Source organism: Prionailurus viverrinus, chromosome A1, assembly GCF_022837055.1.
Source record: "Prionailurus viverrinus isolate Anna chromosome A1, UM_Priviv_1.0, whole genome shotgun sequence".
Classification (NCBI taxonomy): Eukaryota; Metazoa; Chordata; class Mammalia; order Carnivora; family Felidae; genus Prionailurus; species Prionailurus viverrinus.
In genome coordinates this window covers 236,329,006-236,401,094 of record NC_062561.1, presented here as the reverse complement: position 1 = coordinate 236,401,094, position 72,089 = coordinate 236,329,006, and the positions used below count along the sequence as shown (strand labels likewise).

At 48.1% G+C, this 72,089-nt stretch overlaps 1 long non-coding RNA gene across 1 annotated transcript; it reads right to left on the bottom strand.

Moving 5' to 3' along the window:
• Positions 1-39,430: 39,430 nt before the first annotated feature.
• Positions 39,431-54,839, bottom strand: LOC125167562 (uncharacterized). Its single transcript, XR_007152832.1, has 3 exons — positions 54,703-54,839; positions 53,825-53,827; positions 39,431-39,440 (listed from the first exon to the last, which is right to left on the bottom strand). It is a non-coding gene; the product is annotated as an uncharacterized LOC125167562 (long non-coding RNA).
• Between the last annotated feature and the right edge of the window lie 17,250 nt (positions 54,840-72,089).

The window sequence follows — 72,089 nt, the reverse complement described above, 5'->3', positions numbered from 1 at the left end:
TAAGAATGCTTAGCCGATGCAATGTGTTAAATATTTGGAGTAAAAACTAAAATCCTCATTCTGTGGCAAAAAGGGTAGAAATTCCCAGTTGTTGGACAGCGATGATTCCACCCGTTATAAGTCACATGGGTCCTGACAGCCACCTGAAACCCAAAATACCGTCCCAAGTTTATTCTATTCTCCCTATCACTCGACAAGAGGCATTTCACGGCCTTCTTCTCCTTTTCTTTGCCACTGTTCCTTTTTCTCTAACTGCCACCTGTCCCCAAGACGCTCCCAACATTTTGAAGTATTTAAAGGAAAAATATAGTTCTTTCTGTGGATCTGCTGAGCCAAAATTCCTTCCCTCTGTGCATAGATGCCCCTCCCCACACCCCAAGCACAGCTCAGGCAGCTCGGAGCGCTAAGGCTCCTTCCCCGCGCTCCTGGAGGCCCTGGCGGGTGCAGATGCACAGCTGGTGTGCACAAGGAAGAGGTAAGGTCCCATTAGCACGGGAGCCCCAAGTGCAGTGGGACCTTTCCTCTCCCCCAGAGCATCCACTCAGGGCCCCAGCTCAGCCCCGCTGCCACCCCGTGTAGCCTGGAAGCCGGCGGCTGTCGCCTCACTGAATACCATGAGCCGCAACTGAACACAAAGAAATGCACCCGTTTCTTCCAAACGCACCTCTGCACTAACACGACACCAGCGGGCCCGCGCCCCTGCTGGCTGCGAGAAGCCGTCGCTAGGTCCTGGGGATGGGAGTTCTGACTGATGCTCTCTGGGCTCCACACCAACTCTCAAGATTCAGCAAAATCCCTTTTTTCATTTGCTGACCGGAACAACCTCGTCCTTGTCGCTCTTTGATGCAAAACCCCGAACTGGCTTTTCACAGGTGCCGACTGCCGAGAGCGGTCCCTTCACCACGGGCGTCCTCGGCCATCGTAAGAAAGGGGAATCGTCCGCTGCGCCAAGGACGCGGCATATATTCCACACCGAACAGAGTCATGACTACGCTGTCCAGTCCCAGACATTTGAGAAGAATAACAGATCTGGGCTTCGCGTGGCCTTGCCCCCAGCGCAGACACACCGCTCGGGAGGGAGGCCAGGCTTGCCCTATCGTAGAACCAAGAGGAGAAAAACCATCATCTCCCTTTGGGCCTCTCAAAATAACAGCACCCAGCCTTTGCCCCGAGGGAGATTTCCCTGTTTAGAAAGCGCCTCCAGGAGGCCTCTCTGATCTAATCCCACGACCGCAGCTCTGGGGACAGCTGTGTGTCTGTGGGGCAGCCCGACGGACTCCTCTTGCCGAGGATGGGACCTCCTCTCGGCTCAGCTCGGCCCCCACGGCGGAGCCTCCCCTGGGCTCCTCGGAGGGAAGACGTCCCTCACCCATGCCCCCAAAGCCTCCTCCAGGCAGCCCTCCTGTGTCTGCCCCCACCTGGGGAGGGGGAGGAGCTGGAGCACCCTCACTGGTGGGAGTCCGGCTCGTGGAAGTCACTGTGACGTAAGGGGCAGAGCCACAGGCAGGAGAGCCAAAGAAAGAGAAGACTCAACCCTAAAGAGAGGGGCTGGGGTCACGCGAGGCCTCAGGCAGGCATTCGGTTTCTCCTGAGCCTTTTTCCAGTGTGATCTCCCAGCCACTGGGGCCACACTGGAGGGCTGGCAGGGGCTGAAGGCCAGCAGGGGACTATTGGGGAACAACCCCAGGGGGCCTACAGCCCACGGGAACCAGTCCTTCATCGTATCCCATGACGCGGGCATGGTGTCTCTTCAATGGGAAAGCATTTGCAACGAGTGAGTGAGCGAATGAATGAATGCGTAGGACAGGTTTGCATGGATCCCCTGACAGCCTCCCGAGATCATTTATTTCCTCGCTGAGGCTTCGCGAGGTCCTCACCGTCTGGTTTCCATACTGCAGAAACCATCTGCACAGGTGGCCGGCTCCCAGCTCCCAGCTCCCAGCTCACTCCAGCTTGCGCTCTCTGCTCTGCTCCGTCCTGCTTGGGTCAACCCGTGGGACCTCCCAGAAGGAGCACCCCCTCCCTCCGCGGCTGGCAGAGAGCCTCCGCGACCGTCCCAGCTCCGAGACAGGAGGCGCCGTTCACAAAGAAGCCAACAGAGTCCCACTGGCGATAATTTGCCAGCCCTTCAATGTATCCATTTGGGGAAAAGCAGACAAACCCAGCTGAAATAGTCTGCGAGCAGTAGAGAGGGCGCTTCGTGGTGTGACCCAGAACTTAGCTTGTCTAACCTTTCCTCCGCAGCGGTTTATAAACGATTGCAGGGAGAGCTGGTGATAGAGGGAGAGAGAGAAAGGGATGGAGGGAGATTACTACAGATAGGGAGGCACGTTCCTGGGGGTGTTTCTCCTCTTTTCGTATTTCTTACCGCTGAGCTGGTGCAGGCCCTCAGCCTGCCAGTCTGATGGCAGAAAGACAGAGGGGTTGCAGGACTGAAACCCTGCCGTCTATGAAAATAGATGGGCGGTGGTTCCCAAACCCCACCAGCTCTGTAGCTAGAGAGACGGACGGGAACGGGCCAAATGCCACCTGTGCGATGGCAGAAAGGTCCTGCCCTCGAGGCGGGAATCCGTTTGCCCTGAGCTCACCCCGCTCCTTCTCAGCCACCCACAACCTACAAGATAAAAAGCATGGGCGCAGAGCGTGGCTCCTGCCGTGGCCCGTCACTGTGGACGATTTCTGACAAAGGCAGCTTGTCTGGCTCTCGCTTCTCACTCCTCCCTGGAGGCTGCGAGGCTGGACTTTTGTGCAGCACAGGACGGGCCACCCGAGCACAGCCCGAGAGAGAGCTTACCTTCTCATTCGGTTTCGGCCGGGGCCTAATTAGGAGCCAGGCCCAGCGTGCAAACGACAGACAGAGATGACTGTCTCTGCGGGAGCAGCGAGGGTGTGCGGGCATCTCGTGGGCCCGACAGGTGCAGGCTCACAAATACCCCGAGTCAGGCCTTCAGGCCCCAGAAGGCAGCCTGCGTGCTTAATGAGGCGCGCACCCCTCCCCAGGAGCTTTGCATCCCCATTTGGTGCCCCTCCTTGGGTCTGTTCTGGGGTCACCATCAGCACACCGTGGGGGCTGCCGGGGTCGCCGGAACAATGGAGGGAAGCAAACAGGACCCGGTCCTGGGAAGGGGCGAGCTCCTGGGCGGCTGCTGGGTGGGGGCCGGGCATTTGTTGGGCACTGCATCGAGGGGTGTCCTTTGGAAACCGAGAAGCAGGCTCCCCTCACCTCCTTTCTTAAAAAGTAAAGAAAACAAGATTCTTACTCCACATCTCATCAAAATTTCTACTGCCGGAGTCTTACGTTTTGAAAGATGAGATTTATTGGCGTGCCCGGATGGCTCAGTTGGTTAAACATCTGACTTCGGCTCGGGTCAGGTATCTCAACAGTTGGTGAGTTCAAGCCCCGAGTCAGGCTCAGTGCTGACAGCCTGGAGCCTGCTTCGGATTCTGTGTCTCCTTCTCTCTCTGCCCCTCCCCCACTCTCCCTCTGCTTCTCTCTCTCTCAAAAATAAATAAACATTAAAAAAAAATTAAAAAAGAGAAGATGAGATGTATGCAGCAGGACCAGATGTCTTCATTCCCAAGGGGCAGTTCTCACTGTGGCCTTCGGGGCTCCAGTGGACTCCAAAAGGGGGCCAGGTATCAGGGCCTCTGAGACTCGGTCACTAGCTGCCTCTCATCCACTCTTCCTCAGCCCTCCGGCCCAGGTGGCCTCATCACAGGGGGCTGGGACGTACTTTGACCTTGGACAGCAGACCACCACGGCCACCGGCAGAGTTACTGTATGACGATTCTGGGATCTGACTGGTCCATCTGTGAAAAGCAGATAACGAAGCCTCCCGCCTCTGTGCTCACAGGTACGGCCAGAAGGTTAACGAGCTCCTCGTTCAAGGCAGAGTCAGAGAAGCACCAGGCAACATGCGGCCCCCAGGCTCTGGGAGAAAAGGCTTTCCTGTGTTAGAGCAAGCTGCTGAGGCCTCCATGGAGCGGATAAAGTGCCATTCAACTCGAGTTTTCTGGTCTTTTAAAAAATCGCAGGTTTGGGGCGCCTGGGTGGCGCAGTCGGTTAGGCGTCCGACTTCAGCCAGGTCACGATCTCGCGGTCCGTGAGTTCGAGCCCCACGTCGGGCTCTGGGCTGATGGCTCAGAGCCTGGAGCCTGTTTCCGATTCTGTGACTCCCTCTCTCTCTGCCCCTCCCCCGTTCATGCTCTGTCTCTCTCTGTCCCAAAAATAAATAAACGTTGAAAAAAAAAATTAAAAAAAAAAAAAAAAAAAAAAAAAAAATCGCAGGTTTAAGGAAGTATCTCCATACTCTTTCTGGTTTTAAAGATTATTATTAATCCATTGCAATTTTGTGACAAAGGTTAGGAAGACATTTCCTATTAATTATTAGGTTTTTTTTTAATGTGCATTTATTTTTGAGAGAGAGAGGGAGACAGAGCATGAGCGGGGGAGGGGCAGAGAGGGAGACACAGAATCCGAAGCAGGCTCCAGACTCTGAGCTGTCAGCACAGAGCCCAATGCAGGGCTCGAACCCATGAGCTGTGAGATCATGACCTGAGCTGAAGTTAGTTGGACGCTTAACCAGCGGAGCCACCCAGGGGCCCCTATTAATTATTAGTTTTGCACAAACAAATCTCTCTGATTATATTCAATAGTCGCCCACCAGGTGTGCAGATTTGCTTCTATCAAGAGCCACTCATCACGGTAGCATTTTCTTAGGAAAAAGCAGAGTTTGCCTCAGTATTGATATAGATAGGGAAAGCTTTGCTCCTTTTATCTTATCTTTTTTGCATCATAAGACCTTATACAAATGTATAGCTCAGCTGTAAGCAAGTGGGTTATACCAACTTAAGTTCTACAGCCCAGATCTGGGCTTCCCTAAATAGAGGGTCTTCTCAGATCCCGCCAATGACTTGCAGAATTATAACTCTGGAGCAAGAAGTTAGGTTCTGCTCTTCCCAGGATTCCAGGAAGCTGGGACACAAAATCATGGACTGATGAGAGTGTCCCCCAAAACATTCTGCAGGTGGTTTGTTCTGTGCCAAAGGAGGCGTCCAAGGTCTATTGGCTCATGGGCTGGCTCAGATCAAATGCCTCTAAGACTAGTGATCCCTCACAGCTGGTCTACAGGCGACCCCTGGGAGAGGTCAGGAATGATCACGGAATAAACAGAGTCTCCAAGGAGATCCCGAGTCCTCACAACTCGAGGGAGAAGCTAAGCCCACACTGGGGTTGTATCAGAACAAATATGGGCCGTTTAGGTCAACTCTAGGCCATATTGAACTCCAAGCCGATTGAGAGAGGTAAGGAGCATCTGGTATCAAATGATTCCAAACTGGCAGAACAAGCAAAAAAAATGTGAACTCTGGTAAAGCCTGATTATACTTCCCCTGAACCTCAGAAAACATCCACAAAGTTTCACCAAAAATTCCTCTCCCACTGTGTGTGACGGGCTACCAAGAAGCCATTGCTGGGAACAGATACAAGAACAAAACCTTTGACAAGGGAGCTCTCCTAAGATCTTAACCCTGGAAGTATGTAGTCGATGTTCTGTTAGACTATATCCAGAGCCACTGATTCATGAAGCATGGCCAAGTTTGACTGTTTTTCCCTCCCAAGTCTAAGTGGTGACCTGAATTTTTGTTTTGGTTTGGTTTTCAGCTTGGCTTACTTGGTTTTACCTTTTGCAGTAAGTTGTTTGTAAAAATAGTGGCTGTTTCTTCCTTGCCTGTATCTCTGCCCTTTGCAATATGATTTTTCAACTTTTTTCATCATTAAGTGCAATTTATTTCCCTACTCTTGGATCTGAACTACCCTTGTGATATTCTTGGGCAACAAAATGTAGCAGCCCCAAGCCTAGTGCCCAGCGCCTTGTGTCCTTGTACAAACACTCAGTGGGCAAGCCCACGCTCGTTTGGCAAGGACAAGAGACCATGTGGATGGAAGTCAGCTGTGTCAGGAGAGGCCTTCATGCACTGGTGAGTCTTTGGCCTGTGCACACAGGGTGGCCCAGCCAAGATCAGCCAAGCCTGGCCCAAGCTGGAAAAATAGCCCAGACAAACAAAATGATTTGACTGAAGCCACCTGCTAGTAGGTGAGACTGCCAGACATTGGAGCTCAAATTACTTTGATTCCATGATAAAAGAGTTCTACGCCCAGTTCCAAATGGGGGGGGGGGGGGGGTTCCCATACCAACAAGCAATTCTCAGACACTAGCTAGGTGTCCTACAATTCAGTTCAATTCTGAATTGGCATTTGTAACTCGGAGAGAGCATCAGATTCCACAGGTTGAAAGCTCAGTCTTATGAGATGCCCCCACTTACACATTTCAGATGCCATTCACAAGCCCAGGCCACCTGTGCTTCTGACTGATCTGCTACAGACTGGAGGCTCCCATGACCCTCTCCTTAAATTTGGTTAATTTGCTAAAGCCACGCACAGAACTTAGAGAAACATTTTACTTACTAGAGCACCAGCTTATCATAAAAGTAGGTAACTCAGGAACAGCCAAATGGAAGGGACACATAGGGTAAGGCATGGGCAAATGGCACAGAGCTGCCATGCCCTCTCTGAACGTGCCACTGTCCCCAAATCTCCATGGGTTCACCAACCATGAAACTCTCCCAACTCTGTCCTTTTGGGATCTTACAGAGGCCTCATTACATAGGCATGTTTGATTGAATCACTGGCCATTGGTGATAGATTCAACCTCCAGCCCTTCTCCCTCTCTGGAGGATAGGGGTGGGTGGGACTGAAAGTTCCAACAACCAGCCCCAACCTTAGGTGGGGTGCAAAGGCCGCCTCATTAACATAACAAAAGACACCTTTACCACTTCAATCACTTAGGAAATCCCAAGGGTTTTAAGAGCTCTGTGCCAGAACTGGGACAGAGACCAAATATATATTTATTATAAACCACAACATCATGTATGGTTATATTCTTTGCAGTTGCTGTGAGTCAGACATCTGGACCTCAATTCTACCAGCTAGTCTGGGATCTAGAGCTTATATTGGGTTACTAGATTCCAAAGACAGTTATTTTAGTGAACCATCTTTCTTTCTAGAAATTGAAATGAAGACATGTCTTAGGGAACACTTATTTCTGAATATTTCTCTTCGGATAAACCTCCTCCCCCTCACCTATAGATTATATTTTTGGTCTGTGGATTACTTCAGTCCTAGTGAGATCATGTCCTTCAAACCCTCCCTCACCCACCAAAGTACTTTCCTGAATTTACCATATGGAAACAATGGTAGCATCTGATGGGATGCCAAAGTGGTGAACTCTTGTTTTCCTGAAAACAGAGTTTAGTTACTATTTCAACAAAAGCAAAAGCCTTGGCCTTAGCAATAGCAAAACTAGAAGGAATCAGTGGACTTCTCAGTGGAGTGGGTACTTTGAGAACCAGCAGCACCTAAGAGCTTTCATTCCAAGAGCTCGGCAGTGTGCCTAGAGGGTGGGCCCCCTCTCCAGGTCTCCGGGGCCCACTGCTGTCCTAAGAGGCAAGACCCTGATGGAGCTACTATCCCAGAGGTCTCCAGAGCAGGACATCCCTGCCCACACCAGTGCATCCTTAGGAACTGTGACCAGCGTGGGTCTCTTCTCAGCTGGAACCATTGACATGACTCCAGCTCATGCTGATGGGAGACTTGTTATAACATAAAGATGGAGCCCCAAGAAGCAGCAAGTGGTTTGGAGATGAAATCCTGACACAGGGGCACAGTCGAGCTCTGACTGACAAGGTAAAACCTCACACTGTCAAATTCTGAAGAGTTCATGAAAGACCTTCTCAAAAATGTTCTCTTGGGTGTGCCTGGGTGGCTCAGTTGGTTAAATGTCCAACTTTAATTTCTGATGATTTGTGAGATGAAATCAAGCCCTGCATCGGGCTCTGGGCTGACAGCATGGAACCTGCTTGGGATTCTCTCTCCTTCTTTCTCTGCCCCTCCCTCACTCTCTCTCTCTCTCAAAAAAATAAGCAAACTTAAAAAAAATGTTCTCTTGGTGGATCCTGCAACAACCCTGAATGTAAGTGTGGTGATAATCCCTCTCGCCTGACATAGAAGAAAGTGAATCTCAGTGAGGTCACTCAGCATTGTCCCAGCAAGAAAAGAGACAGACCTGGGACCACACAAACTGACTGCAGATTTAGTAATCTCTCTCATAACATCACTATGAAAGCAGGGGAAAGGTGTGACCTCGTCCAGTTTCAAAGAGATATGTTTGATTCGGCAAAGTCCCTTGGCATGACGAGGCAGCTCCCATTTGTAAATCCAACCACACAAATCCGAGTCACCACGGGCCCCATGGTGAGCTGCCTGGTACTAACAGCATCTGGCATCCACCTGCCATCATGAGTTTTTAAAGCATTAGCTCTCTCCACTATGTTCTTTGGTGTTCAAGAAAATACCTCTTCCTAAGATATTTCTTACAATCTTCCAGCTCAAAGTCACAGAACAATTGAAGGCAATAATTCTTTCATCCACATGAATCAGTCTGGTGAAGGCTGAACATCTTCTGTAATTGCCTCACCAACAAGTTGACCAACAGCTGGCAGTTGGAGAAGGGTGCAGCCATGTTGCTCTACAACCATGGTTACTCCTTTTCCTGAATGCCCCAGGCTGTCCCAATGCCCCCTGTGCCAAAACTGAGAAAATTGCACTCATGCTGCCATGAAAGGGATCGAGATCCCTAGCATCTTCATATCTACCATTTACGTTGATCCAAAGGGAGCAGAGACCAGGAGTCGTGTCCCCTCCTTCCCCATGAGCGGGTTCCCCTGAGTCACAAAGCTCATCGGCCCTTCCAAACCACACTGCATCTAGAAAGGGAACTCTATATACCTGTTCGCACCTGGATTTTTGACTCTTTCTCTGTCCAAGAAATGAAGTCTCCCAAGGACGGCCTTGGTTACCTGGCACGGCTATTCTATTCATGCATCCATGAGTCCTGCACCGGATGAGTTTCTGTAAGCCTCACATCACTTCCCCTAAAATACAACCAGAGTCCTTTCCTTCCACTTGTCTCAAGTGTGTTCTTCTTTGGATGTCGATGCTCTAAGCCCTCACACTGCTCCCGAAGGGATAGCTCGTCGAGTGTTTAGGTTCCTGTTAGTGGCTGATGCAGACCCACTAACATGGCTAGAGCCGGCACAGGCTCGCCTCCACTCCATCCCATCTCTTATTCATGCTTCCTTTCTCCCACGGGCCCTGCATGCTTTATGAGACCTATGTTGCCTTCAGAGCATGGCAATGGTGCTTGTCAGCTTTCAAGCCAGGCTTGTGCAGCATCCCAGGGTGGGACAGTATGGGGTCATGTTCACCCACTCCCTGGCCACATGGGGATGTACAGCATCCTGGCCTTGGGCTCTGAGCCCCGGGAGAGCAAGGGTGAGCTTCCTCATCCTACAGCCTCACCTTGTCCTGCGCGTAGCTCAGAGAACTTTTTCGGAAAACATTGTTTGAATTGTCCCTGAATCAACCACCCCACCAGGAATAGGTTTGAAGATCCAAAGGGCTATGGAGGCCTCCCTGGGGACCCGCGAGGTCATCATGCAGAGGACCTCAAAGAGAGCATAGGGAGGACAGAGATACCATGCCACTCCAGCACTAGAAGCCTTGTTCCTGCTGTGGCCTCCCGGCAACCCGTGGCCCCACTGCCCCGGGAGAGGTGACAGGAGCAAGCCACTCTGCATCTTCACTCTTGTTGGATTCACCAAGATTTCCATGACAGTTCATGCCATCTGTATCTCACAGCCACCAGATGCCTTTGGGGACTAAGCCATTACAAGTATACGTCAGAGGCATGATTGGAGACGCAAGAGTGGTTTGATGGGTAAAGACAGGGAAAGCTCGGCTGTGGAGAGAACTGGTGGCAGCTGGACGCCTTTACATGTTTTGTCTTTGACCTGTGATTACAATCTCACATCAAATCTTAAGAAGAGGGGCGCCTCAGTGGCTCAGTCGGTTGAGAGGCCAACTTTGGCTCAGGTCATGATCTTGAGGTTCATGGGATCGAGCCCCACATCGGGCTCTACACTGACAGCACAGAACCTGCTTGGGATTCTCTCTCACTCTCTCTCTCCCCCCATCCCGGCTCACACCCTTTCTCTCAAAAATAAATAAACATTAAAAAACATGTTTTAAAGAAACATTGGTTTCCTTCCATTTCACATTTTCACTCCTGAGATAACTCCATCGGTCACTGAAAATAAAAATGGTGGAAAAGAAACAATACCGGAGGTTAGTCCTACCGACTGTCCTCCCAGGCTGTCACCCCACATACAAGCCAGGACACCCCACAAGCCAGGCACCTGGCTGGCGGCAAGTTCCTTCTCCATCCACAGGGCTCCTGGCCGCTGATCTCCCCGCAGCTCTTTCACGAGGATCGGATGGCACACAGGCACACAGCGCTCCCATGACAGCAAGGAGCCAAAACGTGATTGCGTTACCAGCAGGGGCCATTCCTCCCACACAGCCAAGCTCGTACCGACAGGTACACATTTGGAGGTGGTGGTAGATCCTCTTGAAGCTGCCACATGCAGGGGTAGGACAGCAGACCTGGTGACAACAGTGACCCCTTCCGGGTACCAGACTAGATGCAGGGGTCACCCTGCCCCAGACTCATTGAGATTTTAATCAGTGAGCCATCAGGAAGCCGACACAATCCCTGCGTATTCTGCCAAGTCTAGTGCCGAGTATAACTGCACTTGTATTCATTCCCTTGCAAGGGGGTTAGAGTCTGGAGCTGTACGTCAGGGCCCAGGCTCTGCTCAGGGCGGAAACACTCTTTTGCAAAGTCACAACCACGACAGGAATCACTGCAGGAATCGACGTGCAGGAACCGAGCTGCTCTCACAGACCAGCCCCAGGGCCGGGTGCGCAGTGCCACACGGAGACTTTTGCTGCGCAAGAGATGCGCTGATGTTGGTGGTGAGCATGTGACTTTTTAGGCAGCAACAGTCACAGCAGATGTCGGTCACTGCCTCCGTTTTTCTTGTTAAAATGTACAGAAGCACCTGTTAATATCCTCTCAGTAAATTGTATTAATATTCGAACTACGTGCATAAATTCACATTGAGGGGGGGAAACTGTACACGGACCATGTTTCCTGCTCTCGTCCCAGAAAAGAGCGTCCAGGGGAAAGTTGTGAAGCCCCCACTCACCTCCACTAGCTCATCCTTCGCGTGTGGGCACCGTATGCTTCCACGCTGGTCCTGAACCTCAAACTCCCCTCTTAGGACGCAGCCATGCTCAGGTCCCGTCTTGCCACCTGAAGCCAAACTACCTCTCCTAAGCCCTCTGTTCTGGTCACACCGTCATAGCTTTGCAATCTTCCAATGGTGCTCAGAGGCCACATCAGCTGCCGGTGACACTCCTCCAGCAACATCCATAATTTATTATAGCCTTCTGGGCTTAGGGCTCCCCACAAACTCATTTCTTTGACTCGGACGTCTGCTAAGTCAGCAGAACGTTCTGAGAGAACAAACTCCGGCCAGGTGGGAGACATCAGATCACTGGCAAGGAAGCGTCGGTGATTTGCGGAGCGTTGAGACCTGCCCATGTCCCTCAGGAAAGCGGCCCGGCCTCCCCGGGTGTGCAGCACAGAAGTTGTGGGATAGGAGTGGTGGCGAGGCGGAATGAAGAGGGAGCTCTGCCTTGGCGAAGTTCACCGGTGGAGCCACAACACGCCGGGGGGCATGATGGGACACGCAGCACTGGCCGTGGGGACTGGCTTTTCCCATGTGCTGCTGGGTGACCGCGTGTGAAAATCCCTCCAGTAAGTGCAGACCCCACTCCACTCCCCGGCCCCCACGATGGTCTGTGCAAACAGACAGAAAGGGGAGAACTTGCCCCAGATCCCCAGTGGGCGGCAGGCCAGGACTTGAACCCGTGCCTTTTAGCTCTTCATCTGGTGTTCTCGGCCCTTCACTGGATTATGACTTATTACTACATTGGCTTGGGTGACATTTCCCAGCAGGGGCTGTGCCTTCATCGTCTCCCAATGTTCCCGTTAACAAGGTCCTAGAATAGCTTGGTATTAAGTGGGATGCCTCAGAAAATTTTACACGACAACAATTTGCAGATAGCCTGAGAACAGCCATCAGAGAGGTTTTATCGAAGTAAAAAATCCATTTTTAAGGTAAAAGTCATTTTTTCAAGATCAGGTAAAAAATCATTCTCTCGTGTGTTTGAGAAAACTATAAAATAAATGGCTTGGAATTTTATAAGATGTGAAGGACCAAAAATTATTCTAAAAAGTCCAAATGGCGGCAGGAGACAAGAAAAATTCAGGAATCCAAATAAATCTGGAACTGACTGAATTAATGCACAGTTTTATGGTATCTATTCTGGACCACAAGATAAATGTCAATAATATAGATGTATCGCCAGACACAGTTTATTTAATTTGACAAAGCTCCCAGCTTCCAGCCACATAATGAGAATGGGTGATGGGCGTTGAGGAGGCACTTGTTGGGATGAGCACTGGGTGTTGTACGTAAGCCAATTTGACAATAAATTATATCATAGAAAAATTAAAAACAAAAAAATCTTTAAAAACCCTGAATGTAGACTAGTTGGGAATTTTGTAAGCTTTCAGCAAAGGTAAAAAGGGGGATATTTTGATGTCCTCCTTGGGACCAGTACACCCCGTGGCCCAGCTGCTGGGAATGCCACCTCCCAAAGAGTCACAGCTGTGACCTTCCTCAGTGCTCGGGGTTGAAGTGTGTCTTCTGTTAAACTCACATGTTGAGGTACCAACCCCTCAGCACCTCAGAATATGACTTTACGTGGAAATAGGGTTATTGCAGACATAATGAGGTAATTCAAAGTAGGGTCATGAGAATGGGCCCCACAATTCTGATTTCCACTGCAACTTTGGTCTTTATCCCCACACATCCAAGCTATTCTGGAACACAGGCTGGGTGTTGTAAGATTCAGCTCAATTCTGACACTATCTACCAGGAACGATCATCAGATCCCACAGGACTGCTCCTTCCCCACCCACAGCAGACCCCAACGCAGGTCCTGGCTGTCACCTGTGCCTCTGACTGACCAGCTAGAGACTGGATATTCCTACGACCCCGTCCTTGGGCTTGAGAATTTGCAAGAGTGGCTCACAGAACTCGGGAAGCCAGTCACTTACGAGATTACCGGTGTGTTATGAAGGCTGTAACTCTGGAACAGCCAGACGGAAGGGGTGCACAGGGCAAGAGTCACGAGCGCACTATGAAGGCACACACACAAGTGGGGTCCCTCCACAACGTGAGCTTTATTCAGTTCTGCTCGGAGACCAGCTGGGCCTTGGTGAAGTGTCAGACATAGAGGGGACATGTCTGAGGAGTCCGACAGTTTGCTGCAAAAACCCTGCCTCTTTAAAATATTTAATCAGTCTTGGACCCCTGCAGAGGGCTCCTCTGCTTCTAATTTATTATCAGTTCTGGGGTATCATTAGCCGGTGCTGGTCTGGGCGAAATCCGATAGCTACAATGATGTTACCACTTACGTCATTGCTAAACACAGGCCCCTGCTTGACATGAGTGACTCCATCTTGCTCTCTGCAGCCAGGGATGGGAAAGAGAGCGGAGCTTCCGTGACCCCCTGGGCCATCACTCCCCCACGCGCTCATCAACCCAGAAGTTCTCTGAACCCCACCCTTCTGGGTTTTTATGGAGGTTTCATTACACAGACACGACTGATTAAATCATTGGCCACTGGTGATTGACTCAACCTCCAGCCCTTCTCCTCTCCCCCAGGGGTCAGGGCGTAGTAGGACCGACAGTTTCAACCCTTTAAGCATCTGGTCGGTTCTCCTGCAATAAAGACACCTTTATTGCTCTCAGCACTTAGGAAATTCCAAGGGTTTTAGGAGCTCTGTGCCAGAACCAGAGACAAAGAGCAAATAAATATTTATTATAAATCACACAATCATAGCCCTAATCCAATATGGCTGTGTCCTTATGGAAAGGAAAAATTGGGGGTTGGAGACAGACACGCAGGGAGGAAAGATGTGAGGAGACACAGGATGTCTACAAGCCAAGGAGAAACCTGGAACAGACTCTCCCTCCCAGTCACAGAAGGAACCAGCCCAGCTGATGCTTTGACCTTGGACTTTCAGCCTCCACACTCTGCGAAGCAATAAATGTCTATTGTTTAAGCCCCTAGTCAGCTGGCAATTTAACACACTGGGTGTTGCCCTTTGCTGCAGAGAACAGCCGCTCTGCTCAGGGCTAGCGTCCCTGACCCCAGGAGTGGCCAGCGGTGACATCAGGTGGCTGCAAGGTTATAGAGGTACATGCACTCGCCTCCCACTGTGACAACTCAGGGGGACCACACCAGGCACTGGGGGACCCACCCTGTGAGTCAGCACCTGCCCCCTCCCCCAGCCGGTCCCATGTCCTCGCTTCCTGAGAGCATCACTCCTGGGGGCCAAAAGCTCTGCAGACAGCTCTTCCCCAGAGTCTGTCTCCCATGGCAGCAGTAACATCGCACTTGATCGTTACAGATATTGGTCTCTATTGGGAGCTGATTTTATTAGATTTACAGAGACACCACTGCCCTGAAGCAAAACTACACTGTGATGGGTCTGAACCTAGGGAAGATGAGTCCCAAGGCTGCCTGGACACCCCTCCCCCCATGTCTGAACCCTGGAGGACTTGGCCATGACTGGCAACCTGAGGACAACCATGCATCAGCAGCTCAAGGAGCTGGAACATGAAGACTAATATTTCTGGCGGCTAATAGGGGGGAGGTGCCTCTGCCGGCGGGGCCAAGACAGATGGCTTCCCATTAGCAAAGGTTTTGTTGAAGAAGGATGCTCACTCTCCCTTTGACCTGACAGAGGACACAGGTAGCACGGAACTCACCAACATGGCTGCCTGGGGAGCATCGGGCAAGGCGGTGGGGGGTGGGTGGCCCTTGGGGCCCCCAGGGGGAGCTGCTCCTATTCTGGGGCTTTGCCAGCTGGACACTCACAGGAGCCTCTCAAGCCATTTGCTTGCCTGTACCCAGCTCAGCGCCCACCCTCGTGAAGGGACACCAGGTCCTTGTTCTGTGTGTTCACATGCTGAGGAGTCAGGCGGGGTCTCAGGGAAAGGGGGTGGGGGGCCAGAGGGATGCAGGAAGGACCGACGGGGGGTGGTTGACCTGACCAAGGACCAGCCCGCTCACACCCTTCTTTCCATACTGGGCCCCTGGAACCAGGCTGTCTGGTTCTCCAGCTCTAAGGCCAATGCAGAAATGCCCACAGCCGACAGATGTGCAAGAACAGTCACCTTTGTGACAGTCACGGTCTTCTCGGGGTGGTAATGATTCCACCTGTGTCAGCAACGTCTAAGAAGACAAGTGCTGCCTGTCTTTCGAAACAAGCGGGAAGCAATGATATTCTCCAGAATGGCAAAAGAAAGCCATTTTTATCATGGGGGAGAAGAAAGCGTTTAGGGGGCTCCGAGCCTACCTGCTGGTGTCTACACAAGGGCATTAGTCAGATACTCACACCCTACTCAGGTCTGTGGGCTTTGTCCCCAAGGCCTGCCCCACACTCGCAGGGGCAGGGCAGGATTCACGGCCAGAGGGGGCCGGGAGGAGGGCACTGATCAGATGCTTTAGGGGAGCAGGCACCGCAGAAAGCTTTTCCGAGCAAGGGGAGTCTTGGGTGCCAGGTGGGAACCAGAGCGCCACATGCTCTCTGTGATTGGAAAGCCGGTGCCCCGGGCCACCAGCCAGGCCACCAGCACTGGGCACTGCACGGCACACCTATGGGGCCTTGTCAAGGAGGAGGCGTCTACTGGCTCCACCTCCTGGTGAGCATGCCCCTCGACGTCGACATCTGCCCGCTGCCCCTAGACATCGGAGTCACCGAGGAAAACACACAGCCGAGCTCTGGGTGTAGCAACACTGTGCCCATGTGGAGACGGGCCAGCGAGATCCAGCTTCAGCGCTGGCCACCGGTCACCAGAGCCCATAGGTCCCTCCTGTGGCCGACGCAGGACATCTGGCAGAAGGAGGACCCTGTTCCCACCCCACGGGGGACAGACGGGGCAGTGAGGTGGACCAGGTACCGCGAGGCCCACACGTATGTGCAGAGCAAAGGAGCCCACGCAGATTCTGAAGCAGGGGACACTCCTTCCGAACACGGTGACCACGGTGACGGTGAGCGCTCTATCTCTGGACGACAAGTGCTCCAGGCCCAGGGCTCATTCTTAGGTGGCTGAAGAGAGGGTCACGAGGCTGAGCGCAAGAGACCGTCTCTCCCAACGGGGCTGTTATTCTCATTGTCTCCGTGCAGCCTGCCCCGACCCAGGAGGGTGCAAATGCTCTCTCTCTCTCTCTCTCACATCAGTCTGGTCCCCGGGGATAGGGGTCTGGGGGTGCCGAGGTGCTGGTAGGCCGGGGTACAGGTTCAGGTCCCCCACGGTGCTTGGCACAGTGCCTGCCGAGAGCCGTGATCAGCGGCTGGGGGAGGGGAGCACAGTCACGCCCAGGCCCGCAGGCCGGAAGGAGAGGACCACCAGCTGGGATGGCCGGGCCACCCAGAAAGGGGCCATTCACTCAAAGGGCCCCAGACGTCTAACGGTGACGAAGACTGGCTCGTGGCTGGGAGGGGACGGCATGAGAGTGGCTCCTGAGAGGCACAGACACAAAGACCCTCGCCCAGGCCCCGGGGCTCTGCCCAGCTCCTGACACACCTGTCCGCCTGCATCTCCCAGCCACCAGGGGCTGGGTGCCTCTGAACACGTCTGCCAACAGAGAGGCTGTGCCACCAGCCCAAAGGCTTCCTCGAAGCTCCCTGCCTGCCCGTAGCCCCCCAGCCCCGGCCCGGACGCCTGGCTTTGCAGCCATAGGTGATACCAAGCCCTGCCTCTTCTGGCCCCCTGGGGCCAACCTCCACCGGAGCCCCGATGTGCTGCCCGTCACCACGGGGCGTGTCTCCCCGTTTCGCTTCCAGTAAGTGCCAGCAGGACCCCAGTTTTCTCAAGCCTCAGCCAGGCTGGGTGGATGGGAAAAAAGAGGACACCGGAAAACCTGCAAAGCAAGCTCTCCGCGCTCACATTCGCTACTGCTGAGAACCAGGAGGGCGTCTCTGAGGCCCCGGGAGCCCGGCTTGCGGGCCACGCGCCGGGCAGCCAGCAGGCCTCGTCCACGTGTCTCATCGTCAACCGTGGTTGAGCACGGCCCAGCCGTCCGCTGCCGTAAGCCGTCCCCGGTAGCACAGAGGGAAATAACACTGAGGCAAAGGTCAGGTTTGGCACGGAGGGGAGACAGATGATAAATCGAAGTGGTGAGCCTCTGGTGCCAGCGCTAAATCAAGCAGGAGGGATCATTTATCACCTTCCCAGCAGGGCCCGACAGGGGAAGATCTTGGAGGTTCTCCGTTGGTTGGTAGGGAAATTGAAACCTTGACCGAGGGTTTACGTAAAAGTCCAGTGCGAAGTGTTAATTTAGTAACCCATGCTTAAGGAGTGATTGAGCTGATCTGTTGCATCCAAGTGGTATTCCTTTACATTTGTGGAGCCACAGAAACTAGTTATCACGTTCCGGAACGTGCTGACGTGTCATTGAGCACAGCACAACCCGGCCTCCTCACACGGGGGGTTCGCTGTAAGCTACAAAGCGACGCGGGCCCCCACACTGTTTCTAGGTCCCCTGCAGCTTGAACACACGGCCCCGGGAACTGAGATTTCCCCGTTTCTCAAGTGTGGTGCCGGGTGACGCGTGCACCCCTGCTGGGTTCCTGCCCTGTCTCCCCCGCGCCCGTGGGCAGGCTCTAGCGACCGTGCACCTGGGATTCAGGCCTTCCGTGGTTGGGGGAGGGGGGGGTCAGCTGGGACGCTGGCACCCAGTTCTGCCCAGCCGTCCCCACCACCGCCTGCCCTGGCCGGACACAGCAGCCACTGTGCCTGCCGTGCCTGGCTGTCACCCTGGTGGGTCAGGATTCCGTCTTTCTGTCACATTTAACTACCATCTGAGGACACAAAGATGCGTCCCTCGGTAGCATCTAGACCCGGTCTCGAGGAGGAGCAAGCCCATCCTAAAACTGAGAGGTGTTACCCGGCAAGTGGCCGTGTGGTGTAGTTGAGTCAACAGTGCCAGTGAGGCCACGTGACGGTTTCAGAGTTTCTAGAAGCTCATGGAAGCTCACATCTCTGAATTTGGTCCACGTCCCTGGTCCCCATTCCTAAAAGCCTCAAGACCTCAGGTGGCATCACCTTCCCTTAGTGTGTTGGTGCCCAGCCCTGAACAAACTCAAGTAAGCGGAGGCAGTGACCTCCCTGATGGACTCAAAATCCCATTACAAGTTCAGAAAGAGAAAACAGAAGGCATGGAATCTGCACTTGCTGTCACTCAGTCTGTGCACTCTGGGCCCCGGGGAACACGTAGCCCCCGAAAGGCTCCCCAGAGCCCCTTGGCTCCTCCTGGGTCTGGGGGCCCCAGTACATCTGCAGGGACACTTGCAGGAAGGGGTCAGCCCACCAGGTCTCCTGCCACCCTCCCTCCTGGATGCCTCCTGCATCCCTGAGCCTGGGTTACATGGGAGCCGCGTTATGGCTTCCAGGCCCCACTGGCCCACTGAACCTCCTCCCGGCCGGGCTCACGCCTGGCCCACCCTGCCGGGACCTCCAGAGTCTGGAAGTGTCAGGCACCCTGTGCTGCTCCTGCCTTGTTTAAACAAGGACAGAGGGAACTGTCTCACAGCTCATGAGGACAGTGGTCGGAAATCAAGGGGTGGACACTGTCGGATCCTTCTGAGGCTCTGAGGAGCATGTGTTCCAGAACTCTCTCCACCTGCAGGTCCTCCCCAGCCATCCCTGCGGATTCCTTGCCTTATGGACGCCAGATCTCCCTAATCTCTGGCTTCACCTACACATGGCGCTCTTCCTGGGTGCATATCTGTGTCCAAATCTCCCCTTTTCATAGGGACGCCCATCATATTGGATTAAGACCACCTACTGGCCTCATTTTCACCTTTGTACAGGACCAATGAGGCACTGGAGGTTAGGACTTCAGCACGCTTTTTTTGGAGGGACACAGGTCAACCCATAACAGCAGGTATTAGTGGGAGGTGCGTGAGACCCCCCACCCCAGGGCGGTACGTGCCCAGGTCAGTTCTGAGAGAAGGAAGCTGCCTCTTGCATGGAGTGCTGGTCACCTCGCTGGCCTTACCCGAACCTGAGCCCTGCTGCTTGTTTTAATAAAAGAGCTCTTACTCACAAAGAGCCCCCACCCTCTTTGGACCGAGTCCACGGGGAACCAGAGAGGGGCTTTTTGGAGTCACAAAGCCAGGTGGAGTCAGAGCCCCTCAAGGGATAGAGGCCTTCCTCCTGGAGCAGCCACATCTCTCTTCTCTCAAGGCATTTTCTCTCCCAGGAGACTCCGCAGTCCTCTGGGCACCCTGGCGACACCCCTCCCAGCCAGCGGAACCCAGACTGTGGCCGCGTGGCCTCCAGTTGGACCCCTGCTGCACAGCCATGACTTCAGGACGAGCAAGCATGAGATCAACGGTGGGTCATCAGAATGTGCCTGTGTTCTTTCATGTGAGCAGAGGAGTGGTGCCTGGAAAACTGGAAGGAGATCAAGCCATCCTTTCAAGCAGCCACATCACCCTTTCATGGCACCACATCATACATAGTCCACACGACCAAGAAAAAAAAAAAAAACGAGGACAAAGAACTGTGGGAACATTTCAGTGGGTCTTTCCCAGAAAGTGCCATAGAAGGAATGAGTAGGGAAGTCAGAACGCGCTCGAGAAGAAAGGTTATTTGGAGCACTCTGTCAGGGATCACTGGGGACCGTGCCCACCATCGGCACATCGGCTGCCCTGATGTGTCCAGGAGCGGGGGCTCTGAGGCCAAGTGGCCCCGGACCTCCAGCTCTGCCGGTTACTCGTGATGTGGCCTTGTTCACATCATTTCACTTCCCTGGGTATCAACTGCCTTGTCTTTAAAATCTGGGTGACGACAGCCTTGGCGTCGCTGGTTTGTTAGGTCCCATGAAACAGGGCACGTGAGTGCACCCGGCATGCAGAAATGCCTGTTGCTGCTTACTCTTCCCTAGACCTCAGTCTCAAGGGAGTAGATTTGTATGCTTCATTTTGTATTCAATTTTTTTAATGTTTATTTATTTTTGAGAGAGAGAGAGAGACTGTGTGTGAGCAGGGGAGGGACAGAGAGAGAGAGAGAGAGAGAGAGAGGGAGACATGGACTCTGAAGCAGGCTCCAGGCTCCAAGCTGTCAGCACAGAACCTGACGTGGGGCTCGAACGCACGGACCTCGAGATCAAGACCTGAGCCAAAGTCGGACACTGAACCAACTGAGCCACCCAGGTACCCCGATTTTATTTTTAATATCAGATGCTCCACAGCCAATGTTCAAGTCCTTTTGGAAAGAGAATCCACCCCGGGCAGCCTGCAGTGTCTGGGCAGCGGGGTTAGAAGGTGGCCAGCAGCTGTCTGATGTCTGATGCTGCTACACGGGTGCCCCTCCTTCTTTACATCGGGCGGTGACCCACAGCCTCGCCCTGGGGACGAGGGAGCTATTGCCCTCTCCCAACCCATCCAAATACTCACTCCTCCATCCACTCACCTGGCTGTTGTCCCTCAACGCAAACCCATGGATGCAAACGTTCCCAGATCATGAGGATTTACTGCCTCGTGGGGGGGCTCCGCGTCCATTCTCTTTCTCGGAGCTTCAAACCTTCGGGGCACTATCTTTTCATCTCGTTCAATTCGCTTCATTCCAGGACAGTGCAATCTGTTACAGGGATCAAGTTATAGCCCTCAATTCCATTCTTGCTTTTACCACTCTCCCGGGGCAAAGTGACCGGATTTTTGTTCAAAGCACTTTGAAGAACACGGCGTTTCAGTCCACTCCGGATCTGCATCTACATGGCGTCAACTGTATGCCCCACAGGACTCATGGGGCAGGGCCTTCCCAGGGCGCTCCGGGAAATGGCACAGAAAGAAACCAGGTCCAGAAGAAGAAATGCGACTAATGGAAGGCTAGGGAAGTAAGTGCCCGTCTGAAGCAGGCTGAGCAAACCAGATCTGAGGAGGGCGAGCCGAGCTCTTCGGGCTCCTCCCAAAGAGCTGGAGTGGGGCGGGGGGGAGGCATGTCCGGGGAGGTCCCTCAGGCAGCATCATGGGCGGCAATCCAGCGCCCTGGAGACTGCAGAATCACATTGAAGCCACCTGCCCAGGACGAACAAGGTTCTGCTTTGCGTTGGTTGGTCTCTCAGGCTGCTCTGACAATGACCACACACAGGGCAGCTGACACCACAGAAATTTACGTTCTCACAGCTCTGACAGCTGGATGTCCAAGATCAGGGTGTCAGCGTGGCAGGGGAGGTGGGGGGCGTTGGTGGTGAGGGCCCTCTCCTTGCCTACAGACAGCCTCCCACGGCCTCTTCTCCGGGCCAGCCCTGAAAGGGACACAGAGCTCTCTCTCCCTCTCTTTGTAAGGCCACCTATGCCACTGGCTTAGGGACCCAACCCTTATGACTTCATTAAGCCTTAATTACCTCTGAGGGGACCTTCCTCTATAGGTCTTCAACATAGGAATGCTTGAGGGACAGTCAGTCTGTAGCATCCTTGAAAATAAGAGGATATTAAAGCGGGGAAGAGTGAGTTACTTATATATATGTTGTCAAATTAGTAAGGGCCCAGAGATATTAGTTAATAAGTGATTAGATCCATTGGAATGTTCATTTCAATTTGTTTTCTTGCAAGAGACACGTAAACATGCACTACATATAAATACCCTTTCTAAAAATCCTGCGAAACGCCGTTTCCTGGACATTTAAACGAGAAGAGCAGCTCTCCAGTAGGACATGTGTGTGCAGCCTGGGCTGGGACTCAAATCTGAAATACACCGCGCGCAGTATGCAATTGTGAAAACGAACACACTGCATTCGCCGCCCACGTGCTTTCGGCCAGGTGTGGGCAGCCTGGGATGGTCTGCTTCCCCTTCCCTCCTCCTGCAGCCCTGCAGGCCGGGGGAGGGAGGGGAACCCTCACTTGTTCCCCCCAAAAGGATGAGACATCCCTGCCATATGCCTGGAGTCAAGATTTAGCAGTGTGAACACCCCGGACCAGTCCGGGGACCCGCATCAATCCATCCAGAAAATGCAGAGCTAACAACCTCACCAGGCAGGGGGTGGTCTGTGGGGAGTTCTTCCTCGCTACGGAGTAAATTGATTTTCACAAAAGCATTGAATGCCTGCCAGGGAATGCGGCCCCTCATCCTCAGAGCTCCTCCTTGACCTGTGCTGCTCCGTCCCTGACCTGACCCAGTCCTTTCAGCCTCTTGCTCCTCCGGGACCAGACTGGCATGCTCCTCTGAGCTGGCGGGGTGTCCTTGTTGGGTGTCCTCCTTCCAGGAAGGGCAGGAGCTGGGAGAGCAGCAGGGCAGCAGCTCCGCCTGGGTCTGTTTGCCCGGCTTCCTCCTCGCACAGCGCCCAGCCGGGTCCTGGGAGTACATCCTGTTCAGGAGCTGTTCCGTGAAAAGAGGAGATCAGACTGCTTTTGCTTCTCAAAACCCTTGACCGGCTCTCCTGGCTTTTCCCTCGGGCCAGTTGAGATTCCTGATCACTTTGGTTTTTACCCTTTCTTACCCTTAACTGGCAAGATTTTCACGCGATCTGATCAAATCGGGGCTTTTGCATCACGATCATGATTGTCTGCCATACATGAGAGTCATGATGTATTCTTTTGTTGATCAAATATTTATGGGTTCCTGTAACTGTCTGTGCATTTTACATTAAGCGATTGTTTCATCTTCTCTGGGCTGAATCACAATGTACCATTGGCCCCCATGATATTTTTCCTATTTATGAAAAACCCAATTTGCTCATTTGGAAGTGGGCGGAGTGATTTGGCGATCTATGTATTCCATTTGTAAAGGTTTCCTCTAACACATTGTTTATGTGCGGGGAAGAACACACCCTCACTTTCTCTTTGTCCAGCCCTGGTTTTGTGGTCGGCTTCATTGGTTTCGGCATTTGGTATTGTCACCTGAGAGGCTCCTGTGAGGAGCGTTAGTCCTGTGTTCCTTCCAACTCTTACCCTCCAGGAAGAAAGTCTCATTGCAAAATTTCCCCCAGGAAATCTCCCACTCCACGTAAACATTCTGGACCCAAGACAAACCCTCCTTAACCACAGACAAATGGTACAGCCTCATTTCTTAGTATATCCTCAAGAAAGAAGGATGGGATTTATTTAGAGCATGAATTATCCATTTTTAAAAATAATCCTAACGCAGTAACTAAAACTTAGTTGAATAATAATTCAAACCAGAACCAAGGGATTCGCTTTTGAAATTATTTTCTGAACTTGCCTTTCCGGGGAATGAATTTCAAACTATTTCTAAATAATCTTTTCCAACTCAAACACAATTTCTTAGGTTAATATGATTAATGCCTACACTAACAGCTAACTATTTTGAATAAATACTAAGTGGCTTAGGGTTTTAAAAAGCAAAATAGAGGGGGAAATATGACCACTAAATTTTAGTCTGTGCTTGGACGGAGGCCAAGGCTCTTTCATTCCCGTCCATTTATTCATCGAATCCTCTGCTCGAAGCCGCACACAAATGCGTGTTTCTAAACTAGATGTTACCAAAACATTCATTTTGCATTTAGGGATTTTGTTTTAAGTGAAATGAGTGGACCTTCAATTATGTTCAAAGAACATGAAGGGCGGTTATGCTAACATCAGCTCTCAGCTGCAGAATCTCCACTTCACTTTTTTCTCGTGAGGAACCCAGCCGGTGCCTTCCCAAGTCACCCCTCGGTGTCCCCCAGGGCGCGGCTGTGGCCACTGCAGCCTCCGGAGCCCTGTGCACCTTCACTTTAGAAAGCACCCCCACTGCAGAAACAACTGGAACTATGCGTAGGCGGACAGCAGCATCTGCCAGCAAAGTGTGATCTCAGAGCAAGAGTGATGTGAGTCCTTCCAAGGTACCAAGGCACGCACATCCCCTCGTGAATGTTTCCAGACACCGTGACCAGGAACGTCCCCAGGGACATCCTGCTCAGGCTCTGAGCCTCCTCGTGGGCCTCGCCCCCTAGAATGCCTCACACACACCCTTGAGTCGGGCCAGCAGGAGCCCAGGTGGAATCAGAGCACAGTGATGAATGGATGCATTCATGAATGGACACACGCACGCTGTCCTGAAAACAACAGGGTTTTCCATCGCCTCATCTCTCAGCCTTCATCACGGTTTTCCGGAAACTCATTGAAGAGCCCAAATACTCACACTCTCCAAATTTTAATCAGATATTCTGTCCAGCTCTGGCCATTTTACTGAAATATACAGACACAAAACAAGCACCCGAATTTATTGGTAGAGAACAAAAGGGATGTTGGGGACAAGTTCACAAGTAGTGGAAAACCGGTTACTATGATTATTTGTATCCCCTCCACCCACGACAGACCTCCCCTCTGCCCAGCGCTGTGCTCCGGGGGCAGAAGATAGCACTTCAAGGCTGCCTTGACCTCTGGCTGGACATTAGGTTCAGCCAGGGAGTCACTGACAGATTTGGGACTAGGAACAGAGAAAGGTCAAGGTATTTCTGTCTCCCTGCTCCAGGCACATCGCCCTGGCTGTGAGTGTGTTCCCACCACCCTCCACCACACTGCCACCCCTTCTGTAGCTCCAGCCATCACCAATGTGGAGCAGAAGCCGAGAACAGCTCCAGTGTTCTTCCTTCCCAGGGTCCTGAGCAGCACACGCGGACTGTCTCAATCCCACCGCACCTCTGCAGTCTGTTCACTAAGGGACCCTGATGGATGTGGATCCCTCTCCCCCCCCAGATACCCAAATGAACCCAAGATTTAGACTATGTGGTCCAAAATAAAAGCACTCAAATAAAACATAAGTCACTGTTTAGGGATCATAGGCATCAAGAAGGCTCTCCAGCTACAACTGGAAACCATAAAGGGAAACAGAGCTATGTCTAAAAACAATTTGACTTCTGTGCCCTAAAAATGCCATATATGGCAAAGGTCACAAGAGCCCATGGCAGATACTTCTGCCTGTTTACTCAGCATCTATGTTCTATCCCTCTCTATTCTTGATTTCTAAATGATTGTTGTTTTTTTTTTCCAGGAATTCATTTGGCCAGATGTTCCTGGGGAAATGGCTCACCCAGTCCCTGGTGTAGGCACTCGTAGGTCTGCACCCGTACCCTGCCCAGTGCTTCATTCTGACATGGCCGTGTACCCACCCTGTGAGAACTTTGGGAGGTTGGCCCCTCCTTGCCTCCAAGTTGGTTCCTCTCTCTCTATCCTTTTGCTCAAAATGACGAGACCATTCACTCAACACTCACTCACTTACCGATTCCATCTGTACCGATTCCATCTGTACATACTATCAGTATCAATAAAGGCTTCAGTGTCTACATCCAAGACAAAATGTATTGACAACTGTTTGGGAGCAGACTTGACTTGAGACAAAGCCCTTCTCCACTAATGGAGATCAGTCTTCTAAAAGGAAAGCAGCCTGAAACATCAGTGAAAATCCCCAGCATCTCTCTTGACTGTGGCCATGTGGGTCAGGGGCTGCTCAAAATTATTTAACGAGATCAAAATATAAAAGAAGAAGGACAAGAAAACAAAGAGAAGCTCAGATTCCAGGCAACTCCGTGATGTCTGTTTAATGTGATTAGAAAAAAGAAAAAGAGAGACATATTCTATTATTTATTAGCATCCCTCAGGCAGCCAAATCAAAGCACCGGCTTTCTTTAGCAAGAGCAGATGTGTTAGCAGCAAACTTTCTGACCCACAGAAATGGATGTGGCCACTTGACTGCCAAACAACTTTTCACCTGTGGTCAGTATGGAAGCCTTGGGAATACCACGCTTTTCCCCATTGGTGGAAGAAACATACAATCCATTCTACTCTAGATCACCTCTAGCTTTTGAGTAGTAGAAACAAACAAAATAAAACAAAAACAAAAAATCAGAGTGCCTCATTGATGTCAGATGATGGTAAGTCATACTCACCTACCGGCCCATCAGACAGAATGACACCTGCTAACTATACACGAAGCTTCCTGGGGGGAAACACAGGGCTACCCCATTCTTCTCCTTAGATCTGAATTTCCATTCCACACTTACACATGCCTGTTCTGGCCTTCTTCAGGTTGACTTTTACAGGTAAGGCCCCTCATGCACCCCCTTACCACTAGCTCTTCTTCTTCCTGGTCACTTCCCTGTGGTCACCAAAAGCTTTAGCCCATTCTGGATTTACCCAAATTCCTGCTTTCAATCTGGCAACTTGCGTATCTGTGACATATACTTGGACAAAGAGTTAAGAAAGGTTTATATTAAGTAGGCCATTTTGTAAAAGCTGTAAATAATTAAAATCGATATATTTTCATAAACTACACATTTGCGTGTCTTCACTTAAGCAGCAATTACTACTAATTTATTTTTGTTATTAACATGTCTATGTTTTTAAGTATGCATTTTAAGTATTTTGTTTATCAAAAAAATTGACATGTATGGCATTTAGCTAACATCTGATGCTTTGTTTATCTTTTCATGTGAAGAGCATCCACCTTCTTTTGGCAAACTGACCCCCATAGCCATGTGGGTCTACTGGAGACCACCAGAGAGAAGTGGGGCACAGCACAATGGTTAGAGAGTGGACTCTGAGGCAGACCGTAGGAGTTTGATACTATTATTCTTCTCAGTTAACAGATAAGGAAATTGAGACATTGAGAGGTTCTATCTTCCCTAAGGTCAGACAGGTCTCTACTGTATTTGTGAGAAACTAATACAGACCCTACTTCTCCCAGTTTTCAATTTTCAACGTCCCTTCAAAATGTATCTCTCCATGCTCAATCAGAAAGAGAAAAACAGCGCCTTACTTCTCTGCAATGCTGAATTATTTTCCTAGGACTGCTGTTAACAAATGACCATAAACCCAGTGGCTTAAAACATCAGGTCTTTACTCTCACAGTTCTAGGAGACAGAAATGGGAATTTAGGGGTCAGCATGGATGTGCTCCCTGAGAAGGCATGAGGGGATGATCTTCCATGCCTCTTCCAGCTGCTGGTGGCACTCGGGACCCGTGGCCTCTCTGGGCTTGCATGCCCTTGCATCACTCCAACCTCTGCCCCATCACACATCGCCTTCTTCTCTGCCTCCTGTGTGTTCTTTCCTTTTATTATAAGGACACCAGCCACTGGACATAAGACCCACCTTAAGTCCAAGATAAGTGCACCTCAAGATACTTATTTATACCTGCAAAGACCCTATTTCCAGTGAGGTTATATACTGAGGTTCCAGGATGGTGTGAATTCTAGAGGGACAGTATTGAACTCACTGCAAATGCTTACAGCTGAAAGAGATTTCACATTCACTTATTTGCCACATCTCACCAAACTCAAGTGCAGTGACATGCCACTTCCTTGAACTCAAGCCCACTTTTGGGGGCCCTTCTCTGACCCACTTTGTTTTGCATGCAGCCTCACACCTGTCTAATCTTGCCAATCTGACTGTGCCTGGTGGCAGTCCCCAAAGGGACTATGGGGCAGTCTCACCTATGTAGACCTGTGTAGCTTCTCCAATCACATACTGAGTTGAGCTGTATATGTCTTTGTACATCTCAGTGTAATGCACAGAATTCTTCCTTGGGTTAAGAATCAAAACTATGGGTGATAAAAACAGTGGAAAGTGAAAAGAATATATGGGGGCTGTAAGTCTATCTATCTATCTATCTATTTATCTATCTATCTACCAATCTACATATTTATTTGTCCATCCAACGACCCATCTGTCGTCCATCTGTCTATCCATCCATCCATCTATCCATCCACCATCCATCTATACATACACACATACATACATTTACCTATCTATGTATCTAAGCTATCTATTAATTACCTTTCTGTGCAAGAAATAAATGCATTATTTTGCAGAGAAAAAATATAAGCTCCATTTGAGCAAGGATTCCTGTTTATAATAGTGCCTGGAACACAAAAGTTGCTTACTCAATGCTGAATGGATGAGCATGATATTTCAGACTTGTACATTTTATAAACCTTTCTCTTTTAGCTACTCTCTCTAAATCACACCCCCGAAAATAAATAGTGAGGCCTACTAACATTCAAATGAAAAAGCCCTAGATACGGATAAAAAATTGTAATTGTATATCAAAATTAATGACCTCATTATAAAGAAATGTTTAAAACACCTATAAGTAAAACATAAAAGCTCAAAGTGGTTTTTTGTTTAAGAAATTATTTTAAAAGAAACAAATACATCCAAAAACATTATTCATTTGGAAGAGTCCCTTTGAAAGTAGATTGGCTTCAGATGACATTATTTAATTTCATGGGAATGAAACTGAAGAGAAGCAAATAAACCCATTCTGTTTGCTTTATTTTTGGCATTCCGTTGAGGATGAAATGAGGCTCTGATAACAATGAGCAATCAAAATCCATGAGTCAGGGATGGAATTAAATAAGACTTAATTTTTCTGAAAAGTTACTAACTGTAGGATGCCTGAAAAATACATGAAGATTGCATGATCAGCGCCACCACTTTCAGACGATGATCCCGACTCTCAGAGGAGCCATTCCTTCCGATTGCTGTGAGTTCTATGGGTCCGTGAAACTCCAGTCTATTCCCCAAAGCAGAAAGTATCATCCACTCAAGGGGTGAAGCTACAGTCTGTTTGTGTGTCTGTCCCATCACCCGACAAACCGTCTACAACCCAGTGTTTCCTTCCCTTAACCTCTTTTTCTCTCCCCTACACTTTGCCCCAGAACTGTGGGGCTTTCCACAATCTGAAAGGGACAGCCCTGTGCCACCTGCCTGTAGAGAAAAGAACTGCCCCATTTACTAGGCCCTCTGCGCCACATTGGCTCTTCCTCGTGTCTTCTCAGGGCTCCTCACACATTCCCAGCAGGTCTGTGCCCCAATGCCCGCATCTCATCTCATCTGAAATATCCTCTTCCATCTCTCTGGGTCTTTGTCTTCTGCTGCTTCCTTCACAGCAGACACCCCACTCCCTCTGTGTGTAGATGTGTCTGTCTTCCCCGCTAAAATCTAAACTCCTGTCTCCAGAGCCTAGAACAGAGCTTGGCACAGGAGAGGAGCACAGTGAATTCCTGACCTGCAGCAGGTCAGCATGGACAGAGGGAGGGAGCCGGCTGGGGTGAATAGACTGGTGAAGTCCATGGCAGGGCCCGGCTTATTTCGAGTCTTGTAGACCATGGCGGTGGATGTAGACTTTATCCTGAAGGTGTTGAGAATGCGTTGAAGGCCTTGAGCAAGGGAGTAACTAGGAAGCGTACATCTCAAAAGGCCCTTCGAGCCATTGTAAAAGGTATCCCCAGAAAGTATGTGTAGAGGCAGGCAGGTAAGACAGGAGGTTATTATGGTAACCCGGTGAGAGACGCCAGGGTGTCCTCTCAGGGTAGACAGGATGGCGGGAGCCAGACAGGTTCAGATTTGTGTATACTTTGACACTATGGCTGAAAGACCAGGCTAATGAATTGGAAGTAGGTATGAGAGAAGGAGAACCAAGGAGAACCCAGGGTCTTGGGCCTGAGCTTCCAGTCACCAGCAGAGGTGCCTTCCTCTGAGTGGGGAAGATGGAGGGAAGAGCAGATTTGGAGCGGGAAGTAATGAGAACCTTTGCAGACATGTCACATCAAAACATCTCTCAGGCATGCAGGCAGGAGACAGTCACATGCCGATGCATATTATGGCATTAAAAATGAGGTGTAGGTGAGAACACCTAGGAGTGAGGATAGATAGAGAAGAGTCCAAGGGGTGAACCGTGGGGCTGGAAAGAGGAGGGTGAGAGCACCGGGAGGAGGGTCAAACCCTACAGGAGGTGGAGGAGGCTTTTGCTCTAACGAGAAGCAAAGCCAGACAGAGGAGAAGGTTACGCAGAATCTCAGGCGGTTTTTCTTTTATCTTCTGTGTTTCTTTAAGGTGAGAAAGGGCACAGTATCGCCTTCGTCTGATGGGAACAAGCCAGGGCAGGAAGAGATACTGATGCCAAAGGGAGGAAGGATAATACAAGCACAGACTTCAGCAGTTAGGCCCGTACAAAAGCAGTTACAGGGAAGATGAAATAGGTACTTACATCCATAGGCTGTCAGGGGCACCAAGACAGAGAGACCTGTGAAAAGGACTAATGGATAAGAAAGAATGCGCTGGTGACAGCGGAGAACAATAAACCGTTAAAACTACGAAAACGCGCTGCCCGTAAGCACCTCCAATTTTTCTCGGGAACAATGGAGTGTTCTTCCATAAAGTTATTTGTCCCACACAATTGTTTTCAAGGTACAAAGCAAAGCAAACCTCCTGCTTCTTTGGATAAGCACCACATATCATTGCGCGTGAACACACATCCCCTGGTTTCCGAACGTTTGACTCATTCAAGAGCAAGTGGCCAGAAAATGAGCACATTCATGGCTGGAGAGCTCTAATGTCCCTTTTCCGTCATGACATCTGCTAAAGCACCTGGTGGTGGGCGCCCGGCTCCTAACAGCTTTTGTAGGAACTACGTTTTTACCAGTTCTTTATCACTTTTAGGTTTCAGGAAGGTATCTGGCCCATGGCAGAACAACATAATCATGACCCGTCTTATAGTGGGTTTCTTTAAATATTTATTTCTCCTAGAACCCACCTTCTTCTGTTTCTGTCTGGGTAAGATACGAAGATGAGACACTAAGATCCTCCCAGCAAACCCAGATTTGACAGTGGCTCACCCACTTCCAGCTCTGTGCCCCAGAAGGAGTCATTTCACCCCTGAGCTCTGTTTGTCTCCCCATAACTAGTACAGTCACATCTGTCTCTTAATGGTTGTCATTAGTTTAATGAGACAGAGCAGAGAACACCTGATGAGTGCAGAAAACACAGGAGGTACCAAAGGAGGAAAAGAGTCATTTCTTTAAAGAAGCTGTCGATGCTGGAGCAGGCTGGGTACACCTTGTGCTGTTCTTACCAGCCACTCCAGAATCATTTCCAAAGCCATCCACACAACGGTTAATTTGCGAGTACAGTCCTTTCCTCCGTACGTGCTTGTAACGTCTCCGTGCTAAGACTCTGATGATCACCATGCCTTTCCACTCGCATGTTGCCTGTCTGAATATTTTGTATCTGGAGGGTGCGTTATGTCTGGCATGAAGTTCCCCCAGAAATTAGCTGGAAAGTTGACTCCCTTGTTTTAGGCTTTCCATCAAACAACTTGCCTAATAGCCTTTAGGTCTTAAAGTACCAATAAAAATGTACCAAGGGATATGAATTTGCGGATAGTATTATTTTTGTTTTGTTTTGGTGACATTTACATTGTCCCCCCAGAAGAAACTCCAAGTCCGTGGAATAGCGCAGCAAACAACACAGGCAGTGAAAGGGCCAGAAGCCTGTTTCCATGGCTGGAACCCAGAAAGGTTTCCGAGGTAGCGCGGAGCAGTGGGCAGGAACCCGGATCCTAGAGACCCTTGTCAGAGAATTGAGTTCCCACTTCTTCCATTTGCTCCATTCTGTCATGTTCCAACACGAAATCAATGGTGCACTGGAAACTGAAGCATTTGGGGAGAGTTCCTTTACCCGAGGATTATTTACAAAGGTTGGGTATAGAAGCACCACAAGGCAGGGCTCAGGAAAGCAGGTCTTGCCAAGCCCAGGCCTGCAGAGATGAGGGGAGGGAACAGGTGCCAGGCTGTAGGGGATCTCACAAAGACACTAGGAACTCACCTTTACCTCCTGCCAAAGCCCCTTACTGGGCAAACCCAACAGAAGCATGGCCTCTGATTTTTAGTTCTACCAACCACTCAGCTTGATAGATTCTTCCACAGCTAATTTCTCAGTAAAGAATTTTTCCATCTCGAGTTTCTCTCTTCCCTTAGCTCCCAACTTTAGTTGCAATAAGCAACTAAAATTGTTATGGGTGAAATATATGGACTTCCAGGTGGTTTCTTCTCATGTTTAAAACCTCAGAAATTACTTGCTTTGTGTAGAGTTTTGACCTGACCTAACACTGGCTGTGAGGCAACAAAGAACTTGATGGAAAAAAAAAAAAGAAAGAAAGAAAGAAAGAAAGAAAGAAAGAAAGAAAACTTTAAATTTTGCATGGTATGTGAATTGTGCTTTGTGGGGGAAAAATCAGTTTAAAATTACATTTGTATATGTGCCTTTGTAGAGCAAGAGAATTTCTATGCAAAACAGTAATATATCCGTGTATGAAAAACTGCACACTGTAAGAGCCTTGCTTTCCTCCCTGAGGCCCCCATTCATGTAAGGTTAAACAAAAACTAAACAGTGCCTTCCAATCAAGATATTTTTAATAATGTCCAAATGTGCTTGTGTCTTAATGTCTGTAAGAATAAGTGCCAAATGGAAACAACAGATGTTGGCGAGGAGGTGGAGTAACGGGAACCCTCTTGCACTGTTGATGGGAATGCAAACTGGGGCAGCTGCTCTGGAGAACAGTATGGAGGTTCCTCAAAAAATTAAAAATAGAACTACCCTATGAGCCAGCAATTGCATGAATAGGTATTTATCCAAAGGATACGGGAGTGCTGATTCAAAGGGGCACATGCACCCTAATGTTTATAGTAGTGCTATCAACAATAGCCAAACTATGGCAAGAGCCCAAATGTTCATTGACTGATGAATGGGTAAAGAAGATGTGGTTTATATAAACAATGGAATACTATTTGGCAATGAAAAAGAATGGAATCTTGCCATTTGCAACAACGTGGATGGAACTAGAGTGTATTATGCTAAGCAAAATAAGGCAGTCAGAGAAAGACAAATATCACATGGTTCCGCTCATGTGTGGAATTTAAGAAACAAAACCATAAGAGACTCTTAAATACAAGAACAACCTGAAGGTTGATGGAGGGGAGGCGGGTGGGGGGATGGGCTAGATGTGTGACGGGCATTAAGACGGGCACTTGGGATGAGCACTGGGTGTTATGTATAAGTGATGAATCACTGGGTTTTATTCCTGGAAACCAATACTATTCAGTATGTTAACTAGAATTTAAGTAAATTAATTTTTTAAAAAGTGCCAAATCACATCACACAACTGGTGCTTCCCACCCGCATGCGAGGTGCCCAGACCCACAAGACCCACAAGCAAAGTGTGCACATAGGAAACACACCCACAGCTCATGTCAATGAATTCTTGTCTGCTCAGAGCAGTATGAGAATTCTTGATGTGCTTCTCATGTGACCTGATGTCCAAAGTCTGGATGCATCCATACATCCAGGTTGCAATGAGGCATATAGATCTTCATGGCATACAAGTAATTCTCTCAATTTTCTTTTGGAAGCCTCAGCCTCTGATGCTCTTTTTGTTAGATATGCTAAGGGATGTCTTGATTCAATGACAGCAGATATTAATCTCAGTCCACAAACTCAAGAGATTAAGAAAGAACATTTTTAAAATGTCTCTTAAATCTTGTTACTTCTCACTCTAAGCCAGAGGACATCCCTTCCCAGTCAACATCAGGACCCTTCCCTCTCCTGGTCACTCTGCCTCCAGGAAACCATGGTTGGCCGTGGCTTTGGGTGACCTCTTTGGTTATTGGCCACGAGTCCATATTGGTTAGCATAAGGATATCCTTTGTCCCTATCTGAGACATATCTTGAGACCTCTGTTGCTTGGGTGCCTCCCTGACATACTGGGGACACAAAGTCATTGGAAAGTCTACAAATCCCAGTGCACATGGTTCCTGCAGCCAGAGTATGAGTGGTTACACTGGAGACCAGGTTGAGAGACCCATAATGCTCCATGATGGCTCAAAGAGGTACCACCCTTCTCCCTTCTCAGGCTGATCAGCCCAAGAGAAACTGTCCCTCTCACCCCCACACTCACTCTCACTCCCTTCTCCTGGCTCCTGCTTTGCCCACAGTCTTCCACACCTCCAACTGGGGTTGGCAACATTAACCCAAGGCCAAAATTTTCACAACCAAAGCACTACCAAGAATAGCCTTCCCTTTTTTTTTTTTTTTTTTTTAAAGAAAGAGCGCGAGCCAGGGAAGGGGCAGAGGGAGAGAGAGAATCTCAAGCCGGTCCACTCTCAGCATGGCACCTGATGCTGGGCTCGATCCCATGACTGTGAGATCTTCACCTGAGCCGAAATCAAGAGTTGGACACTCAACCGACTGAGCCACCCAGGAACCCCAAGATAGGTTTACTTTTAAAACTTCCTAGAGATGAAGGAAAATATTAATATTCCATCATTCTAATGCATGAGAAAAAGAATGCCAAACCAGTTATATTTCCATATTAAAACCCCTGATGCTGGGCTCGATCCCATGACCGTGAGATCTTCACCTGAGCCAAAATCAAGAGTTGGACACTCAACCAATTGAGCCACCCAGGAACCCCAAGATAGATTTACTTTTAAAACTTCCTAGAGATGAAGGAAAATATTAATATTCCATCATTCTAATGTATGTTGCCTTTTTATTCTGTTGTTTCCTTTGCTGTGCAGAGGCTTTTTTGGGTTAACATAGTTCCACTTGTCTAATTTTTCTTTTATTGCTTGTGCTTTTGGTGTCATATTCAAGAAGTCATTGTCAAGCCCAGTGTCATGAAGCTTTTCTCCTATGTTTTCTCCTTGACATTTTTAGTTTCAGGTCTTTCATTTACATCTTTAATCCATTTTGAGGTGGGGTGGAGTTTTTTGTTTGTTTTTTTTAATAGAGTAATATAGGGATCTCATTTCATTCTTTCACATTAGATATCTAGTTTTCCCAACACTCTTTCTTGAACATACTGTTCTTCCTCCATTATGTATTTTGGGCACCTTGGTTGAAAATCAGTTGACTGTATATGCATGCATTTATTTCTGGATCTTTATTTGTTCCATTGGTCTTCTGGGCATAGACCCAACAGAACTGAAATCAGACTCTTAAAGAGCTATCTTCACTCCCATGGTCATTGCAGAATTACTTACAACAAGCAAGATATGGAAATAACCCAAATGTCATTGGCAGATGAATCAATAAAGAAAATGTAGTATCTACACAATAGGATATTACTCAGCCTTAAAAAAGGAAATCCTATCATTTACAACATGGATAAGCTTGAAAGACATCATGCTGAGTGAAATAAGCCAGTCAAAGAAGGGCAAATACTGCATGATTCCACTTATATGAGATATCTAAAATAGTCAAACTCATAGAAGCAGAGACCAGAATGATGGTGACGAGGGAGTCACTGTAATCAAGTTATGATGAGGTCATAGTGGATTAGAGTAGGCCCTAATTCAATGATTATTCCTAGAAGGAGGAGGAAATTTGGACACACACACACACAGAGAGAGAGAGAGAGAGAGATAACACCATGTGAAGACTCAGGCAGAAATCGGAGTGATGCAATCACAAGTAAGGATGCCAAGTATCACCAAGGATAGTCAGCAACCACCAACTGTGTGATTTCTATGGTGGCCAAGCAAACTAATCCGAGGTTCTACTCAGCTTCGATGGACTTAGATGGGCAACGTGCATGGAGTTGCCTAGCCAGTTATTTCCAGTATTAGACTTCTGTTGCACCCCTGAGGCTACCCACGCAATCCTGTCACTCTCCTTTTTCCTAGTTTCAGTGTGGTTCACCAAAACCCCCCTTCTCATACATGGGTGCGTGTCTGTGCAGCTTGGATGTTAGGGTTCAAAGTAGTGACAGCAGCAAATGTAGCTCATCTCCATAGAGAGAAACAAAAGCATCACAGGATGCCATGGAAACTGCAGAGTCAAATTAAACATGAATCACAGGCTTGTCATACATAGCACATGCACACACATACATACTCACCCACCTCTATCAGCTGCCATGCAGAGTTCAACTGCATTTACATAGGACGTGGCCACTATGTGGGTTCACAGCCCACCCCCCCCCCAGCCAAGTTCAGCAAATAGGTCTTGGGCTAGTGGCCCAAGTCAAAGGCTATAGCCAACAGGTTGTCCGCAATTTGGGGCTTTGGGATTGCCAGGTGCATGCATTAATTGATTCATGCCTCGCTGCAGCAAACTACTTTGAATTGATGCTTAGTATAAAGGCTCTTATGACTGCAATCCATATTTCAATTTCTTGTCATAAAATAATAATTTGAAAAATGCAGAGAAATACACTGTTAACAATTTAACATTTACTTTCAATAAATAGGAAGTATTTTACAGGGAGCTGCAGCCCATTAGAGAAATCATAATTCATGCTCCGTGCCAAGAAAATGTACGCTCGATCTCATTGCACCCTGTGCCCAGCTACAAAACCCAAAACTCCGTCTGCATTATAGATTGTCATCATGATAGGTTAACAAATCTAGGGTAAAAAGTCCCGTTGAACACAGCCTGCACATTTCAAATGAAGACGCCACAACATGTCCGGCTTTCCTGCAGGGATGGCAGAAATGAAATTACCCCTCATTTACACCAGGCGACCATAAATGCTGAAATATAGATTATCATACATTTGGAATGATCCTGCCTGTGTAGTTCCCCTGCTAATTTATGCATTCTGCAGTTCTCAGTGCAGCAAGCCTCTTTTCTTCCTCTGAACTTTTTTAGAAAATACCAGTATGTGAATCTTGAAATTAGATTGCATTTAAGCAACACCACAAACTGTGCACCTGTTACGATCTTTTCCAGTGCACTTATGACGTGCATTTATGTGCGTCTCCACCTATCTGTCATCTACTCTGGAATCCAGACCTCCTAAGACATCAGGCTTCAACGGTACAAAGGCAGCAGCCCCATTCATCTTAGAGTTAAAGCAGTAACAAAAAGATATCAGGTGCTACAAATACAGTATTTCGAATTACAATTAGAGGTGAGGAATGAGTCAGCTGTTTATCTTGCTGTTTAAAGAAAAAGCTTTTTTCCTACATCCATGTAAGAAGTGCTATTCAAATACCAGATGGCCGGGGCGCCTGGGTGGCGCAGCCGGTTAAGCGTCCGACTTCAGCCAGGTCACGATCTCGAGGTCCGTGAGTTCGAGCCCCGCATCAGGCTCTGGGCTGATGGCTCAGAGCCTGGAGCCTGTTTCCCATTCTGTGTCTCCCTCTCTCTCTGCCCCTCCCCCGTTCATGCTCTGTCTCTCTCTGTCCCAATAAATAAACGTTGAAAAAAATAAAAAAAAATAAAAAGTTGTCTTCTCTTTAAAAAAAAAAAAAAAAACAAATACCAGGTGGTCATCCGTGGAAAAAATGTGAATGACACCTTTAAAAGTACATTGTACTTACAAAAAAACTCCCAGATCAAGCCACACTCTGTATTAAGGAGGGATCTAATGCAGATGGAATTCCCGCCCCCTCCCCCGACCTTTCCTCCAGAGTGTACTTTGAGAAAAAAAAGAAAAATATATTTTACAAAAACCAATCAATTCTCTGTAAAGTAGAACGGTTATGTCACATTTCTTCACAGTTTAGAGATAAAAGGGGCACAGTGAAAGAAGATGGGGGCAGTTGGATTTAATTCCTGAGACAATACACACATAGCATTTCTGTACCTTGATATTACAGTGGGAACACCAGTTGATTTGTTGAATTCCCCTAAAAATGTGAACTGAGGACTAAGAATTTTGTACATTCTTGCTAATGTCTGCATGAGTTAAGTCAGCCTGTCCGCTTAGGGCCCATCAAGGTTGAGATTGTGTAATGGTCCCCACTGGGATGCAATGGGCAATGATAGAAAGTAAGAAGTAAAACAGGCATGGAATTTAGGGAGAGTCTAGGCCAAGGGGACGGGCCAGCTGGGGATGGCTGCAATAAGATCTCCCACTTCTTGACTGAAGGATGACCTTGAATTTGCCTGGCTTGTACATATATCCACCCTCCCCATGCTTGTCTTGTCCATACAGTGAGTTGAAATTATGGGACTCCAAGAAAACTTGTACAAAGGGTACCTAGTCTTATCCATAGTCACCAAAATTGAGTTCTTCGTTCAAGGCTCAGTTGGGATGGTGATCTATCTGTTCACCTCAGCACATGAGAAAATAGCCGAGGAAGCCCGAGGAACGTCTTGAACCCGATGGCCAAATGGCCGTCTGACTGCTAGGTAATGGAGAGCAGCATTATTCTATGTGATTATAAAAGCAGAACAGCCATTGATCAGAGGACATACAAGGATGGGAGTCTTCGCTGACCATAAAGGAAGAGCTAGCTTCCTCACACTTGGAGTTGCTGAAAATAAACTGGGCTGTTGAGCGATTGGTCTCTCTTGCTCTGGGACAGAGATAGTGTACCCATCTCCGGCGTGACGTGCGTTCCAAGATTCTAGCACCCTAAGTGGAGATCCTCTGCATGCTGACAAGTGCTGTGGGGGTTGTTAGGAATCCCGGGATGTCCTGAATCAGACATTTGTTTACCAAGTTGGATGTGCCAGGAAATAAGGCTAGAACGTCCACTTGCAACACACAGTATCTCTTAGGTGGAGGAAAGAGAGCCTTGACTTCAACATTTGGCTCTATCCCAATTTGTGTCATCACCACAGAGTCTTTGAATAGCTAACGCAGGCCCTTTTGGAAGATGGTCAATGACATCTGCCAGGTGGCTTAAAGAACCCTGAGTGGCTGGGCTGGAATTTTCCCGTGCTGAGTCAGAGTGGGCTGGAAACTACAGGAGGCATGCTGAAAATCACACGGGCCCTGGGAGTTACCCATAGAGTTGGAATCCCCACCTTACCCTCACTTTACCTAGGGCCTTGGGAAAGTCACTTAACCTCTCTGAGCCCCACTTCCTCATTTACAAGAGGGAAGGTGATACTTTCCCACATGGTTGTAATAAAAAAATATCCCTGGCACAGGGATTCTGAGGTACCCAATAAATTGTAGCCATTATAATTGGGTGAACTGAGGATGCTGTATATTGAATGTAACTGAAATTTTTTCCCACATAAAAACTTCCTTCGCACTTTCTAGGTGCCACTTGACTTAATGCGGGCCTCCCGTGCCACTCACAGGAGAAACCATTCCCTACCCACAAGGACAGATGCTTGGAGATGCTGTGGAAAGATGTTCTCCTTTCTCAGAGTTTGAAACTTCCATGGTAATATTTCTTCAAGATCTTGCTGGCCAACAGAACCCAAGAACATTTGGAAACTCCATCATGATCTGGCCAGAGCCCCCAGCCAGTGTTGGAATTTTTCTAGCTGCCTCACAAGAAGTGAAAAGAAGCCAGCTGCACCAGTCAGCTCTCACCTGTGTATACATCCATCTTACACGATGAGTTAAAGCCTTAGTCAGCTCTGTGCAAGGAGCCACAAATATGTAGCTACACACAATTAAAGAGGGCAATTCTTCAGTCATCTTGAAGTCTCCATTGTAATTTTGTTCAATGACACGACTTTTCTCCTGTGTGTTATTTTTTTAAATTAATAAGCCTTATTTTTATGAGCAGTTGTAGGTTCACAGAACAATTGTGTGGGAAGTATGGAGTTCCTACATACCTTACCCCCGCATGTGTATAAGCTCCCCCATTATCAACATCCTGCCCCAGAGCAGCCACATCTGTTGGAACAATGAACAGTGACCCACCACTATTACCCAGGGTTCCCAGTTTATATGTGGTTCTCTCTTGATGCTGTGCCTCTGTGGGTTTCGGAAACATATAGTGATGCATATCCACCATTATAGTACCTTACAGGGTAGTTTCACTGCCTTAGACATTTTCTGTGCTTCTCCTGTTCCCCCCACCCCGAACCCCTGGCAATAATTTTACCGTCTCATAGTTTTGTTTTTTCCAGAATGTCATAGAGTTGGAATCAGACAGCATGTGACCTTTACAGATTAGCTTCTTTCACTTAGAAGAGCCTTAAGGCTCTCCCACATCTTTTCATGGCTTGAGAGCTCATTTATTTTTAGCACTGAATAATATTCCATTGTCTATATATATCACAGTTTGCTTATCCATTCACCTACTGAAGGCATCTTGGTTGTTTCCAAGTTTTGGCAATTATGAATAAAACTGCTATAAACATTTATGTGCAGGTTTTTGTGTGGACATAAATTTTCAGCTTCTTTGGGTAGATACCAAGGACCACAAATTCAGGAACATATGGCAAGAGTATGTTCAGTTTGTAAGAAACTGCCAAACTGTCTTCCAAAGTGGCTGCACCATGTTGCATTCCCACCAGCGAAGAGTGAGAGTTCCTGTTGCTCCACATCCTCGCCAGCATTTGGTGTCGTCAGTGCTCTGGATTTTGGCCATTCTAATAGGTGTGCAGTGGTATCTCATTGTTCTTTGAGTTTACATTTCCCTGATGACATATGATGTGGGCTGTCTTTTCACATGTTTATTAGCCATCTGTATGTCTTCTTTGGTGAGGTGTCTGTTCAGGTCTTTTGCCCATTTTTTAACAGGCTGTTCATTTTCTTATTGTTCAATATTACGAGTTCTTGTGTATTTTGGATATATCATATGTGTCTTTTGCAAATATTTTCTTCTAATTTGTGGCTTGCCTTCTCATTCTCTTGACAGTTTCTTTCACAGAACGGATGCTTTACAATTTATCAGCTTTTCCTTTCAAGCAATACTGGCCTACTGGAAATTTTAAAATATGGCTTTGCTTTTCTGTCTCCTGCAGCCTTGACCAATTGCAGGTGTCGGCTGTGACATTCACTATCGAAGATGCTCCTGCCCCTTCCATCCAGTGCCTAGAAATGGCACCAGGACAGGCAATGTCACCCTGTGACCTGCAGATACACTTTTGAGTGGCTCCTTGTAGGTGCTCAGTCAACACCCAGCCCACACTCATCTGGATCCAGAAGATCCAACAAGCAGATGGGAATATCGCCTCCAGCTGTTAGACCACACCAGATTGAGAGGAAGAATGGTACTGTGTCATTACCAGCACAGAAACTCGGTGATTATGTCTGTCCTCTAAATGACAGCACTGATTAAATAGTAATTAATTCCTCAACAGGCTGAATTAAATAATCAAGTAAGCTGCAGGTGATGTAATTACAATAGTTATTTAACACTTAATGAAATACTCCTACAAGTATTGATCTGGTAAGTCTTTCCTCTATCTTGAAGCAGTCCCGTTCCTATGGAATGACTTTCCTATGAGGATCTAAGGACCCAACTGGCAACTTATGATCCCTTCACAGGGCTAAATCTTTAGGTGAAAAGAAGCCCAATTTCACACCCTGTGGCCCAGACTGTACCAGGCATTGGCACCAGCCTTGTCCTGCCAACCAGCAGTGGAACCAACCAAAACCTGAGAGCCCTCCAGGAATCGAAGACCCAAGTGATCAGAAGGGAGAGAAAGATCTTACTTGAATTGGCCTGTGACTGGTTCCCATTACTTCTCTTCTGGAACTATCTGCAGAATATCTGCAGAATATCTGTGAATATCAGCAGTTGTATTTGTTTTTTAATAGACATAGCATCTACCCTCAGATTTGTTCATCCCAAAATGTCCTCACAGGAAGGGATAAACATATTCACGAGTCCAGGGCAGCTCGAATATGCCCCTACTGCCAGCAGACTATTTATTACATGTTGACTGGATCTCAGCTTCTTAAGCACATTCCCTTATGACTCAGTTATTAAACAAACACATGGGCAAGACAATATTACAGTGATATTACTTGTTAAGAAAGATAATCCCATATTCTTTGTACTTCCATGGAAATATTTGATATTAATCAAGTCAAGACACAACAGCTGAGGAGTGTTCACACTTTCTGTGTTATTTTTTGAGACTTTGGTACTTTTGCTTCTGTGTTTTAGCCTTCAGAAAAACAAGCTTGCTTTCTACACACCCCCCCCCCCACCAGGACTGCGTAATGCTGACCCTGAATAATAAAACTCATCGGCAATGCAGTTTTTAACCTCGCGGTCTTATCATGAATATTTACTATCTGGCTGGGAGCTGGCACCGGGCTGCCTGCCTCTCCACTGCCCTGCCGCAGCCTGATCCACTGTTGGGAGAGTGTTGCCTTGGCAACAGAGGGCCGCGGAAGGCAAAGAAACTGACAGTCACCCACACAAAGCGCTCCGGATCTGTGGGCTAATTAAAAGGTTCTGTGCTTGGGTCACCTTGTAAACGAGAAGTGTCAGTCAGAAACCATGGTCACAAACAGCCCCACGGAGAAGCCCCGGGAACTCCCTGCCACCCTGCAGGTGCCTGCTGCCCCCGAGTGAGGAACTCACAGGTCAGGCTCTCTCCTTGGCTGGGCAATCTTATTAAATGGACTGGATCTATTTTTTGCCAGTAGGCACATAAAGCAGTCAACTGGAGTGATTGATTAAAAGCAGGCTGCTCTCCTCAGATCCTGATTTAGATCTGATGTCATTTGTAATTGAAACTGCTTTCAAAAGCTTACAGGCTGGAAGGTGGTATGTGGGAGCAGTGGGCAACTTATGATGAGCTCTAAGGGGTTCAGGATATGGCAGAAGGTCATCATCTAAGCAAGGATGGAACAGACCCTCCCCTTGGGCCTTAATCAGGAGACGTCATCTTTACAGTGTGTTGTGGGGCGAGGGGACGCTGAGCATCTCCAGTACACCGAGTAGCCTTAAGAACATGGGGGTGAAGGCCTTGCCCCCAGTGGCCCATAGCTGCCCACTGGCATTGCAGCTCTCTGTGCTCCAGCCCCAGCGGAACTCTTCAGCCACAGCTCACACTACACACCCCACACGGTACACTCACTTCCAGGTAGGTCCAAGAGCCTGGATTCCTGCACCAAAGCTGAACTCTGACCCTTTAGAAACCCTTGGGCACTGCGCAAAAACAGAAAGGGAAGCTCCCAGAGAAACAGAAACAGAGGTGGCCACAAGGAGAGGCCGGATGTTACGTAAGAGCCCACCACTTACAAAGGCAATGCACACCCACGGGGAAGCAGCCAGACTCAAGAACTGGCTGGGGGGATCTGGGGGGAACTGGCTGGGAGGAATGGGGTGGAACTTCAGTGGGGCCTGCCTGAGGCTCCCAAAAGACCAAAGACAGGAGCTCCTGGTCCACTCACCTCCATTAGCACGAGTGCATCAGAATCTCCCTACAGCCTCTCGGAACAAAGGAGTCTCACACCTCAGGTCATCAGGGAGTATTAGGAGGGGTCGCAGGATCCCCACAGACAGCCTCAACTACCTGTTTCTCTTCTTGCTGATGACCAGAGTTCCTTTCTGAGAGATGGACAAGACCACACGATGCGGGTTCTGGTTGCACACACAGCACTCACGTCGAATGTGTGTGTCCTGGAGAGTTACCTCATACTTCTGCATCCCTGTTTCATCACCCGACAAAGGGGCAGCAAGACTATTCTCTTCACGAAGGCACCACGATAATGAAATAAGGTAATCTGTGTCAATGCTCCGAGAGATGCCAAGAGCACCGTGAGGCCCCAGTAAACACTGGTGAACTGTGTCTCCCAAAAAGATACGTAGGAGTCCCAACACCCAGCACCTCAGAATGTGACCATATTTGGAGATGAGGTCTTTCCAGAGATAATCAAGTTAAGATGAAGTCATCAGGGTTGGGCTCCAAACCAATACAACGGGTGTCCTCATCAAAAGGGGAAACTGGGACACAGGCGCTGACCTGCATCGAGGGCGGACAATATGGAGACACAGGAAAAGCACCAGGTGAACATGGAAGCGACCCATCTACAAGCCAAGGAGCGTCAAAGACTTCCAGTGGACCCCCAGACGCTGAGAGGCAACGAAGTCTCCCGGGCAGGTTTCAGAAGGTCATGGCCTTGCTGACGCCTTGAGTTTGCCTTTTGTCTCCAGACCTATGAGATAATAAATTTCTGTTGGGTAAGCCACCCAGTCTGTGGTGCTTTGTTACAGAGGCCTTGGGAACTAATTCGGTGTGTTCATCAGGGTAAGTGTTTGTAAGTTCTAACCTGCGAAATCCCAAAATGCAGTACGTTTAAAAGGAAGTTCCTCACGAACCCATCGCGTCGTGCCCAGCCCTGGGCAGGGGGAGCCACTCTCTGCCATGGGCTCATGCAGGAATCCAGGTTCTTTCTGCTCTGTGGCTCCACCACCTACATTCCAGTGAGTGGGAAGGGACAGGAGAGGATCTGGCTTCTGAGTTCAGGAAGGACCAAACCCAGAGGGGCAGGCCTCTCTTCCACCCATTCCCCATCAGCGCAGGCTGTCACATGGCCACCCGTGGCTGCATGTGAGTCCCCAGTGTTCCCGGTTGTGACTTTGCATGAATATTACTTAGTGAATGGGAAACCTGATACTACATCTGATAAGGAAAGAATCCAAAGATTGCTTAGTGACAAAACCAATAGCATTAGGCATGCACCTTGTACCTTGCAATGGTTGAGGTTTGACAGAATCAGTCCATTCAGAAGAAGGGGTCTCTCCAAAGTAGCTGGACAGAGTCTCCCGAGAGACTGGCTGGGGACGTTCCCAACTGAGGTCCCGGTAGCTGCCCTGCACTTCTGGTCTCTTTACGGGAGACGGAGGCCTCCCAGCGACCAGCTTAATTATTCCCTGCAACTTTTAACAGCTGAATTGTCATTTCTTTAGCTGCTACAAGGTTTGGGTCATCTCGCTGGTGGCTTTATTAGTATCTATTTTTACTCATAACGAGGAGATAAATAAGCAAGGTTTCCACAACTGGTGAAAGCCTCTTTGTTGGAGACAGCCAATCATCACAAACCACCTTAGAAATTACAGCCAACCCATGCACTTTCTAAAATAATCTGAAACTTAAAGATGCAACTATTTATCAATTAATTTAAACCCTAGCGAGAATTTTGCATACACAGGGGCTTTAGGATGGAGCTTAATGGATTGAATTCAGACTACTGCACAAATGAATTCTGAGAGCTGGGTTATATATATTCACAAAGTTGAGGCTTCGTGAAGTTTTCTTGGCAGAAGGAAAGAATATATTAAAATCTGGACTCCTTATGTGTTTCCCAGAAGAAATCAGCAGTCAGCTTCTTCCACCATAAAATTAATCCAGAAAGTAAATGAACATAATGCAAGAAATAATTCTGTTGTGGGGGGGAGGGGTGTACTTCACAGGCAACAACAATATCCAACAAAGTTTTGGTCCTGCCGTTCTGAGGGCCTTTGAAAACTATGTCAAATCCTACCGAATTGAATTTGAAACAGACCATGAAAGATTTCAAGTAAGCTCTTGTGGGGATCAAAATGAAGATTTATAGCAACGGAAATAAATTTGATTTCGAAAATGACTTTTGGTATCATTGCATTAATGACCTTAAGGGAAACTCCTCTCAGGGGAAGTATTAGGTCACAGGATATTCAATCAGGGGAGCAATGCTGAAGTAGGGAACTTGCAAATTAAAGATAGCACCATTTGTCTTAAATCGATCAGAGACAAGAGTGGAGGAAAAAGTCCCCAAAAGGTACAGCAAAAAATCAAGCCCAATTTGATTTGATTTATGTCACCTAGCCTCATGGCACTGCAAATACCATGAGACCTTATTTCAAGGATTCTATAGATGAACTTGTGGCCAGAGAGAAGACGAAAATGATTCCATAGAAGGAAGACGAGGAAGAAGAAAAGGAGAAGGAGAAAAGAGGGGGTAGGGAAGGAAAGGGAGAAGATTTTTACATCACATCTGTGAAATGCCTGGATGTATTCCCCCCAAAATGCTTTAAAAATAGTCCAGTGGGTGCCTGGGTGGCTCAGTCAGTTAATCTTCCGACTTAGCACAGATCATGATCTCCCTCTCTGATGTCCATGAGGAACCTGCTTCAGATCTTCTGTCCTACCCTCTCTGCCTCTCCCCTGCTTGTGCTCTCTCTCTCTCTCTCTCTCTCTCTCTCTCAAAAATAAATAAGCATTTTAAAAATAAAAATAAAATAAAAGAGTAAAGAAAGATAATCCAGTGACTCAGAGATTGGATGGAGGTCAAGACCAGAAACTGGAAGAAATGCCCCATCTTGTGCTGGTTTGTACCTAACAGCTCTCCCCCCAGAAGCTGCACAGCGCCCCAGACACCTGGAGCTAGTTACTTACTCTCCCCATCTGCAGTGGCCTTGGGCTACTGAAGGACCACGTGGCCGACCAAGACAAGGAGGGAGGGGGCTTCCCTAGAAGCGATCAGAGACTGCCCAGCCCAGAGCCCCAAGGCTACAAGCTCTTCAGGTCCTGGAAGGACCAGCACCTGACCTTGATGACCGCACTCCAAGTCTGCCCCAGAGTCCTTGCACTGGCCTGCACTTGAGCAATGGGGCCTCCTGCCCCGGCCACATAAGGAAGACTCCTATAGACAGACTGTAGACGTCCATCTCACGGTTTGTTTTGTTCTCTTCAAAGGGAGACACTGAATCAGGGTTTGGCCCAGCTGGCAAGTTTTCTGGACTGGAAATTGTCAACCATTTGCTAGGAACATATACAATCTAATATGCCTTTGGATGATGTAGACCAAACCCAGCTTGGCTCCCTGCAGGCGGGATCCATGCAGCCAGCCCTCTAAGGAAGTTATGTCATGACACTAGAGAAATCTGACATCTGGAAACCCAACCAATTAAAACACAGCCAACAGCTAACCGGAAGGTCACAGGCCACTCCTGCCATTTCTACATATTGACTATCATGAGAACTAAGAAGTATTTTACCATAAGTTTGGGTCACAGTTTTACAAGTAACTACATTTGTACACAGCACAGAAAAACCCTTGATCCAGAAAGAAGATCAGATAGAACATGTGCATTAAGGTCCCTGAAAACAGAAAACAAACAGCTTAGGGAAGGAACACATTTGCCACCTCTCTGAACTTTCCCCAGAGCCCCTGTCCTCTCATGGGTCCTGCAGGTCAAGTCCAGGGTTCTGGGACAGAATCAAACTGGTTGTTAGGACAGTATGAATGGTTAAGTTGGGTGGTCCATACAGAGAATAGAATATTTCTTGAGATAACAGCAAGAAGAAAAGCAGGTGGCCACAGCAGCCAACAGGCAACTATTTAAGGTACAGAAAGATTAAGCTGTCTTCACCAGCTCCAGGATTTTCCAAAGATCAGGAAGTCCCTTAATCAGTTAAATAAGGCCAACTTGGGTGGCAGGGCCATTCGCTGAGCTCTGGTACAAAGTTTTCACTCCCGTCTGTGCCGACACTTATGACAAAGCCAGTCCTCTCTTGCCCTTGGTCTCCCTCTCAGATACCTTAGAAGGAAGAGGAAAGGAAGAATTAACAGGATGAATGGAAGCATTTAGGTCTCCGTTATGACAAGGCCAGTCCTCTCTTGCCCTTGGTCTCCCTCTCAGATACCTTAGAAGGAAGAGGAAAGGAGGAATTAACAGGATGAATGGAAGTATTTAGGTCTCCGTTGGCAATCATTCCAATCTCATTTATCTGAATAATTACGTGTGCATGGAGCCAGGAAGGAGGGGAGAGAGAGCTAGGACCTGAGACCCACACCCACACCCATCCCAGTCCCAAAGGCAGCATCTCAGAGGATGTAGAGTCTTCAACAACTAGGACCCCAATTTTTGGCACCCTCTATTCCCTCAGAGGTCCCTTGCTTCCTGGGTTTCCCAAGGAGCCAGCCTTTCCTCCTCAGTAATGGACTCCAGCCAGCTCTCTCTTTAACACCCCACTTGATGTAAATGTGGGCATCTCAAACATGGCACACCCCTCCCCAATGGCTGCCCCTCCAGTCTCCTGCACCTGTGTGCATTGGAGCACCACTGTCCTAGTTGCTCAGACAAAACATCTAAGAATTCTTCTTGATCTCTGTCTTCTTCTCACGTCCTACATCCCGCCCACAAGCAAATCCTATCAGCTCCACCTGCAAAATATAACCAAAGCCATCTTCTTCCCTATCCCCGTCCTGGCGAGGAGTCCTCACCTACAACATGCCTCCCCCAGATGATCAGAATAGCATCATATGTGGGCTCCCCACTTGCACTGGTCTATGCCCAGTCCACTTCCTCATGGCAGAGTGGTCTTTTAAGAAACACAAATCAGATTGTATCTCTCTCCTCCTTAGGCCCTCATTCACAGAATTTCTGGGTGCAATGGAGCTGGTGACGAAAACAGTTGACATGGTGCTGATAAATGATGCAGACACCAGAGGCAACTTTAAGCATGGCAGCAATACACCCCAAAGATCCCCAAGTGAACCTTCCAGGCACAGACCTGCCTATGGAGCTCTCGACCTTCATGTCTAAGTGCTCACTCAGTGTCTTCACTTGGATGTCTCAAGGTAACCTCAAACCCAACTCATCACCCACCAGACACTGAACTCATCACCTCCACCCTTGCTCCCCCCAACCATGAGCATGGCCCCAAACGTTCCCCTCCTCAGAGAATGGCACCAACCACTTACCAACTGTACAAGCCACCACCTCGGCATGACCCTTGGTGTCTCCCTCTCCTTTCCCAGTGTCAACTCCACACCAACTCCCGTCTTTCTCACCTGCCAAATGCCTGTCAAATCGACCCCACAGCTCACTATTGCCAGACACACCTTGCTGTTCTACAAGGTCGTTTCTTTCACCTAACTGGTATTCCCAGGTCCAGTGTAGTCTCCCAGAGTGTGGGCATCTCAATAACTGGACCTTCTCTTATTCACAGGGGATTCCAGCTCTGGGCTACACATTCTCAGGGTCTTCTGTTTCTTCCAAGAGCATGTCTAATATATTCTTCACTGTGATTGTTTGATTAGTGAGTCTTTCCTCACCAAAGTGTGAGCTTTATGTACATTCCTGAACGCCATAAAGATGTCTGTGGGAAGTCACAGCCACCAAGCCTAGTGAACACAGATCCCCTCCCTAATCTATTTGTAATCTTTGTTGAACAAGGAGAAGAAATGGCCCAAGGAATGCACTGAGCTGACACATGTTCAACACACAGCCTCAGACAAGCAGAGTGAATTGTAAGAGGTGTATGGTCCAGTGAGAGATAACAGTACCCTGCAAAGATGGACCAGAACTGGCCCAGAGAACGGCAATAGCTTCTTCTTCACACGTTCCTCCCCTCATAAACAGCCCCTGGAGAGAACATACGTCATAGGTGCACATGCCTCAAGTCAGTAAGGAAGCAACGTCCATGGAGACAACGTATCGCCAAGCGACATACAAGGTGCTGTGCATCGTGAGCAATGCGCTCTATCTCCTGAACGGCCTTCGTGCTGAGATCGTCACCTAAACAAGAAGCCCAATAACGAGGGTTTCATCCCCGGCAAAGTCAGGGGAAGGGACCTTGTTCCACTTGAAATCGGCCCCTGCCCACAAGAGGGCTGCCTGTCTTCCTCATGGAAAAGAGAAAAGGCCCCTAAAGTGGGCCCTGCCTGCCTGATTTTGACCTTAGTGGGTTACAGATTAGCTTTGCTGAGTGTCTTGTTAATCCAAACTGCTTCTGCTTCCTGATCCTTTTCTTTGAGCTGCTTTGCTTTGTTCCCTTTGGCCTCCCCAGGGAAGCAGTGTGGGTTTCACGTAGCAGATTCTCAAGGGTTTCATAGCAAACAGTCTTATGCACACACACGTACACACACGTGCTGGCTTTCTATAGCCAGGGAATATAACCTTGCAAAATAACCAAGACTTGTTCTACTTAGAGTAAGGTCGAAAGCAACAAAGAGGGGAGAGACCGGGCAGGCAAAGTCTTTGCCAGCAACTTCCACGTTACTCCTCCAGACACCCGATCAATGATTCTTAATCCCCAGTGTGTCTCCAAATTGCTTGGAGAGCTTGTTAAAAATTTAGATTCCTGGCTTCCACCCCAGGAAGTCTGATTTAGTAGGTCTCGCGTGTGGCTATAAATCCAATTTTTAGCCAGTGCCTCGCTTGATTCAGAAGCTGTTGGTCCAAAGAGCAAACTGGGATCTGACCCTGAACGTGCCGTTCTGCTGCTCAGCGCCTTCGATCACGCTCCAAGAAGAAAGATTAAAACCCGCAGCCCGGGGGGTGCTCTGGGCTAGGCTCCCCTGACGCATCTCGGCAATGCTCACAGGGGCCACCTCCCATGCAACATACCCCAGCTCGCTCCTCCTGGCCAGCAGTGTGAAGTCCTCACCCCAGCCCTGGGAGTCACCCCCACCACCCTCTTCAACACCTTGTAATCTGCTCAGCCCAACCTTGACCTCCTGGACCTTCTCCTGCCCCCAGGGTGGCCCTGCCAGCTCACCCTCATGGCTGCCCCAGCATTGACCTTCCTCGTCCCAGCACCTTGGCTTTTTCGGGGCAACCTCACACCCAAGTCCTTCCCTGGGGGCCTCTGAACCCCAGGCTGGGCAGAGAATGCAAGCCTTCTCCCTGGGTGGCTAGAGCTCCACCCTGTGAACCACAGGGCTTCCCCAACATGCGTTTTCCACTGCATGACCGAGAGATGGGGAGGGGGAGGTGGGAGGAGCATCAAAGGAGACAGATACCAGCTAGACTCTCCTCCCTCTACACCTTCCCCTCTCCCTGCATGTCTTTTCTGAGGCTGGCTCCTTCCTGCCTTCAACACCTCTCCATCATGCGTCCCGCATCAGTCACCCAGGGCCACCGCTACAGGGTACCACAGACTCAGTGGCTTGAACAACAGAAACGTATTATTTTCTCACAGTTCTAAAGACTTGGAAGTCCAGGATCCAGATGCTGGAAGGACTGCTTCCTTCTGATGCCTCCTCCCGGGCTATAGTGGCCATCTTCTCCCTGTGTCGTCACTCCGTCTTCCCTCTGTGTCCTGATCTCCTCTTCAGTATGACACTGGTCATACTGGAGTAGAGCCCACATGAATGCCTTCGTTTCAACTTAATTCCCTCTATAAAAACCCTGTCTCCAAATACAGTCACATTCTGAGGCAAACGGGGGCTAGAACTTCAACCTATGCATTTTGGAAGGACATGACTCAGCCCATAAAACCCTTTGCTATTGTTATAAATTCCTCTTTTTGGTGGCAAGGTCTCCTGTAAACCATGGACCTCCTCACCTTCTCTGTGTCCAATGCAGGTCTCTGGGCAGGACAGCTTGGGGACAGCTGATCTGGTCTGCTTTGCCTTCCACTGGCCTGTGAGCACCTCATTTACTGGACTCAGTCTCCCCAGGGCGAGCTGCAGAGCATCCGCGAAGCATGTGAGTGGGCACCACGCCCCCATCCTGCTGACACGGGACATTCAGGGAAGGGAGCCCCTTTAGAAATCCTTATGGAGATGTGGAAAACATTTCCCTTTGTGCCTGACCGTACTCTTGGAGTTCTTCAGCCAAAAAGAAAGTACTGTTAAGAATTATTACTGAGCTATTTAGAGTTTTTATTGGAGTTCTAGGAAGCCAAGAATTTCTGACTGGTATATGAATCACAGGAAGGAACCCTGATTATTTTTTACCCAGAAACTGGCAGTATTTGATGACAGATAAATGTAATAGATCAGGAAGTGCAACTTCCCTTAATGCTATTTCAGTATTTCTCAAAGCACGCTTGCCAGAGATGTGAACGGCTGGGGAGAGTTGGCTCGTCTCTTCCGTCTGTCCTGAGCTTGCATGGACCGCTTCTAGCAGTTCCGAGTCCTTGCCGTGTTCGCCCCTTGCCACCCAGGTGCGTGTCTATCTCACTCACTGCAATGAAGGGAACATTCATTAGAACATTCGTTCTAATCAGCTCAGTGAAAATCCTGACAGTGCTACGCTTTGGTGAGGAGGCAAGGGAATGAGGGTTCACACACATTCTCGTGGGACCCTAAGGCAAGCAGTCTGGAAAGTACTTTGATCACTCCCAGCAAGTTGAAGATGTGCACAGAGCCCAGAGATACTTGCATAGACGTCCAAGAAGACATTTAAAAGAATGGTTACTGCAATTACTTGCAACTTGGGAAAACAAGGAATAATTTAAATGTTCATCGATAGAATACCATAAAAATTCAACAAGTTAACTGGAATTAATGTATCAAGTAGATGAATCTTAAAACCATAATATTGATTTTTTTTTAAAGCTGCTACAATTTGGACGTTGTGCAAAAAAAGCATGAACACGGCCAGCCTGGGCCTGTTGTCCTTAGAAAGATGCATCAGATTTCAAGAGGGTTCCCTCCATCCCCTAAATAACAAAAAAAAGCTTGGCATGATAACACTAGGTGTGCAAACAATGCAGTTGGTGTTGGAACTTGCTTTCCTTTGGGGCGTCTGGAGTCCGGGTGCTGAGCCAGGCAGGGGCACCAACGTGAGCAGCCCCCGATGAAAATCCTGGGGACCGAGCCCGTCAGACTCCCTGGAGGACAACCCTTCACACACAGAGGAACAAGCGTGTTCTGTGTGGCTGCTGGGCAAAACCCTAGGAAGCTCCTGCCTGGTTTCCTCCTGACCTCACCCCCACCCCCCACCCCCATGCCTTTCCCTTTTCTGACTGTGTTCTTCACCCCCCCCCCCCCCCGCACTCCCCGTCCTCCCCGCTCTGACCCATTGCAACAAGTCACAGCCGGGAGCCTGAGCACCATGGAATCCTTCCACTATGGAAGCGCGGAACCTCGGGTGATCTGGGGACCCTCAAAGTGAACGCAAACAAAACATCACGTGGTTTAAGCTTAAGAACATGCAAAACAAGATGACTCATCGTTTATGGAGGCACATGTCTGATAGGAAAATATAAAAACATGCCCAGGGGTGATAAGTGACAGCAGAGAGTCAAGGACAAACGTTCACAAGACTCACCTGTGATACTTTATGCCCGTAAAGGAATGAAGCGAACATGGTGAAGTATTAAGATTTCATGTGGCTGAGTCACAGTCCATGGTGGTCCCTTACATTGTGCTCTACATTTTTCTGTATGTCTAAACATTCTCGAAGTGAACCACATTGAAAAGGGATGAACTAGAGGAGGACAGCCCAGAGGGGACGAAGGTGAGTCTATTTCAATTCTAGCTCGTATTTCCCTGATTGTGGATCATGGCGCTCTCCTACCAGAGGGCAAACAGCCCTGGAAGTTACAATTCCGGGAAGTAATTCCACGTAAGCTTGAGGTCCAGTTCTTTCTCAAGTAGGGATTTCATTGGGGAGACACACCTTTCATACCTGAAGAAGTCTGGAGGCAAATGGCAGGAATAACGGAAAAGGCACAAGTCAGCAAGCAAGGAGATCCAGGGGAAGGAAGGAGGTCTGTCCTCTATTTCATTACCGGAGGCCAGCCATTATCTTACAAATGACACCTTGGCAGTGAGTGGCCATCCCACAAGACAGTGATTCTCTTGTTCCTTAAAAGGATTCCCTGGGAGAGATGATATGGGATGGAGACGGGGTTTGGGACAACTGCAATGGTGATCATGATAATGACGTATCAGTGTCTCAACATGTTGCTCATTGACAATGAGAAAAAATCTGCTAAATGCCTAAACGTTACTGTGCATGGGGAACACAGAGAAGCTAAACTGTCATCTCTGTCTTCAAAGAGCTCAGAAGCTAGCAAAGGGACCACAGGGGGACAGATTCAAAGGCACCCGAGTTTGTGCGTGGGAAGGCTAGCGGTGACAGCTTTCCATCCACCTCGATCAGGCAACACCCCACTGTGTCCCTTGGTGCTAAGACATCATATGCCCTCAACAAGCATACACTGTCAACAATGATAGTGTGCTGTTGTGCCAGGTCTCTCTATTGGTCAAGTATTAGTTCCAGAAGCCATGCAAATGGTTATTTCCCACTTGCCTACACAGGTATCCTGGACATGCCTCCAAGGAGGTTATGGAGGACACTACATCCCAACATGCTGCAAGCTTCTTGAAACAGGAGACTGTGGTCCCCATGCCAACGCATTGCTCTGGGCTCCTGCTGTGGGGAACAATACTGATTCACAGGCCCAGGCGCGGCCCTCTGCAGCCTTCACTGCATGCACATCAAGCCCATGCTGCCGGAACACGCTCTCGGCCACTGCCTGCACACTCTTGCCAGACCAGAGTTCTCCTGCGACGAGCAGCTTTGGCTAGAGAATAACTAACACAACAGACTGGTCAGATCCTTCTCCAACCTGCATGGAGGTGTGGAGCTTTTCTGTTCAACCTTTCCTCTCTGTTCACCGGTGTCAGGCCTGCCTCACGGTCTGAAGGCTCCCACTGCCTCCTTGGGCTCCTCACGTTTCTCCTTCACGGGCATCGTCCTGGTAACTTCTCACGTGTGCCATCGTATCTCGTGTCTGCTTCTCGGGGGACCCAAGATAGCACGGTTGTAGTCCCAACACTAACGAAGGACAAAAATACAACAGGAGCCAAATAGTCACTGTTCACTGAATATAAATAACAGATCGAGAAAAGAAATGATGAGGGTGATAATTAAGAAGATCTCTACAAGGAAAATGTAAACCATTCACCGGTGGTAATTAAAAAACCATTTTAGTCTGAATATCTTGTTTACGATCAGTGCGCTGTTTGTAATTTTAATTTTTGGTCAACATTTCTTTATTCACGAGTGATTAGAAATCAATAAAAGACCATACTCGAAACTACCAAACTACAGAAATAATTTACAACTTGGCTTCGGCTTCACTAAGTGAGTCATTCTGAATGCACAGGGGGCCTAACTTCTGCCGTAGCCGAGGAGGACCACTCTAAGAAAGGGGAGGGCCACATCTTTGTCAACCTGTGCTCATACTGGCTATATTTGGGAACTAAGCTTTTTGTATTTGTAATCACCAGCATAGGGACTCCTAGTATTTATCCTGACAGTCTTATGTACGAACTTTGTAACCTCCAAACAGTTGTGGAATACAGGCGTAACAGATCAGTCCAGAGATGATGATGCCGTGATGTAACTTGAGGTCAGGAGTTTGTCTTGCTCCCTGGAAAGTCCCCAGGGAAACAGGCAGCTGCTGGAACTCCAACAAACCTGTGATGTGATTCTGATTCCATAGTAGCCTGGTTTGCCATCTGCACACTATGCTGAGAAACAACCCTGAATCTGTTTGCTCTGTAATCTTAAATACCATTATCCAGCATATTTGCCTGAATCTAGGACTGGTCTCCTTATCTACCATAAGTAAGAAATGACTATTACTACCAAAAATATCTATTCAGCATTTGTTATGGGTTTGTTTTTGGGGTTTTTTTTTTGTGATGTTTTGATTTGTTTTGTGATGTTAACTTTTGCAACCCAGGGAGTCAGGAACTATTACTACTGACATTTTCAGATGAAAAAACTGAGACACAGAGAAGTTAAATAACTTGTCCAAGGTCACACAGAAAAAATTAGCCAGGACAGGGTATAAAATGAAACAAACTAGAGTATCTTAACAACTCTTCTGCATTTCGACTTTATTTTCTAAAAGCCAGTTAATGAACGTGAATTTTTAAAAATTTAATTTCGGGGCACCTGGTGGCTCAGTTGGTTAAGCCTCCAACTTCAGCTCAGATCATGATCTCGCGGTTTGTGAGATCGAGCCCCACCTCGGGCTCTGCTCTAATAGTGTGGAGCCTGCTTGGAATTCTCTCTCTCTCTCTGCCTCTCTTTCTCTTTCTCTCAAAGTAAATAAAATGAATTTTAATTTAATTTCATACTTCAAATGGAGGGAAAAGTCATTGGGGTATATTTCTAATCTGGATGATGTCATTATGGAAAAAAAGGGCTGCAAACACACCTTTTTGAGCAAGTCAATGCCTTCATAAAATATTCTCTTCCTTTGACAAAGAGACTTTTTCTTTTAATTTTTGTTAAAACTTCTTTTAATGTTTTATTTATTTTTGACAGAGAGAGAGACACAGAGCATGAGCAGGGGAGGGGCAGAGAGAGAGTGAGACACAGAATCCAAAGGGGGCTCCAGGCTCCGAGCTGTCGGCACAGAGCCCGACGCGGGGCTCGAACTCACAGACCACGAGATAATGACCTGAGCCGAAGTCACACTTTCAACCAACTGAGCCACCCAGGCGCCCCAACAAAGAGACTTTTTCTATAAGCAGACAGCCTGCTGCTCAAAATTTATTAAAAACATGTTTGTGTTCTGCTCACGTCTTTTTTCCAAATCCAAATATGAAAATATTTTTCTTGTCCCGTGTGATCGCCAGACTGATGACCAAGTTCAGGGTCAGGGTGGAGTAATCAAGGTTTACTTTCCTGGCAGCAGTAGGTGACATCTGGAAAGCTTGGAAAAGCTAATAATCTGTATAATTCAAGGTAGGACATGTAAGATGCAAAAGAGATGGCCATAAATCAGCTGCCTGTATCACAAATTTTAATTGGGGTAGCAGTATTTTTAAGCATTTAAGGATTTTTTAAAATTAAATTATTTGGCAATATAACCATCAGTCACGGCATATATGCTCCCCGTGCCTGGGGGTCCTGAGCTCTTCCTCCAGCTGGAGAGCAGCTCAGAGCAAGAGAAGGAAATGGGAATGCATCTCTCAGAAAGCTCTAGCTTCAATTAACCTTGGCTTTCAATTTTATTTTAATTTAACAGAAAGAAAAGCAGCTTATCAAGGGCAGACCAACAGTCTAAGAAATTTCTTTTAACAGAAAGAAAAGTAGGTTTTTAAAAATTTAAGTAACCAGGCATAGCACCAACTCAAACACCTCCACATCCTTTCCCCATATTCTTGGTCTAGCAGTTGACCTGGACCCTGTGAGTGCAGTCCTGGCAGGTATCTTAAGCTCCAAGAAAATCACTTTCCTCTTCTGTAAAATGGAATAACTGAATCCTGAGGGCTTAAAATAGAGAACAGGTGTCCGGTGCCTACCAGGAAGCCTGGAAACGAGTGTGATGCTCAACATCACCGATCATCAGCAAATACAAATCAAAACCACGATGAGATACCACCTCACACGGGTCGGAATGGCTAAAATCAACAACACAAGAAACAGTAGATGTTGGCAAGGATGTGGAAAAAGGGGAACCCTCTTGCACTGCTGGTGGGAAAGCAAACTGGTGCAGCCACCGTGGAAAACAGTATGGAGGTTCCTCAAAAAGTTACCCAAAGAATACAAAAATACTAATTCAAAGAGATACATACACCCTGGTGTTTATAGCAGCATTATCTACAATAGCCAAATTATGGAAACAATGCAAATGTCCATCAACTGATGGATAAGGAAGACATAGTGTATATCCATCGACTGATGGATGGATAAGAAAGACATATATATATATATATATATATATATATATATATATATATAGGGAGAGAGAGAGAGTGTGTATACATGCGATGGAATATTACTCAGCCATAAAAAAGAATGAAATCTTGCCTTTTGCAATGACATGGCTGGAGCTAGAATGTATTATGCTAAGCGAAATAAGTTAGAGAAAGACAAATACCATATGATTTCACTCCTATGTGGAATTTAAGAAACAAAGGAGCAAAGAGGAAAAAAAAGAGAGAGAGGCAAACCAAGAAACAGACTCTTAACTGCAGAGAACAAACTGGTGGTCACCAGAGGAGAGATGGACAGGGGTGGGGGGTGACGCAGGTGATAAGGATTCAAGAGGCACTTGTCCTGATGAACAATGGGTGTTGTATGGAGATGTTAACTCACTAAACTGTACACCTGTTATATTAGTATAACACTGTATATTAACTCACTGGAATTGAAATCAAAACTTGCAAATATGAAAGATTTAGATCTGCTGATTGGACAGCTGAGGAAACTATGATCTGGAAGGGTGTGAATGGCACAGTGAGGGACTATTTTTGTTTCCTACTTCGGAGTTATTTGGCATTTCACATTTTTCACAGAAATGGAAAAAAGGGTGTCCACTGGTTAAGTATTTTGCTCTCAGGGTTCTAGAAGAGGAGTACCTTGGTGAGTAAATTTATGTCTTTCTCAAAAGCAAAGGTGAGAATTTGATGGGAGAAAGAAAGATCCAGCAGAGCTGGGGAGGGGAATGGTCACTGGGCCAGGGCTCTAAGATGCTTCTGATGACCCCAGGTAGGGACTGTGTGACATCCACCGAGAAGCATGCCCAGTATTCAGCACTCACAGTGGAGATGGTAGAGAGAATCACTCAATCTTGTGCTGAAAGACTCATGAGTTTAAAAACACTCTTCCTTGGGAATGCAAGCTGGTGCAGCCACTATGGAAAACGGTATGGAGGTTCCTCAAAAAACTAAAAACAGAACTACCCTACGACCCAGCAACTGCACTACTAGGTATTTATCCAAGGGATACAGGTGTGCTGTTTCGAAGGGACACATGCACCCCAATGTTTATAGCAGCACTATCAACAATAACCAAAGTCTGGAAAGAGCCCAAATGTCCATTGACAGATGAATGGATAAAGAAGATGTGGTCTGTATATACAATGGAGTATTACTCAGCAATCAAAAAGAATGAAATCTTGCCATTTGCAACTACGTGGATGGAACTGGAGGGTATTATGCTAAGCAAAATTAGTCAGAGAAAGACAAAAATCAGATGACTTCACTCATATGAGGACTTGAAGAGGCAAAACAGATGAACATAAGGGAAGGGAAGCAAAAATAATAAAACAAAATAAATAATAATAAACCTGTGCAGGTTGGGAGTGGAAATCCCAAACTCCTATATTATCCTAACCTAGGTGTACTTTTTTAAAATTAATTCCAAACACATCCAGTCGACAGAAGTAAAAGTTATGATTTTCGCTAACAAAAATATTTGCGTGAAAACAATTACTCTGTTACTAGGTTAACTCCACATGAATTCAATGTAGAAAAACGTAAGCATTTTAACTTCACTGGCAAACTTTCCATGAGAGATTAGAGCCGAGTCCAAAGGTAGCATTCAAAATATAGTGTCAGGAAAATGCGTAAAAGACTTCGAAATGAGCAAATCTGCACTGCTGTGCAGGGCGCCCTTCCAGGTGATCTCCGCCTTTCCCTGTCTCTACAACTATGCAGGTGACACAGTAATGACACTGGCTAGTGATTCACGCCCATAAGAAGCAACTGGCGTCTGGTGGAGAGGCACTTGATTACTGACAGTTGACTACCTACCAGTTAGAACATCATACTGATTCCCTCGTTAATTAAGGAGTGAAATAAAATCTTTGATGCATGTTAATTTTACGTCTTTGAGAATCATTATTTCACCGTTTCCTAAAATTATCATTTAAGAGCACATACAAAAGGCAATGTCCGGTTTTCATCCAAAAGGCTAGAATCCAAGCCTTATCTCTAATTAATAAATGAAATGCTATCTCCCCCCAGAGCCCCTACAGCCTAAAGCTAATTCAGGTATAGGTGTGCTCACCACCCAAGTGATGACCGCAGCCTTGCACAAAAGCAGGGAGGGGGGCTATGGACAACAAGGGTATTTCTGCAACGACAGTTTCAACATTCCAACTGGGGGAATCTGGAATTGAAACATGCCATGGTGCAACGGGAACAAAACCCTAGGCAGAAGGGAGTAGCTGAGTCTACCTGTTAGCCCTACTGTCTGATGCCACGACCATAAACTGCACGCTTCCTGTTTCCTCCTCACCACCGTCATCGCACACAATAAGAAATGCCGTCTTCACCACCAGAAAGGAATCTACTGCACGTGAAACGCTCTATGAAACTGGTGAACACAGAGTCGTGAGGTTGTCGGTAATGGTTTAATCTCCAAGGTCTTTACTTCTTCCCCCTTTGTTAAAATAATCTCAAATAGAAGGGTCTCAAAGGAACCTTGCAACTCTAACTACTCACAATTAATTCTATGGTCATATATAAGTGGCCATAGTCATATATGTTTTATTTGGTTTCTAAATCTGTATGTGTATGTGTGTGTGTGTGTACATATAATATATATATATATATATATATATATATATATATATATATATATATCATGTGAACCTGGATTAATCCAACGTCATTATGGTGCATGGAGGGATCATTTCTAACAAGTAGTTAAAAATGTACTTCTGCATGGAAGCTCCGGAAAGAGGTATCAATCTGAAGTTCATGTTAGAGAATATTTTCAATGGAAATAGAAAGCTAACCTAGAGTAATAAAATCCAGAGGATGGAAGTAATTCCACTTGTGATTGGCATTTCCATGGACCTTCACGTCACCCGGAAGGCAGGTACAGCTCCTCTTCCTGTGTTTAAAGGTTGTAAATGTCACTCATTCAGATGGAGGCAACAGCAAGTCGACAGCAGAAGTTCCCCGAGAGCTGGCAAAGATAATGATTATCTCAAACTCTGCTTATACATAGTGTCAGCTCTGTGTTTAAACAATTAGAGAGTCATTTTGACCTCCTTTGGAATCTTACTGATAAGTTTTATTTGGAATATGAAAAGACTTTCTGGTCTCTTTAAATGTGGCTTGATGCACCAGGCAGAAGGGATCCAGTCTGACGGCAAACTGCCTATTTGAATCTCAAGGAGGCGGGATGCTCTCAGAAACATATCTCAAGGACATGGCTTCCAAGACCTTTACTCTTGGGTTTCTGAGTTGGGATGCTTAGGATTATGGACAAGTCCCCCAAGACCATCCTACCCCTAGACATTTCCAATTCCCCTATCAGGGATCTGAACCTCAGAGACACCAGAAGGGGCTAACCTACCAAAGTCACTTTTCCTGGACAAGTGAGGGCCAAAAACTGGTAAGGGTCCCAACTGTTGCACAGAGGAATTGCATCTTCCCAGAGGGGCACCATTTCCTAGCTCATACACAGGGGACATGAAGGTCTATACTCAATCTCCTCACCCGAGATCATGCCTTCCCCAGAACAGGATCACATCTAATGCCTGGTTGAGGCGAGGGTATAAATGACTGGCTACTTTAGCTAATTCAAGACAACTGTGATGGGCCATTTTTGCTTCAGAGCTCTCGTGGAGCTGGCCAAGGCCATCCTCGGGCTGCATTTCAACCCAGCTTCGCCCTCTGCCCAATCCTACTTCCCCCCTTCCCCTTCCACAGCTGTTGATCCCAAGGGACCTCCTCAATAAATGTCCTACACCCTGAACTCTGTCTCAGAGTCATCCTGCTGGAGAGACCAACCTGCAAAGGGAACAGGAGACGTGGGAGTCCACACACTCAGACCCCAGCCTTGGGGCACGAGAGGAATTGCCCTGAGTAAGAGCCAGACAAAGCCTTCATTTCTTGCAGATCCACTCGTTACCACTCTAGGGGGAGCCTGGAACAACTTTCACCCAGCATAGGATCTGGCACACAAGGATGCTTTTTTGGAAGAAAATAATTTGGCACCTCTGCTCCAGCTGCTTCCTGATGAGAAAGCTGGGCTGCGAGAGATCTCTCTCAGCCCTTATGGCCCCCAAATGGGGGTCACTGCCGTGGTGGCTCTCCCAGATTCTCCAACACCTGCCCCTAACGTGGAACTCAGGCAGTTTCTTAGGCTTTGCTTTTTTCATTCTTTATAAAATAGAGATATGGAGAAAAAAATAATCTTTAATTACAATAATATTAGCTGATAACATACAGGAAAAACCAATTTCTCCTGAGCTAAAGAACACAGTATGAAGGGTCAATGGTCTCCAAAGCCATGCTATTCACTGAACAACACTAATAAATGGAAGCCATCGGTTTCTCCTATCTCAAATGCAAACAGCCAAGGTCAAAGACACATTCACTTTAGGAAAAACATATGTTGAGTAAAAGCTCACACATCGTTATGTGACACATACAGACTCTGTATGTGTATAGATCTGTTGGCCATGGTCAGTAAAAAAGCCAGTGGTAAGCATCCATGATATTGTATGTCATTTGTGTTATTTACAATGCATAATAAGAAAGGTTTTATATTTCCATTGATATTGAGAATGTAGGAAATTTATTTCAACAGATACAATTCCTACGTATTATTTATATTACACAACCTCATAGGATAGTATTTAGAGCATCAAACAAAACAGCTTAGGCTAAAATGCTGTAGGAGCCATAAAACACAACAATCATAGATTCTATCTGAAAGCATGTGTGTGGGTGAATAGCCCTATGTCACGTGAGAAAGCGCCGTGCGGTTGTAATCTGACAATTCTAGGGGAGGGTTGCCACTTACATATATTAACCTACTGATGCCATATATGTGTCACATCCTATTTTCAAAGTCCCAAGAGAAGAAAGGCACCTCTCCTGTACGCAGCGATACTCAACAGTCAGAGACCTATAGCAACCACACAGTGACTTCAATTCAACAAACACTTTCTGAATAAGGACACAGGAAAGGAAACATAAAGCAGAGGGAGGAAGACCCCCCTCAAACTTTAACGGGGAACAAGTTCTATCTCTTTAGAAAAAAACATGCAAGGTTTCATGAACGACAAACTATTTAGCAAGGTTTTATAGGATGAGTTCTATTTCAAGGGGTAGAATGTTTTAGGGGAAACGGGACGCATTTTAGGAAGGAGACATGGGTTAAACGCAGTAAAGGTGAAAGCAAACTCAGGGAAGCTAATCCTTCCCGAAGGGCAGTGGGTTGGAATTTGGGGGGAGGACATGAAAGGTGGTTTGGAATCATGCTGGAGAAGACTGCGCCTTGCCCTCTAGGATTTTAACCACAGAAGGCACAGGAGAAGTTCTATAGGGTTTTGGTCAATAACGTGACATGATTACTTGAGATTATCAGAATACAGAATTAACTGGAGTGGGCCTAGCCTGGGAGACAGAAACTAAATAAGACGAAAAGGCAAATCTTAAGCAAGAGGTAATTAGGACGGTGCCTGGTTCATGACATAAACTCAAGAAATAGTTGTTGGTCACTGGAACTAGTAGTAGAAAAGGCGAGACAGATCCTAGGGAGACACTGGATTTGGGGGACCCCCCAAAATAATGCAGCTAGAGCTATTTTGACTTGGGGAGTGGTCAGTCTTTCCAGGTTCCACATCCATCCTGTAGGACCTGGTACTGACAGTGATGTGATGGGTCTTTCATCAAGTAGCCATAGAAAAACTCTTCCAGAATCATTTTCTCTTCCTCAGCCTAAGCTCCAGCCCTCTATTACTGGTGTCACTTAGGAGCTGTTTGTTTTCCCTCGGGTTCCCAGAGCCCATTTACACGCTGTCTAAAAATGGTCACTTCATACAAAGGCAGGCAAAAGTTTTTGCCCAAAGCATAACCTGGACGTATTCTGGAAGCAGCTGGAATGTAATTACAGTGGAGGAAGCAGAAACCTAATCTGTGGTATAGTGTTCTCTCCTGATAAACCACGTGGGCAGGAGAAAGTATTGTGCAGGGCTCTCACATCATGAGTGTGTCCAGCACCCCTGGTCAAAGCCCACCAGGTTGCTGGTAGGCCCCTCAGTAGTGATGGAAATAAAAACCACCCTATTCCTTTCCAAACACCTCCTACAAGGGCAATAAGTCTCCAAATAAGAGCCAGGAGCACACAAAAGCTAGGACAAAGATCCAGAAGGTAGCTGGGTTTGTCCACAGCTTTCCAAGGAAAAGACTCAAAATCCAAGGGAGACATGTTATTGCCACTGGGGAAGTGAGAAATTGGGTGATGCATCATGATTCGTCAAGTCTGTGGTGTGCAGATTTCTAATATGACCCAGCGATGGCTCACACACGCCCTGTAGAACCCCCTCCTCTTGAGTTGGGAGGGCCCTGTAACTATGGTGGGGCAGTGGCCAAGTGATGAGGTGTGGAAATGGCACCACTAACCTAATCAAGTGAGCCATTAACATGGATACGGTTCTTCCTAGAGAAGGATGTTCAAAGTTGAAAGGGATTTGATGCAAGAGAAATTCTTCTCTGCTGACTTTGAAGACGGAGAGGTCAAGTACAAAGGAACATGAGCACTGCTTCTGAGTGGATAATCCCCAGCTAACAGCCTGCAAGAGAATGGAGACCTCAGTCCCACAACCACAAAGAACTGGATTCTGCCATCAGTCTGAATGAGCTTGGAAGCAAGTCCCTGCCCACGTGTTGGCATGTGTCAGCGGCTCTTTTTTTCCATGAGGACCCAGCTGAGTTTGGGCTTCAGACCTACAGAGGTAGGACATAATATAAATGGGTGTTGTTCTCAAATACTAAGTTTGGTTTGTCATGCAGCAATAGAAAACTAAAACAAAGGTCTTGATGAAATAGTCTTCAAGAGAATTCACCTCATTTTGCTATAATAATAATAAATAATTACTAAAATACTATGTTAAATATTAATAATTATTATTAATTTATGATTATGATTATGCTGCTCAACTGTGTCAGTCTGGGTCCCCACAAGCAACAGCATGTCAACAAGTACTTGAAGAAAGCTTGGTAGGGAGGCATTTGCAGAGATGTGGGCAGAGGTAAGAAAACCCAACAGGGGAAGACCTGACACCCTGAGCCTGGGAGCACCAGGAGACCCTAACAACTAGACCCAAAGGCAAAGGGCTGGGGTGCTTCCAAAACCCAGAGAGAAGTTAACTGAGATGCTGAGTGAGACCTCCTAGGTGGGAACCAAAAGACCATCTGCCAGCGCCAGCGGCCAAATCCAGTGGGAAGACGGAGGAGAGCTGGTCTATGTGGGTCCGTCTTCTCCAGAACGCGGCAGGTGGAGAAGGGTGGAGAGAGGAGACAGAAAACCAAGCAACAGCTGCCAGGATAGCAGAGACGCTGATGCCAAAAAGGGGCCTGAACGGAAGTAGTCAGAGTTCGGGAGATGTGTGGCATCTAAAGAGACAGGTGACCCGCTGTAAATGAAGAAACCAGCAGTGCGTGTGACTCACGTCATTCCTTCAGAGCTTGCACAACCTTGGACGAGGGCAGAGTTGAAGGCCAGGCCCTGGCAACCCCAAGGCCAAGGGAATGCAGAGCTGCGGGGTCAGAGTAGACCCGTCACAGCAGGACTCCCCTTTTCTGCCCCCAGGGGAGACAAAGAAGCGAGTCATCGGAAAGAAGCGATACTGGCAAAAAACTCTGAGTTTGCAAGACACAGGAGGAGGGAAAGATAGTCCAGACAGGGGACAGTGTGTGCCTCTTCGGGCTTCGCGGGGCCCAGTGTGATCGGAGCAGACAGCGCGTGCGTGGCTGTGTGCCGTGTGGGCGCCTGGTGGACGGGATGCTGGCGTTAGACCAGGGGGAGGTCAGGATTAACATCCCAAGATTCAATTCCCTTTCGCTCCTAAGTGAAAATCCAGAGAAATGAAAATAAAAAATTTCTAAGCCAGAGGAATTAAAATCCAAAACCTAACCTCCAAGGAAAATTGTAAAAGCTGAAGAAATACTTTAAAGAAACACTTAAGTTTAAAGAAATTAGAATGGGAAAAAAAATACTCTAGTTTGCTCCATTCTCTCTCAAATGCCAGCAACATCAGGCTCCTTCCAGAAGCCGGGCCTGAATCATCTGCCTTAAAAGTTGTCATGGGTCCTTCAAGACCTCAGACAGAGACTGGGTCCGTTCAACCCCAATGTGCTCACAATCTTCACTCTTTAAAGAATCTGAAGAGGGGTGCCTGGGTGGGTCAGTCGGTTGAGCATCCGACTTCGGCTCAGGTCATGATCTCACCGTCTGTGGGTGCGAGCCCCGCGTAGGGCTCTGTGCTGACAGCTCGGAGCCTGGAGCCTGCTTCCGATTCTGTCTCCTTCCTTCTCTGCCCCTCCCCTGCTTGTGCTGTGTTTCTCTCTCTCAAAAATAAATAAACATTTAAAAAAAATTTTTTAAGAATCTAAAGAGTTAATCAAAGCCATACGACCGTCTCAGCACTGGTGGCACACCAGAAAATTCAGAAAAGCCAGAAAACTCTCCCCACCCATGGAGAGTCCATGAGAATTCTGGCCTCGTGGGCTCAGCCAACATTACACGTGATGAAGGTGGCCGGGAACGGTGTGCTCACCGCACAGATTGTCTCCATTCATATGCATGCTTCACTGTCCCATCAGATTTCACTTACAAAGCCCACGTTCAAATATGAAATGATTAGTAATTCCAAACCGGTGACCACATAGAGCATCAGAACAAGTGCAGGCCCCTTCTGAGCACAGGGCACGTGCAGCCAGCCCTGAATGCCGAGTCTACAGCCTGTGACCTGAGCCCGCATGAATACAGGCCTCTATCATGCTTGCTTTGGACACCGCATTTACCAAACTTAGGGGGGGACATGTGTCCTGTCTCTTCATCTCAGACAGTCATATTTCAGACACATGTCCCTTCTGCAAAGATTAGAAATTGGCAGCGGTGGGGAACCCATCTCTGGGTCTCATTTGAGAGGCCCCTTCCCTTCCTGCACATACAAATGCTTTCAATCTCCATTTTCCTCCTGACGTCCCTCTCCTTCCCGTCCCAGGGTCCCAGCAATGATGGGCTCTGTCTCATATGTAATGGTTTCTCTTATGAGTTCGGCTGGGCCACAATGATGGCCATCGTCCCTTCCTGCCGTGGAATTGGAAGACTGTGAAACACTCCCCACTGGACATCTTCCCCTCATCCCCAGCTGTGCTCCTGCTGAAGAACCACCCCCAGTGGACTCATGAACTAGTTATCAGTGCCTCTGGAGTCTGCCCCCTCTAAGCCTAGAGACACCATGTGCTCTTAGAGACACGTCCTCTGCTCCCCGGTGGCTCTGTTTAGCATGTCTCCGTGACATCAGTTCTGTTCCTGAAATGGGGGGGGGTGGGGGGTGGGGGTAGGCCTCTTGTGTTTTATTTCCCTCTTCTCTTTGCCACTATTTTCAGGGAAGTTCAGCTGAGTTTCTAACACTTCAACTTGCTTCCTCGGTTATTTTTTGCCTTCCCCATGAAATGGAAAATTAGCACCGTTTTCCAGAAATCCGTGTCTTCCTTCCTCTCATCTTCTCTTAGCATTCCAAACTCCAACATTTGTTTTTCAAGCACATCCCACTAGATTTTGTCCGGTGAAGTATCCCACCGCGGAAGAGCTGAAATCAGGAAGTTAGGCATCTGCCACTCCCAGTAATAATGCCTACGTGTCCCCGAGTTAGATAATCCTACCCGGGACGTTCCCCGTCAGAGCCAATCCAATCCCTTCCTAATGTCGTGTTACACATTCTGGTGCACCTTGAATGGCTCATCTTTAGTGTGCCTCCTCTTGAGGTCCTAATTCCTGCCTTGGATAGGCCATTGTGGAGCAAAGACCTCAGAAAAACTGGATCCCACAGAGACTTTCTCAGACAAACTGTGCATATTATGCAGACCTCCCCAGTCTTGCCCTCTTAAATCCTCACTTTCTGGTTGCCCAGACTGACCCAGTCCTCAGTGACCATCACCCCCAGTGACTCTGCCCAGACCTCCCAGCGGTGGCTCTGAGCCTTGGCCCCGGACCCCGGGCTATTTTCCCGAGGTCCCCCCTCTCCTGTCCCCTGTTAGATTCCTCTGTCACCCTTCCTGCTTTGACAAAACCAAGGAATCTTATTTTAAATATTCTCCTTAGGAGAAGTTAGATTGAGGGCATCTCCTGCATAGCATGGCTCTGCTTCTGTCCCCTGCTGCTCCCCTCGTGACTCCCAGTCACAGGGACAGGCCCAGCGTCCCTGCGGGTTCTCGTTGGTCCCCGAGACAATGGACTACGGGCATGGCAGCTGTTTCTTAGCCTTTGGTGTTGCTATCACTTACTTCCATTTTTTTGTCCCATCTTAACCATATTCTCTTTATTATCAGGACCTTGTAGTTTTATTTGTAGGTGAGTGAAGTTGACCACCTTGTGTGGCTAAAGCAATCGTTTGGGGGCTGGGGTTTCTGAAGGCACAAAAGTCAAGCTCTCCATCTGTACCTTTTCCCACAATGACCCCTTCCAGGCCCAAGGCCTAGAAACCCCACCCTCAGACTGGCAAGTCTCAATATTTCACCCCAGCACCACACCCAGGGCCGCCTTCTCAACCCGCCTGCCAGGACTCGTAATCAGCATCACAAATCAACATGCCCAGGACCACAGGCTTAATCCCTTCACTGCAGACTTGCCCCTCCCACGCCTGCCCCCCAGTGAGCTGTCCTCAGTTCCCAGTTGCTCAAGCCGAAAACTTAGATTTCATCCTTGATGTTTTTCCTCCCACGTCATTAGCAAATGCTGCCATCATGTCTCCCTGCGCCCACTGCTGCCTTCCTACAACCCCGGGGCCACAGAGGCTAGAGAGAATGTTTAAAAACATAGATCAGATCAGGTTATTCCTCGAGGTAGAAGTCTTCGATGGCTTTCTCCTCCCCCTAAAATATAACTCGTCATCCTCCTGTGGCCAACCAGTCCACCCGCAATGTCTCCCATCTGATCTCAGCTGCTGTCTCCCACCCGGTCCACCATTTTTCAGCCACGTGGATTTTCTCTCTGTTCCTATAATGTGCACCCAGTCTCACCTTCTTCTTGGGGGCTGCGCACGAGCCAGTCCCTTGTCTGAAATGTTCTTTCCTTGGATAGTTATATGGCTGGCTCTTCCCTGCAGATCTTGGCTCAAATGCCCCTCTTTAACGGGACTTGCAGTGACCTCTCAGTCAAGGTTACCCCTCTCCCATCCTCAGTCCCTTTCCTTCAGATTACTTCACTGTGTGCCCGGCATCACACTTATTCCACTAGCTAGAATGCTCTGGGCTGTTCATTGGTTCACTTGTTTATTACGTGTCCTAGAATTGCCAGCTTCAGGAGAGCGGTTAGCTGGCCGTGACAGTTGCCTCCCATTGCCTACAACGGTGCCTGGCAGGGCAAGAAAGAAGGTCATCCTTGCAAATCTCAGACACAAAGGGCTACGTGAGCCGTGAGTATCCCAGTTGCGAGAAGTGAGGCAATTCAGGGAAGTTGTGCTAAGAAAGGAGAGGATCCAGAGAACCGAGGAGACAACACAGAAAGAGCCCAGAAGAAGAGCACCGAAAACGGGTGTGGTGACACTGCCACTGGAGGCCGAAAGAGCAAAGCCAAACCCCTTCCCGTGTTTCCTGTCCCAGGAACCAACCACGCGTCCACCCATCATCACAGAAACCTGCCCGTCACATACAGCCACCTCCCCCCCTCCTCCCAGCACCCCCGGTTCCTCCTCCCTTGATGCCGCTGACTTGGCCTCAGCTTCTTCATCTGCAGCCCGATCAGTGCCACAGTCGCACCTTTCCACACCCGTCCATCCTCTGCATAGGGGATCTTTCCAACACGGATCTTGTCACGTCAGGGGATTTCAGTCATGCCACTCACTGCTTAGAAAGCAAGGTTAGCGAGGGGGAAAGGAAGCACAACGCGACATGAGTCTGGAGCACTTTGTGGTGCCATGAGGTAAGAAAGTGCTCAAAAATGAAAGAAGGAAAGGAAAGGGGAGGGGAGGGGACGGGAGGGGAGGGGAGGGGAGGGAAAGCGATTTTATGAAATACCTGACCAATAGTCTCCAAACACGTCAGGGAGATGAACGAGTTATGAAGGACAGGGGAGCACGAGGACGAAAAGGTCATGAGCCCCTCAAGGGATCCCACTACAGAAAAGGACATACGTGTGAACCTGATGAAATCTGACTCATCTGTAGCTGAGCTAATAATATCAGACCGGGGTTAGTGTCTTTGTTGTGTGTGCCAGCCTCACACAGAAGTGGACATTAGACGGAGTCAGAGGAGGGGTGTGCGGGAACTGAGTGCTATCTTCGCAACTCTCTCTCTCGTAAGTCCAAAATTACGTCAAGTGAAAAGCGTTTTGCAAAGTTGAAAGGCCATCAACTAGCTTGCCAGGGTCACTGGAATAGAATCTGAACTGTTTGCTGTCGCACTGAAACTCCCCCCCTCCGTGATCCCGCCTCCTGTTGCTGTCTGTCTGCTCCCCACCCGTCACGATCCCTGATGAAGGGCCCCCCCCCACACACACACATACGCAAATGCTACCACTATCCAACCACACTAAGCTATTGACAGGCCCCCTGAAGGCAGCACCTGCTTCATGCCCATGGTCCAGGGCCATCATCGCTCCTTCGTCTTGGGGCCTGGTGTTTCTCAACTCCTTTCTCATAATTCGACCCAAAAGTCACTTCCGGGTAACTTTTCTGAGCCTCCGCTTCCACCAAAGGCAGAACTGACGACTCCCCCCCACAGCCCCCACCGCTCAGAGCCTGTGCTGACTTGCGCCGTGGGCCCTACTGCCTCAACTGCACAATCTCCCTCCACCGACTAGACCCATGGTGCCTGACGACAGGACTGATGTGTATTTATCTCTCAGTCAGTGCTAACTGTGTACATGGGGCTAGTTGGGCAGGAGGGTCTTCCTGGAGCTGGAAACTTGTCTAGCTAATCAGCATGTGAGACGGCACCTCTGGGGGTTCTGGCAGTGGGTCCTGGGAGCTGGTGCTCATCCATCACTGTCCTCGCCATCCAGAGCATGGGACTGCCAGCGGCCATCTGCAAAGGGCCGGCACAAAAGGTCACTTCCTGGGGACCTGTGAAAAAGCAGTGTCTAAGCTAAAATGTGTAAATTATGAAGAAAAGCTTGCTACTCAAGAAAGTCAATTGTTCTCAGACGTATCTGAACAGGCCATTAATGTAAACAGGGTTACCGAAATACGAACACGAATTAGAATTATTCCTCGTTAAGTCAAGCCCTGTAATTAAGTCAAGCACTTTCTCTGGCCAGCTGGGGCTAATCCATATATTTAAAAGTAGGAAGCCTGAGTTCTTTTATAAAAATCTGAGGTTCACTTTTTTGTCCAAATTTTTACTAGACCTGCTCCTTCATGCTCCCAGGAGCCCCAGTGACTGCGGATTCTGGACCAACACCGCTCACGCACAGCACAGGACTCGGAGGTTCAGAAAGGAGGGTGTGGGTCTTGTGGTTCAGATTTGATCGCGGCATTGCCCCCAGACCACGCGCCAACTGTGGGAACACTTTAAGTCTGGTGTTTTCAGGGGAGTGAAGAGATCTTTTAACGTTGTTCCTGGCGTATATACTTTTCCGTATTGATTTCTCACAATTCCAAAATAGAGTTCACATAGCAGCGGGGCGATGGGTCTGGGATTTCAGAGCCTGCTCTTGATTCGAGGCACAGAACGTTTCATTTGCAGCTTCCACCTTGGCATCAGTTTCCCCAAGTGCACCTTCAATATTTGATCACAGGCATGAGAACAACTATATCTATTACCCCAGCCTGCGGCGCGAGGCTCACCCTTAATTCTGTTTCCTGTTAGTGCAGGATAAAAAGAGAAAGAAAGAAAACAAAGGAAATAGCATCTATTTCTCCGAAGAGAGGCCTGCTGCGTTTTGAAAGTGAAGCTTTTATTATTGAGTTCCTTTGTCCCACAAAGCATTGCAGCGAGACCTATGAACAACTCTGCTGCTGGTTCCTTGTGTCTCCTGCTCAGTCTCAGCAACACCCGACTCGTCCTGCCTGGTTCTCTGTCAAGGAGAAGGCAGACGAGAGAAGCCTGGCATCTACCTGCTCGCAAAATATCTCCCAGTGACCTGTTTCGATGGGCCCTTTCTCCACCCCCCCTGAGGTCACCTTGTAAAATCACTGATGTGATCACGGCCATGCTTCTGTTTTAGCTGCAGCTGCCCGCTTGATATTCCCGTCATTGTGGAAGTATCTACCAATTCATCAGATACGTTCAGGGCATACTTAACCAACGATCGGTCCACCCAAACAGCCTAAAGTCCTTTCTCCTACTTTGCCTATACCCCAGTCACCCTCCTCCCACCCCACTGGTCACCAAGTCCTGTGGCTGCCCCTCAGAAAGACCTCTGTGCTGTGTGTCCCCTTTCCCCGTTTTTAATACACTAATGCAAGATCAGCTTTCCTTTTTCTACCCTGGAACTACAATTAAGAATGGCTTTTACATCCCTTTCCGGAAGGCTACAAGGGAAGGGACTAGGGAGGGGAAACAGATGGGTACCAGCCCCAGAAGCAAAAGGAAGCTCGTGGAGGATTAAAGGCCAGGATGAGTGGGAACAAAACAAACGCGGCTGCTCTCAGTTCCGTCACTCCTAAGATCCAGAGTAAGAGGGAGCCCAAATTCGGCGTAGCTGTGCAACTTTCTCCTTTGCTGAAAACCAAAAACTTTGCTTGGACCTAACAGAAACATTGAGGTGGAAGAAAAATTGATTGGACCATCCCCAAATCTGGAGAGACGGTCACAACCGGAGAGATGGGCAACCAAGATCTGTTTGCCTGGAGGAGGAGCCCTTGGAGCCATCAGCCGGAAGGCACGCTTACACGGCGATTTGAACTGCTGGAGGCTAAGTGTGGACTCCCAGAAGAGTAAGAAATCCCCGGAACCCACACCTTGGGGGGTGGGGGGAGCACACTCTCATGGGCTTTACTACCCAGAGCCACACCAGGTTTTTACAGTGTGGCCCTGAGAAGGATCCCTCGCCAGGGCAGGGAGAAGGGAAGAATAATCATCACGAAATATGCCCAGACCTTCTCCCTGGCAAAGGTGTACTCCCCAGGGGACAACGCATCCCCAAAACTT